Source organism: Coptis chinensis, chromosome 4 (assembly GCF_015680905.1).
Source record: "Coptis chinensis isolate HL-2020 chromosome 4, ASM1568090v1, whole genome shotgun sequence".
Taxonomy (NCBI): Eukaryota; Viridiplantae; Streptophyta; class Magnoliopsida; order Ranunculales; family Ranunculaceae; genus Coptis; species Coptis chinensis.
Genome location: NC_141459.1, coordinates 36,867,794 through 36,938,492, shown reverse-complemented (window position 1 = coordinate 36,938,492; position 70,699 = coordinate 36,867,794). Strand labels below are relative to the sequence as shown.

General features: G+C 40.4%; 7 protein-coding genes and 1 pseudogene across 9 annotated transcripts in view; 5 read left to right on the top strand and 3 right to left on the bottom strand.

Moving 5' to 3' along the window:
* The first annotated feature begins 8,936 nt into the window (after positions 1–8,936).
* Positions 8,937–9,551, top strand: LOC147503377 (uncharacterized). Its single transcript, XM_086604813.1, has one exon. It carries the CDS (start codon positions 8,937–8,939, stop codon positions 9,549–9,551), a length of 615 nt encoding a protein of 204 aa, XP_086460939.1.
* Positions 9,552–22,001: 12,450 nt separating this feature from the next.
* Positions 22,002–27,495, top strand: LOC147503376 (uncharacterized). Of its 2 annotated transcripts, none has more exons than XM_086608057.1 (8): positions 22,002–22,207; positions 23,099–23,217; positions 23,311–23,390; positions 24,452–24,521; positions 25,086–25,163; positions 26,661–26,941; positions 27,034–27,120; positions 27,218–27,495. In XM_086608057.1, exons 1-6 carry the CDS (start codon positions 22,123–22,125, stop codon positions 26,730–26,732), a joined length of 504 nt encoding a protein of 167 aa, XP_086464183.1. In that variant the 5' UTR covers positions 22,002–22,122; the 3' UTR covers positions 26,733–26,941; positions 27,034–27,120; positions 27,218–27,495. The 2 variants fall into 2 exon arrangements, with proteins under 2 accessions (XP_086464183.1, XP_086464184.1); XM_086608058.1 differs by having other exon boundaries at positions 25,086–25,868.
* On the top strand, positions 26,777–31,435 carry LOC147503375 (chloroplast stem-loop binding protein of 41 kDa a, chloroplastic-like). Its single transcript, XM_086604812.1, is given in 7 exon segments — positions 26,777–26,807; positions 27,265–27,298; positions 29,496–29,598; positions 30,165–30,303; positions 30,478–30,536; positions 30,538–30,744; positions 31,073–31,435. Coding segments are annotated over 7 exon segments (753 nt in total). The 3' UTR covers positions 31,253–31,435.
* A 90-nt stretch (positions 31,436–31,525) lies between these two features.
* LOC147503374 (uncharacterized) lies at positions 31,526–41,247 on the bottom strand (annotated as a pseudogene). Its single transcript, XR_015220937.1, has 6 exons — positions 41,149–41,247; positions 40,921–41,046; positions 40,711–40,836; positions 39,692–39,883; positions 39,439–39,604; positions 31,526–32,021 (listed from the first exon to the last, which is right to left on the bottom strand). The product of XR_015220937.1 is annotated as an uncharacterized LOC147503374 (transcript).
* Positions 41,248–46,262: 5,015 nt separating this feature from the next.
* Positions 46,263–47,781, top strand: LOC147503373 (uncharacterized). Its single transcript, XM_086604811.1, has 2 exons — positions 46,263–46,607; positions 47,659–47,781. Exons 1-2 carry the CDS (start codon positions 46,263–46,265, stop codon positions 47,779–47,781), a joined length of 468 nt encoding a protein of 155 aa, XP_086460937.1.
* A 4,909-nt stretch (positions 47,782–52,690) lies between these two features.
* LOC147503371 (pyrophosphate--fructose 6-phosphate 1-phosphotransferase subunit beta) lies at positions 52,691–65,246 on the bottom strand. The gene is made up of 16 exons (XM_086608056.1): positions 64,846–65,246; positions 64,612–64,773; positions 64,386–64,507; positions 63,847–63,900; positions 63,624–63,730; positions 63,355–63,460; positions 62,451–62,514; positions 61,128–61,216; positions 59,746–59,877; positions 59,433–59,603; positions 59,147–59,262; positions 58,712–58,823; positions 58,220–58,304; positions 55,738–55,782; positions 53,658–53,726; positions 52,691–53,072 (listed from the first exon to the last, which is right to left on the bottom strand). The coding sequence occupies exons 1-16, from the start codon at positions 65,015–65,017 to the stop codon at positions 52,996–52,998; spliced, it is 1,683 nt and encodes a 560-aa protein (XP_086464182.1). The 5' UTR covers positions 65,018–65,246; the 3' UTR covers positions 52,691–52,995.
* Positions 53,821–55,424, top strand: LOC147503372 (ABC transporter C family member 3-like). The gene is made up of 4 exons (XM_086603692.1): positions 53,821–53,859; positions 54,194–54,469; positions 54,837–54,900; positions 55,094–55,424. Exons 1-4 carry the CDS (start codon positions 53,821–53,823, stop codon positions 55,336–55,338), a joined length of 624 nt encoding a protein of 207 aa, XP_086459818.1. The 3' UTR covers positions 55,339–55,424.
* A 5,352-nt stretch (positions 65,247–70,598) lies between the features above and the next one.
* The window catches only part of LOC147503370 (uncharacterized), a 3,793-nt gene continuing 3,692 nt past the window's right edge, over positions 70,599–70,699 (bottom strand). Inside the window, 1 exon segment of the mRNA XM_086604810.1 lies at positions 70,599–70,699. This exon segment is cut by the window's right edge and continues 183 nt beyond it. Coding sequence (XP_086460936.1) covers positions 70,599–70,699 — 101 coding nt within the window.

Here is a 70,699-nt window from a genome sequence, read left to right as displayed (position 1 = left end):
AACGTTTGACGCGTGTTCAAAGACGCGATGGATCTGGCGATTCTGCAGAGAAAACATGCCGCCCCATTTTTTCGGAATGTGAAAAGACAGGACAGTTGGTTGGAAGTCGTGGGCAGTTAGGGATGGGGTGTAATCATGATGCCTTGGAAACTGGAGGGGCGGTTGCTCAAAAACTTCGCTGGCTCTTTTGAAACTTCATTTGGCTGCTTCGTCTGGTAGACACTACTTCATTACCGCATCATCCTTCAGGTTAGTTTTCTGCCATTGTTGAAACTCTGCTTCTTGTTTCGTGCTTAGCCTCTGTTCTAGAGTTGTTAGGACACCCTGTTGGTGATTTAGTAGCTAGACCTGTTAGGGTTAGAAGAAAAATGTCCGACTCCGATGACACCTTCGGCCTAATGAGGTCCGTAAAGTTTTTCTGGCTGGGATGACGAAGATGATGAGAAAGATGAGTCGTGTGTGTGGGGTGGTTGAGGGTGATGATGAAGATGAGGCGGTTTAGAGGGCTAGTATTGAGGAAGATGCGGCTCGACCGCTGCGTCAGAAGGCTTTGGCTAGCACTTCAAAGTTGCTGTGAGGGTCGTCTTCGAAGCGATCCGCCTAGAGTCGCGGGACGGACATGCTTTGAGGCGCCCCATATCCGAGAGAAAAATGGGATAACCGTAAAGCGGTCCGGAGATCCATGAGCGAATTTAACGCTCTTTGTTTATAGCGATAGGTACACCCCACCAAATCATGGGGTGATCATCTGTGAGGGGCAGCTGAGGGCGTCCATGACGATACCGTTCTCCAAGCTGGTTTGTGAGTTCCTGAACCGCTGTGGCAAAGCGCTTGTTCGGTTTGTGGGTAACACGTGGCGATTGTTCAAGGTTTTTGACCTATTGAACGCCAGCGGTGAGTACCGAATCGAGGTCGCTGATGTTATCGAGCACTACCTCGTAAAGCGATCTAGGTCGCTGAACTTTAGCTTGCAAACTCGAAGCTACTGGCCCGAGCCGTTACGGATGGTAAAAGTAAAGAGTCGTGGGACAAACGACCGCTGCTTCTTGTAGGAAGCTACTGTGCTAGCGGGTTCAGTGTGGACAATAAAATATGCGACTTCACTGGTGGGTACCAGTGCTTATCTAATGATATCAAACTTGCTTTGGTTGCACTTATACTGAAACTGTTGTCTTGTTGCTTATGCAGATATTCACTTGAAAAGGGGGTCGAGCCGGCAGGTGATCGAGAAGTTCGCTAGGCTGACGCGAGCTGAGAAACAGGCAAAGCTACCGGAAGTTGCTCATTTATTTGAAGAGTGTGGGGGACCCGCAATTAGGGAGAAAAGGCAAGTGCAAAAGGCCAGAGCTCGGAAGAAAGTGAGCGGGAAGACGTCGAAGAAACCTGTAATGGAGAGGGGTAGGAGTGACCTGGTTACGAGGGAAGACATGCATTGAGGTCGTGCCGGGGTGAAGCGACCCATTGGAAGTGCTGGGGCCTCTGCGTCTAGAGCGGGGAGGGGCCGAGAGGACGCTTCGTTCGATGTGGAGGACGTTCTCTTCGACATCCCGGAGTCTCGACCTGCAAAGTTTGCGAGGGTGGCTGAGAGCGCCCTGGGTGGTGAAGTGCGAACTGGGGGAAGGGCGGCTCGCAACTCGAGGGCGAGATCGATGCCCGACTTCAGCGTCCTAGGTGAGGACGCCTCGGAGGTCGCTCAACCCAGGGTTGTTGGAGATCCCTCTGGCAAGATGAAGGGAAAGGTTGGTGCGAGAGAGACTGGTAAGGGGCACTCCAGTACTGGAAAGGACGAGCTGGAGCGCAACCTGATATACATAGACGAGGTGACTGGGAAGAAGCACTATGTGAGGAGGTCGGACTGCAGCTACAAGTCCGCACCCATAGCTGCTTGCTTGCTGGAGGGGATGACCCTGGATGGTGATAGGAAGGACCTGGATGCTAAGGAGCTGGAGTCAAACTTGAGGGGGATGGATAAGGCGATGTATCTGGTAAGTAACCTTTGCGCTCTACTTGACTGTGTTATGGTGTTACATGCTGTTGTTTGATAATAATGTGATATGTTGTGCGAGTTGTCGCAGTTGATCCCTGGGTACCATAAGCTGAAGACGGCCGCGCAGATCACTGACCTGGAGAAGGTGGAGGTTGAGTCGCTGAGGGACGAGCTGTCGAATCTGCGAGCTGTGCAACAAGCTGAGAAGACAGAACTGGATGCGCTGAGGCCCCAACTCACTGCCCTGACCCTGGAGAAGACCGCTGCAGTGCATGAGTCGATCGAGCTGAAGCATGAGGTGGAAGCATTGAGGGGCCAGCTAGTCGCGGCGAACACCTATGCTGAACGGTGTAAGACTTCCACCCTGCAAGCGAAAGAGGCCTATCTCACCATCCGTGTTGAGGTGGAGGAACTGGAGAAAAAGCTGGACGACCTGCAGGAGGAGCGGGAACGCCGAACTTCGGGAGAACTCGGCGCTAACCGCCCGAAGGTGCCGGGTAATCGCTTTCTTTGCGTGCCTTCTCCCCTTTCGGTGTGGTGAGTGAAAGCGACCGTGGGTCCGGGCGAAGCTCAACGTGGTCGCCGCTGAGGCAGTTGTGGCGTCTTCTGGTGATCCGAACTCTGTCTCCATTTTGAATGTCGCTCTTGGAGGAGATCTTGATGATATTGTCTAGGAAGTCTTGTTGTTAGTGTTTGTAATGGGCCTCTGGCCGTAAACAATAGAGTTGGTTTCCTGGGTTGACCTGGGCCGCTCGTTTTTTGTTTTTTTTTCTACTATTCCATTGACTATGATAACTAGTGACTAACAGGCCGGATTTCCGAGTATTCTCGCCGAAAGATGGTTAGTCTGCGGAACTCAAGGCCCCTCGATGTCGTCAAGTCGCTTCTTTTATGAATGCGAATTTTGCTGCCCTTGCTTTCTACACTTAGTCTGGTGTATGATAAGAATGTTTGCGTTTGTAAGCATATGCATACTGTTGCGATCTAAACGGTGTAGGTCACTCATCTCTATGAGGACGCCAAGGCGCTTCAGATTCGAGCGGCTGAAGCTATAGAGCGCGGCGCGGGCACGGTCGGAATATGGGCGGTCAAGCGATATGAAATGATGGCTACCAGGTTGGCTGGCGTTTGGTGTCTCGATGCCATAATGGTGTGCCTTGGGAAGAGACGTTTCGTGGGTATAAATATGACTGGTCTTGGGAGAGCAGCGGTATTTGCTCTTTTTGTTCTTCCTGCTGCGGCTGCTTCTTTTCCCTCTTGCTTCTGTTTCGCTTTCCTTTCCCGTTTACTCAGGTACGTTTCTCTTTTCTTCTTTTAGATCATGAATGTAAAGGTTACTGGCCGCTCTAACCAACGTTCTTTTGTTTTCTGTGTTTAGCTTCGCTTATGGCTCGGTGCTTTCCGTACGTCAGGGGAGAAGGGAGTGTAAGAGAGAGTTCCCCTTTGCTCATGGAGGAGATGGAGTTCCGTCCCCATGTGCATGGGGACCGTGGCAAAAGGAAAGCTGTGGCGTCTGGGGGCAAGAAGAGCAAGCGATCCAAAAGATCAGGTCGCTCGACTGCCGGTATTGTGTTCAGGTCGCCGCAGCGAGCGGAAAGCTCCCATTGGGATGCTGATGGAAGCGACGACCTGGGGCTAGGTCGACACGTCGCTAGTGGGAGTTCGCTCCCTCGTGTCGTGGACGTGGGGAGCGAATTCTACTATGTGGGTAGAACGGGGAAGAAGCGTGCTGTAAAGCGTTCTGACTGCAGCTTCCACTCGGCACCTATAGCGACGAGTCTGCTGAAGGGGATCATGTTAGACGGGGATAAAGCTGAAGTCGAGGACGAAGATATGGAGACGCTGCTGGGGACCATGGACATGGCTAGTTGTTTGGTGAGTGTTTCTCTGTCAGCTTTGCCGCTTTGTTTCTTAAGTGATTCTGATTATAAATTTGTCCTTGTAGTTTTTGACTGGGTATGATAAGCTGAAGAACGCTGTGCAACGTGCTGATACTGACGTCAACTCCCGAGTCGAGCTGGGATGCTTGCGAGCTGCCTGGGGGGCTGACAAGAGGAAGCTGGAGGCGATGACGGCGGCACCGCTTCTGGGCGATGAGAACGCTTAAACCGGGTCGCCGCGAATGGCTGAGGTGCAAATGGAGGTAGCGGAAGTCACTGAGTACGCTAAGCGATGTCAGGGGGTTGCTCGTAAAGCTCAAAGTGCATATACCACGGCTTGTAGCGAGTATGCCAAGCTGGACGAGACGTACTGTTAGCTAAAAAAGGCAGACGTGGCTCAAGGGACGGGTATGCGCGTTGTTCTGCGGGCTGCGAGGCACGTTCCTTCAACCAACACTGCTCCTTAGGACAAACATGTGGTTGCAGCTCCGTGATGATGATTTCTCTTCTTTGTCTTGGTAAGAATTTTGGGTCATTCGATAGTGATTATGTCTGGTCTTTGCCCCTACGAGGGTTAAACATTAGAGCTGTGTTTTCAGGCTTGCCTGAGCAGTTCGCCTTTATTGATACAGAGAACTGGTGTCCACGAAAGTGGCAGTTCGTTAACTTTTTCCCTTTTTGTTCACCGATCCGATCTGGATTTTCTGGGTAAACCAAGCAGATCGGTGGGTTAGAACTGGTTATTTGAAACTGGTGGTGTAGCTTTGTGGTAAATGTATGCTTAGTGTTATCTTTTGCTTGACTGCTTGTAGCTATTACTCTGTTTATTGGGCTTGTTTCTGAGATGTACTCTCTCGTAAAGCGTTATGTTTGTGTAGTATCGCTCGGGAGAGCGATCTGGGAGATGTAAGTGTTCGTTTAGTTCAGACTTAGGGGGTTCATGACCCTACCAACTTCTGAGGGTGTGTTGCTCCTGAGAGCGTTCTCGATGAGTTGATCCTAGGAGTGTAGGTCCTCAACTAGCGAGACTCGGAGAGGCTATGAGCCCCGTAAGCTCCCGAGGCGTTCGCCGCTGGAGCGTGTGTAGCCCCCCGGTATGGTGCTCCCCTGAGCGTTTCGCCGAGTTGATTCTAGGAGTATAGGTCCTCAATTAGCGAGACTCGGAGAGGCTATGAGCCTGTTGTCCGTGCATATGTACTGATGGTGCTTGCGGTGTGAGTGGCGTGGCTTGGAGATGCGAGTAAATACCGTAGATTATAATAACAATCTTGAGTATCTTACACTTGAATTTGTAGCAAATGGAAACCTAAATTACAAAACATTATGAAACTAATGGTAAAACTTCTTTAACAAGTACATGTTCCACGGCCGTGGCAATAACTTCCCCTCATGGGTTTTAATCCAATACGCTCCATTGCCAACGACGCATTCCACTATGTAGGGACTTTCCCACGTTGGTGCTAGTTTAGAATCATCTTGAGTTTTTTTCAATACTAGATCTCCAGGTTGAAAAGATCGAGGATGTACTCGTTTGTTGTAGGACCGCTTTAGGATCTGTTGGTAAGATGCTACTTTGATAGCTGCTAGGTCGCGTCGCTCTTCCAGCAGATCGACCTCTCGAGCTAGTACTGAGTCATTATGACCTGATTCAACAAGTTCAGATCGAGTTGTCGTGATTGTCATTTCGGTGGGGATGGCGACTTTCGCGCCATAACATAAGGAGAATGGTGATTCACTGTCTTTGGAACGAGTTGTGCGCGCGGTGAGCCCATAGTATGTTCTCGAAATGGTTTGGCCATTGACTTTTGTTCTTTTCAATCTTTTTCTTCAAATTCTCTAAAATGGTTTTTATTGTCGGCTTCCTACCGTCCATTGCTTTGAGCGCATCTTGGGGAGTGGAGAATGCATGAACGATCTTCCACTTGGCTAGGAACTCTCATTCGCTTTTGCCCTTGAATTGGGAACCATTGTCCATCACCAGTGTGTGTGGTAAGCCAAATCTGGTGATGATATGAGTCCAAATGAAATTCCTGACATGTGATTCTTTAACGTGTGCCAACGGAATTGCTTCACCCAATTTAGTGAAATAATCGGTGGCAGCCAAGACAAAGCGGAAGCCGGTGCTCTTCTGAGGGATGAATGGTCCCATAATGTCCATGCCCCACATGTGGAACGGCCAAGGGCTCGCGATGTTGATCAGTTCGCGGGCTGGCTGAATGATATTGTGCCCAAATGTTTGACATTTGACACACTTGAAGACATACGTTTTGGCATCGATCTGCATACGGGGCCAGAAGTATCCTTGGGAGATCGCCTTATGGGCCAATGAGTGACCTCCAGCATGGTTTCCACACTCTCCTTCATGAATCTCAGCAAAAATTAACTAACCTTGCTCTGGACTGATACATCGCAGATGAGGTCCCCCAGCAGACTTGAGAAATAACTTGTCATTAACTAAACAATAGCTACGTGCCTGGTGCGGAATCTTCCTGGCCCTGACACGCTCATCTGGGAGTTTGCCGTGCTGGATGTATTGTATAATAGGCTGCATCCATGTTTGACTCATCTGATCTCCAGAGAGTGGGCACAGGTCACTGATTGCTAAGACATAGTCCGCTTGGTAAGCTGGTCGGTCGACCACTTCAATGGTCAGTTGTCTAGGGGCACAGTTCGGTGCCTGAGTGGCTAGGTACGCTAAGCTATCTGCGTGACAGTTCTCGTCATGCAAAAAATGGTGTATTGTAGCTCTGTTGAAAGAAGGAAGTAAATCATTAATATAACACCCCGTGTTTTATTTCTTTTATTTTCCTAATAATAATAATAATAGATAATAGATAAAATAAAATAGGATAAATGTTAGTGGAAATAGGAGACGTGGGTTTATGGGATAAACTTTCTTCCCTATTTCGGGGGTTTTGTTTTTAACAGAAAGGAAACAGAATAGAGTTTTTAGGGAAACACATAGCGAGAGTTTTAGACAAAAAAACGGGATTTTTCTGAAAGAAGAAAAGGAAGTTTTTTCTTGTAGCTGGCTGATAATCGGAGAGCGCTGCAGGTGAGTAGATATTTTATGGATTTTTAGTTTATAAAATCCTTGTTACTGTCGATTTCTTTTCGGTGGAAATATGTAGTGTTGTTAAAGCTTAAAACTATAAAATTTGATATAGAACTGTCGAACTGTAATACTGTGATACTGTGGGTTGGGCCAGGTTCTATTTTGTTCTTGGGTCAGACCACATTGGCTTGGGTCGAAACCAATTAGACTTTGGGCCTTTGACTTTGGGCTTTTGGGTTAGAGGAGTTTGGGGCTGGTTGACCCTTGGAAGGTCGACTTTGACTTTGACCAGAGTTGACTTTTGACTAAGGTTGACTTTGACCAGTTAACCCAATTTGATCTTTTAACTCGGATTATGATTTGGGTTATTAAGATAGGTCTAGGGCTATTAGCATGTTTGGTTTTAGGCTAAGACCTTTATATATACGTGTGTATGTGTATTACTTACTATGTGATATTTCAGTTTTTATGATATGCAACGTTATGACACTTAGACATTAATCTAATTAATAACGCGTAAACCAAATACATGAATCAAGATACTTTTTCGTTCTCTGAAATAATATATGTAATAAAGTGCTATAATGCGTAAACAAAATTTACTGCACTCTTTTAGAATTCTCCACGCCTCAAGTTTTGGAATTGAGTTTTATAACTGTTGATGTCATATGTTAGGTGGACATTTATTTAATGTGCCATAAATGGCCCGTTAGCGTTAAAATATGGGTATTCATTGAATGTGCCATGAATGACCAGATTGTTTGGACTGCCCTAGAGAGGAACTAAGGTATTCGCCTTGCGGGTTAGTGGTATTGATTTGATTATGCAAGTGTGTTTGGGCTTACTTTTGAATACCTAATATAATATCTACATATGTTATATAGAAGTTTTAACTTTCTTTTGCAGGAGGGTAGGACTTAATAACATTTTGTGTAGGGACGCGGTCCTACCTTTATACAGCAGTGGATATCGGTAAGTTTTAATTCAATGATTTAGATATTAAAACGAGTCATTAGAATGAGTTAATATAATGAAAGTTTTGCTTGGGAAGAAACTATGCCGGTTGAAATGACGAAACTACCTATCTTCCAAGCTGAGAATGATTAAGTTATGGGAAAATATAACGTGATTGTTTGAATAATTAAAGTATGATAATGTTTATATGTGGTTAGTCTACTCATACCAGCAAATTCCATTTTGCTGACCCATGTTTGCTTTGTTTTGGTAACGTGGGTGTGTTATTGGGAACATAGGTGGAAGGCAGTGGAATCGCGGCGTGTGATTGGGATTCATGCCTGGAGCAGCCCGTTAGTTCTTTATTAGGTCTGATTCTTATTGAAAGGATGTAATAACGTAGTTTACATTTTTAGCATGACATGAGAATAAGATATTTAAGAATGTTATTCAGAGAGTTTATTTGATGTTTTATTGGGACGGAAGATGGCCTTTTTATAAAGTAATAAAGAGAATTTTGGAGATTATTTTTGTTGTTAAGATTCTTTTATGATGTGGGTTTTAGGTTTTGACATGTCTTGTATCCACCCCGTCATAGCCTGAGTTTTTAGACAATTGAACCGAGTGATGTTTGAGATATTTATATTTTAAATATTCATTTTTTTTAATTGTTTAGAAATTCGGGCTGTGACATTTTGGTATCAGAGCTTAGGTTAGCCTAGATTTGGAAGGTCTAGGTGATCCTCGGAATGTGGTGGTTGGGTGTGTTTGAGTTTAAGATGTTTGGAGTACTAATAGAAGTCCGTTTTGTTTTAAGGTGATGGCTGGAGATGATAATGACGTTACTGATACTGGAAGTAATACCATATCTGCTGATTTGGGAGCAATATTAACTCAGTTGGTGCAAACTATTCAGAGGGGTCAACATGCTAATCTAGGAGATCCTTTTGCTAGGAGAAACAACGATTTTGCTACTTTAGGTGGCTAGAAGTTCAAGGGAGAAAAAGGGGCTATTGATGCTGAGAAATGGATTACTATGTGTGAGTCCGTGTTTGCTAAAATGCAACTCACTGAGGTGCAGAAGCAAGAGTTGGCTTCTCACCAGTTGGAGGGGTCAGCTTTATTTTGGTGGAGGTCTATCAAGGATAATGTGGATGTGAGAACTATGACTTGGGAGGATTTCCAGGTAAGATTTGAGGGAAGGTTTGTTCCTAATGCTGTTAAGGAGCAATTAACTGAGGAATTCTTTCATCTGACCCAAGGAGGGAAAACTGTTACGGAGTACGTGACTAAGTTCAATGAACTATCGAGGTATGCTCCTTATATAGTGGATACCCAAGTAAAGAAGAACCAGAAGTTCATCCGTGGACTAGAGCCATATCTATCGAGTTATTTGATACCCTTTGATTCAAAAACTTTCGATCGCGTGTTAGATTTGGCATTAAGATATGAACAATTGGATAATAAACCCAAAGATGAGAAGATTAAAGAGAATGCCCCAAAACAAGCCAGCTTACACCTTATTTCTAGTCAGCCACGTCAAGGCGAGAAAAAAAAAAGACATCACCCATATAATAGGCAAACAAGTAAGCATGTGGATAAAGACGCGAGTGCTTCGCTAAAGAGATTTGATGGTAATTGTTTGAACTGCGGGGAAGTTGGACATACTATTTGAAGATGTTCTAAACCAAATGAACTAGTAGGCAAGTGTTATAAATGTGGATAGCTGGGACACTATGCTAAGAACTGCACTGGTTAATGTTAGGTATGTTTGAATTTGTTGTTTACTAGTCCTTTATTGGTTCTTAGCATGTAAGAATTTATCGTATGATTATGAAAATAAAATGCTGGTTGTTTTAACGGTTAGCTCTTATGAAATTATAATTGAAATTGTTCAGCATGTTATAGTGTTGTTTTCATAACGGAGTTTTCGATTTTTAAGTAAGTATTGGTTAAAGAAGAAATTGTTATTTTAAAATTTCATTTTTGAGTAATTTGGAATTTACCCAAGGAATAAGGAAAACCCTTTTGATAAAGGTTGGATTTGAAAGTTTTTATATATTGTCCAAGTTATGTATATCGTTAGTGTGTGATCCAATATACATAACATCTCTCTGTATGCATCGTTGGAGTTTGATCCAGTGTATACATGTACACCGTTGGAGTGTGATCCAGTGTGCATACCACACATTGTTGGTGTTTGATCCTATGTGATGGTAGAGAGTTAGTATGCATCGTTGGTGTGTGAACCAGTGTATACTTGCATATCGTTGGTGTGGGAGCCAGTGTGCATGCATCACATTGTAGGTGTTTGATCCTATGTGATAGTGGACATAATATAAGTCACTGATGATATGAATCTGTTGAACTGTGAAAGAATGATTTTAATTAAGTGTTAGCAATTGAAGAAAACTAATTATGTTTATTCCTTTTAAGGTGTGTATACTTGCGTATACACGTATGTCTCATTTTTATTGGTTGACGTACTGTTTGTTTGGTTAATCTACACTCTACCTTGAATCTCGGGACGAGATCCTTTTAAGGTGTGTATATTATAACACCCCGTGTTTTATTTCTTTTATTATTTTCCTAATAATAATAGATAATAGAGAAAATAAAATAGGATAAATGTTAGTGGAAATAGGAGACGTGGGTTTATGGGATAAACTTTCTTCCCTATTTCGGGGGTTTTGTTTTTAATAGAAAGAAAACAGAATAGAGTTTTTGGGGAAACACATAGCGAGAGTTTTAGACAAAAAAACGGGATTTTTCTGAAAGAAGAAAAGAAAGTTTTTTCTTGTAGCTGGCTGATAATCGGAGAGCGCTGCAGGTGAGTAGATATTTTATGGATTTTTAGTTTATAAAATCCTTGTTACTGTCGATTTCTTTTTGGTGGAAATATGTAGTGTTGTTAAAGCTTAAAACTATAAAATTTGATATAGAACTCATTAAATTGTAATACCGCGGATATCGCGGCGTTAAACCGCGGAAGCTTGAAACAAGCTGTTAATGGCAGCGCAAGCCCCACAGCAAGATTTAGGCTTGTGTTTCGTTTAGACTCTTTTTGTTTGTGGTTTTGAAACTCTGAACTTAAACTGTCGAAGCTCTGTCAAAGCTTGGAGGCGTTAATGGCGTCAGCCCCACAGAAATCATGCTGCATTGTTTTTAACGTTTTGTTTTGTGGTGGTTTTTAAACTCCTATTGTTATGAAGCGTTGGGTATATTGTATGGATTGTGGATTTGTTGATTTGATGATTTGGTGGGCTGTTGGAGCTCGTAAGGGCGTTAATGGAGGCCAGAGAAATCGCCCAGTAGCTTAGATTTTTTAAAACTTATTGTTGGGGTTTTGGTTATGTACTGGAATGGATTGTTAGTGATGGGGTAATGTAGTGAGTGTGTGAGGGCTGTTAAGGGGTGGTGTTGAGGCTTGAATGTCCAGTAATGGCGTCAAGACGCGTTTTTGAAGAGTGATGGAATTTCAATTGGGTGATATCGGCATGTAGGGTTTTTCGGGAGGAGTCAAACCGATATGATGGAATTGGAGGAGGAGGAGAAATACGGTGGTGGCTGGCGGTGGAGAGGAGCTGCTGGAGAGAAGTTAGTGAGGAAGATGACACTGTTCCTTAGTAGGGCTTGGGCCGAGATCTATTTTTGTTTTGGGCCTTAGTTTGTTTAGCTGTTGGGCTGAGACATTAGTTTTATTTGGGCCGAAATCTATTAGTTTGGGTTGGGCCAGGTTCTATTTTGTTCTTGGGTCAGACCACATTGGCTTGGGTCGAAACCAATTAGACTTTGGGCTTTTGGGTTAGAGGAGTTTGGGGCTGGTTGACCCTTGGAAGGTCGACTTTGACTTTGACTAGAGTTGACTTTTGACTAGGGTTGACTTTGACCAGTTAACCCAATTTGATCTTTTAACTCGGATTATGATTTGGGTTATTAAGATAGGTCTAGGGCTATTAGCATGTTTGGTTTTAGGCTAAGACCTTTATATATACGTGTGTATGTGTATTACCTACTATGTGATGTTTCAGTTTTTATGATATGCAACGTTATGACACTTAGACATTAATCTAATTAATAACGCGTAAACCAAATACATGAATCAAGATACTTTTTCGTTCTCTGAAATAATATATGTAATAAAGTGCTATAATGCGTAAACAAAATTTACTGCACTCTTTTAGAACTCTCCACGCCTCAAGTTTTGGAATTGAGTTTTATGACTGTTGATGTCATATGTTAGGTGGGCATTTATTTAATGTGCCATAAATGGCCCGTTAGCGTTAAAATATGGGTATTTATTGAATGTGCCATGAATGACCAGATTGTTTGGACTGCCCTAGAGAGGAACTAAGGTATTCGCCTTGCGGGTTAGTGGTATTGATTTGATTATGCGAGTGTGTTTGGGCTTACTTTTGAATACCTAATATAATATCTACATATGTTATATAGAAGTTTTAACTTTCTTTTGCAGGAGGGTAGGACTTAATAACATTTTGTGTAGGGACGCGGTCCTACCCTTATACAGCAGTGGATATCGGTAAGTTTTAATTCAATGATTTAGATATTAAAACGAGTCATTAGAATGAGTTAATATAATGAAAGTTTTGCTTGGGAAGAAACTATGCCGGTTGAAATGACGGAACTACCATTCTTCCTAGCTGAGAATGATTAAGTTATGGGTAAATATAACGTGATTGTTTGGATAATTAAAGTATGATAATGTTTATATGTGGTTAGTCTACTCATACCAGCAAATTCCATTTTGTGACCCATATTTGCTTTGTTTTTGCATAACGGTGGGTGTTCTTGGGAACATAGGTGGAAAGGCGATGGAATGGCGTGTGATTGATTCATGCCGGAGCGTCCGTTAGTTCTTTATTAGGTCTGATTCTTATTGAAAGGATGTAATAACGTGGTTTACATTTTTAGCATGACATGAGAATAAGATATTTAAGAATGTTATTCAGAGAGTTTATTTGATGTTTTATTGGGACGGAAGATGGCCTTTTTATAAAGTAATAAAGAGAATTTTGGAGATTATTTTTGTTGTTAAGATTCTTTTATGATGTGGGTTTTAGGTTTTGACATGTGTTGTATCCACCCCGTCATAGCCTGGGTTTTTAGACAATTGAACCGAGTGATGTTTGAGATATTTATATTTCAAATATTCATTTTTTTTTAATTGTTTAGAAATTCGGGCTGTGACAATTAACAACTTGAAGGTATTTGGAAAGGTTACCTTCGTTGGTAGTGTACTCTTTTGCGATCTGGCGAACAACCAGTTGCGAGTCACTAAAGATTTGGAGCTCCTTTACACCGAGTTGGATTGCCGCACGCAGCCCCATTATTAATGCCTCGTATTCCGCTTCGTTATTGGAGGTTGCGAAGTCTATGCGAACTGCCTTTTCTATCATAGCTCCCTCAGGGGATACTAAAACGATTCCGATACCACTGCCTCCTGAGTTATTGGAACCATCAACGTAGAGGGACCAGACTGTTTTTATGTTTGCTTTTGTGGGTGCGACCTCTGCTTCTGGCTCCCAATTGGGGTCGTCGACTGGAAAATCTGCTAGGAAATACGCGACGACCTGGCCCTTCTGCGACGTGCGGGGGACGAAGTCCATGTGGTGCTCACCCAGCTCTTCGGCCTATATCGCCATCCTAGTAGTCTTATTCTCTTTGTGAAGGATCCGCTTCAATGGAAGGTCGCTAAGTACTCTGATTGGATGAGCTTGGAAGTAAGGTCTGAATTTTCTTGCCGAGTATAATAACGCGAGCACTACTCTTTCAATGTGGGAATAATTCTTCTCGGCTGGAGTGAGCGTCTTACTTGTGAAGTAGATCAGTTTTTTTGAATTGTTGTCCTCTTTGAAAAGAACCGAACTTATGGCAAAGTCCGATCTTGCCGGATAGAGCTGATGTTTCTCCGATCGTTGGTTTGGCTAAGGCGGAGGCGCCAGGAGGTATTCCTTGAGAGTGGAGAATGCTTGGTGACATTGATCGTTCCATGAGAGCGCCGCCTTTTTAGGATCTGTAGGAACGGTCGGCACTTGTCTGACGCTCTCGATATGAACCGGTTGAGTGCAGGGACTATGCCTGACAGTTTTTGTATCTGCTTCTTTGTTTGTGGGTCGGGCATGTCTAAGAATGCCCGAATTTGGTCTGGATTTGCCGATACCTCATTTGTGAGACTGATATCCTAAGAATTTCCCGGAGGACGCTCCAAAGAGGCATTTTTTGGGTGACTTCATTCGGTTCGCGTAATCCGGAGAACGCTTGCTCAAGGTGAGTGAGGTGGTCACCGCTTTTTGCTTTTGACGACCATGTCGCCTATGTGAACTCCATGGTGTCGCCTTTAACATGTCTGGAACATGTCCGTTACCGATCGTTGATAAGTCGCCCGGCGGCGTTCTTGAGTCGAACGGTAGAACGTTGTAGCAATAAACTCCTTGCTCAGTGATGAATGAGGTCTTCTCCTGATCTTCCTCAGCGAGTGGTATTTGGTTGTACCCACTGTATGCATCCATGAATGATAACAGCTCGTGCCCACAAGTCTGATCGACTAATCGGTCGATTCTAGGTAGTGGGAAGCTGTCTTTCGGAGTTTCTTGGTTGACGTTGGTGAAGTCGACGCACAGGCGGACTGTACCGTTCTTCTTCGGAACTGCCACGATGTTTGCTACCTACTCTGGGTAATCGACCTTCCGTATGAAACCGACTTGCTTGAGTTTATCGACCTCATCGTTCACTGCTTTTTGAAAACGTAATGACAATCTTCGAGGTCGTTGTCGAACTGGTTTGGCACCAGGGTTGACGTTTAACCTATGACATGCAACGCTAGGATCTATACCAGGTACATCGATATACGACCAAGCGAATACATCTTTATTCATGGACAAAAAGTTTACAAGATGAGCTTTAAGTGTGAGGTCGAGGTTAGCCCCGACATAGACGAGTTTAGGGTCGTCTTCTGTTCCCAGATTTACTTGCTGCCTTTCTTCAGTTGGTGCTGAGCCTTGTGCTGTTTGAGTGTTCTCTGGAGGATCGCACTTTGTAGATGTTGTGCTGGTCTGGTGAGTGGCTGTAGTAGCTGTAGGAGCTGGAACGTTCTCGTGGTTCTGACATGTTGGTCGAGAAGTGACTTCGTGGCGTGACAACAAAGCTGGAATGGTTTCTTTAGTAAGATCGGGCCGTATATGAGTCGGGCGGCGATCTTTGCTCTGTTTGCGCGGGAGGCTCTCTACTGGGGCGACCTCTAGGATCTGTAATGTGGGGACACCTGCTGCCCTAGTGTGGCTCGGGGTTTGGGTTGGTAAGAGGAGGTTCTTGTTGGAGCCCCCAATGTTCTGCTTTGGGACGTTGGTTCTGACCTCGGCCACTAGGTCTTTGGCCATTGTATAGCTGGTGGGCTCGTTTCTGACGCTGATAGGAGATTCGGTGGTCTTGTTCGCTACGATGATCTGGTTACATTGATAGGCCTCGAGCTGGTTGCTCCGAAGCTCCATCATTCCTCTGGGACCAGGAAAACGGATCACCTGATGCAATGTGGAAGGTATTGCCTGCATTTGATGGATCCATCGTCGTCCTAAAATAGCGTTGTAGGACGACTTGGTATCCAGGACGCTAAAACGCGGGTTGAAGCTGATCTTGTCTTCTCGGGAACCCACTGATACTGGGAGTATGATGTCTCCCATTGGGTCGGCCCTGGACCCATTGAATCCAAAGAGAGGCGCGATCGGGTCTATGAAGACCGATTTTGGCAGGTTCATCTCCTGGATGGTATGGTAGAACAAAATATCGCACGAGCTGCCAGGATCTATCAAAACTCGCTTGACGGTCCAGTCGCTGATTTTGACATAGACCACGAGTGCGTCGTTGTGTGGGAGGCAAACCTTGTTGAGGTCGGCCTCCGAGAAGGTGATATCTCCTGACCTGCGTCCTGAACCGCGTGGTGCGAGTGCGGCTTGTGAAGAAAAGTTGTAAACTTCATGAAGGGCGCCAACGCGCCTTCTTTTTTCCCTAGACGTGGAAACAGAATCATCTTGAAGTGTGATCATGTGAATGGTTCTGTCGTATTCCCGACCTATTGACGGTTGGCGATGATCTTGACGAGAGCGGTCTCGGGGACGTCCTCTGCTGTGAGAGCGACCTTGGGACCTCTGATTGTTACATCGAGGTGGGGATCTACTTCGTACTCTACGGGCCATGAGCTTGTGGCGCAGGTCACCATCGGGTATGTTGGTGTATTGCTTGATGTGTCCGGCTTCTATGAGATCCTACAAGTAATGCTTGAGCCCCCAGCATACATCGGTCTCATGGCACCTAGCTCGGTGGAAGGCACAGTAGGGCTGGTCGGGGCGATCTGCCGGTTGTCTGATCTCAGGTCGGTAGTAGGCAGCTCGTTTGATCTTCTCTAGTATGTAACTAGGAGATCTAGTGAGTACGGCAAATTCGCGGTCATTGCTCGCTTTGAGTTTGGAGGGCTGCCCTTGTTGTCGGGGTCGTTTTTTAGAGGAGGATGATACCTTGTAAACTTCTCCTTCTTCTACTTCCTCTTCATCTTGGTTCTGATTTTTCAAACCTTCCTGTAACTTGATGTACCTATCGACTCGCCGCGTACCGCCAACGTTCGGCCGTTCTTTCGGGGCGACCGCGAGCTTGATGTTGTGGGTGCGAAGAAGCGTTTAGTGAAACCACCATGGCGAATGACTCTTTGAGGCCACTCTCCATGTCTAACAGTTCGGTTTTGAACCGACTTAAGAAGGAGCGGAAGGTTTCTTCCTTACCGAGTGTAAGTTGAAAAAGTGAATTGAGATCGCCCTTCTTACGTCTGTTATGGACGTATTGGCTTGCGAACAGGTCGGTGAGCTGTTCGAAGTTCTTTATCGAGTCGGCCTCGAGGGAGAAGAACCAGTCGAGTGGGCCATCTTTTAGACTAGCGGGAAATAGTCTGCAATGAAGGTGGTCGAACTCTGGTGCACTGTAGAGTGCTAGACTTTGAACATACCGAGCTATATGCTGGCCTGGGCATGTACATCCATCGTACATTGGGAACCGTGGCTGGACGAAATCTGGAGGAGAGATCTTGCGGAGTAGCTCAACAACAAATGGAGATGCGCGGTAGGTTTTCAGCATCTTTAGCACTATCAAGGTGGAGTCTTTATTTACTGCATTTTTGTCGAGCCTTTGGCTTAGCTCGTTGATCTGTTGGCTGACGTTGATGACGTCGTCCTCAGCGGTGGCACCTAGTGGGTTCTGTGTATCCACTTGTGCTCGTAGTGTGACATTTTCCTGCCTGAGCTGAGCTATTTGCTCGTTTACGGTGCCTAATTGTCCTGCTAGCATGTGGAGTTGAGCTTCGAAGCTTGCCATGCTTCGTGGGCTTGATAGTTTTGGTTACTGATTTGTTTGTGGTTTGGTTTCTCAAGTAATCGAGACCACAGACGGCGCCAATGTAAATGTGTGGTTTAGCTTTCCCTTACAAACAGTCAATGGGGGACTGGAATAGGTTATTGGATGAACCGAGTTCGTCTTGAGAGCGAACTGCGCGCCTACGTATTTGGCTCTTGGGTTTTTTTTGGGGGGGAGCAGAATCAGGTCTGGCGTAGTTCATTGGAGAGGTATTTATAGATCTTGAGAGTGTATCCTTACCCACCACGTGTAAAGGGTATCCCAAACGAGGGGTGGAGATCAGGGTAACATGTGAGAACTGTCCTCATAGGTCTGCTGTAATGATGTGGAGTGTCAGTCTGTATAAGTAGCTTCATGGGTCGTGACCCGATGGTCGACGGCCAAGATATGTGCAAGTACACCTTTAGTCATGATTGCTTCTGGAAGGGGTATCTAAGTCACTTTCCTAGCGTAGTTCGCGTGATATTGCGACCTGTTAGTATCGTTTTATTAGCTCATGGATGCGACCTGGATCCACAGGTTGATGTGTCATTTCCACCATGTTATGCGCGTGCTGGATAGAGAATATCACTCCCCTACAGGTGCTATCCTTATTTGCAAGGCACTGGAAGGTCACAACCAGTTGAAGGAAGTTGATATGAGTGCTAATCGAGTGAGCTGGTTTAACGATTTTGGAAAGAAGGGGGCTATGTGAGACAAAACCAACTTGGTTTCGTGCATGCGTCTCATCTTCTCTCTTTTTTTTAAGCCCAAACACCTTTCTCCTTCGCCCACCCTCTCTCTCCCCGCATCACCCAACTCTCTCCTCCGCCATACAGCTCGCTCACTCCCCTCGCCACGCCGATATACTAGTAAAATTAGAAAGGGGCGGGGGTTATGGGACATCTTGTGCGGATACACAAGCCTAAGTTTAAATTGCTGGAAATTAATGGAAATTTTATTTTTGAAGAAGGAATTGATGAGTTGAATGAAATGTTTAAGAAAAATCCCAAGATGCTTGGGCGTTTGGATGAAAATGATCTTGAAGGAGAAGATGATGATGATGAGGAATCAAATGAGGAAGTTGACAATGAGGATGAATTAGGATCGAAGCTCCAGAATCTTGAGGTCAACCAAGAAGACTGAGAAACTGCATTTTTCAAGGTAATAGTTTTCTTCTTTTCTTTACCACATTTTCTCTAATCTACAAGTATGCAAACTGAGCTACACATCAGTTGTTCAATCTTCAAACCGGTCTTTCAAGATCGATAGGTAGCATGGTTTCAATGGATTATGATTGTGTGGAATAAAAACAGTGGGGGGCTAATTGAGAAGGGGGTTCTAAATTATTAATAAAAGGGGAACTGGTTATAATTTCAGTGAGGGAGGTACTTCTCAATTAGATAAATAGAGAGATTAAAATTTGCCTGTTCGATGGTGAGAGTTAGTTCTGGAAAACGCGGCTATCATGTAGTGTAGAGATATTAGATTAACATTATTAGTAAAATTTGTGCAATTATGCAACAGGTTTCTTCCTTTTTGTTGCAGTTGCAGCTTGTTTACTCCTACGTTCCCGGAGCAAGACCTGATAATGTAACTGTACATGTAGGATTAGTAATAGACTGTAGCATGGCCTATGGTTGAAAGAGTTCGAATCAGCACATTCTCATTGGTTAAATCCATTTTCGGTCAGTTACACAGTGTTTTTGGGCATTAACACAGTTTTTTTGGGCAGCCACTCCATCAATCAGAAACTGAGGTCCTGCGGACAGCAAACAGTTGCTTGTCCACAAATTTATTCCGTGGTTGAAATCATCATTGTTAGCCGATTTGAACTGTGCTTTTTCTAGTTTTTTTGTTATTGATCTGAATGCAGACATTTGAGATTTGGCTTTGTTGTTTTTTAAGTTCTTTCAAGTAATTAAGTGGTCACATTATGGCATCTCATTTCAAGCTGTAGGTTGATTAATTAGTTTACCTTGCTTATGAAAATTATTTTTTTGAGTACTACATTTCCAAGGAATGTGTTTTGTGTTGCTTTCATTTTGGTTGTGAATAGGATGTTTATGAACACATCCCTGACATATAGCCATCAACAAGTGTAAAAGAAGGGAATGGTAGAGAGATTCGGCATGGTGCTCACTGAACTTCTGTATTCTAGCAAGTCTGACTTGTGTCGGTAATATAGAATACCAACACAGAAAAAGGGCTGGAGGAACATTGCAATTTTTTGATTCCAGGTATTCGTTTATTTGCAAATCTTTTGTCGATAGACTAGTATGCATTTTTGAATTGAGTGACAGTGTTCTCTTGATGGATAAATTTTATTGAGCTTACCTAACAAAAATTGGGTGTTGGAAAGCTTGGCACGTAGACTGGATCAAGCCCTTTCCCTTTCCCAATTTCTCTGTTCTGATACAACATATGCGAACATGGGAAGAATTAAGTATAATGCATGATATGGGAGCTTATCCACTCATTGTTGTTAGCCTACACTCAAACTCATTTACATACAAAACACACACACACACACACTCTATCTCTATCTCTCATGGCCCGTAAGCCATATACTTGATTTTCTTTAGTTGATCTTTGTAGTCAATGCCTCTTGTAGCTAGAAATGTCACTGTTTTAGTGCCAATGCCAAGCCTAGTGTATGTTCATAAGGTCTCATAGACAATAAACTTCAAGAAAAAGCTGCTGATATCCTAAATGGAACAAATGTTTACAATAAACCAGCAACCGTGTTGTTTTCCATCACTTGGAATTATGTAACTGGATACAGAAGTGAAACACTGAAAGTAGCTTGTCTTACTTTAAAGTTTGATCATGGCGTTCGGTTGTTCAGATGTTTCATTTTATGTGAAATCAAATCAGTGTCAGAGAGTCCCATTGGTACTAGTATTGTTAATAGCTCTAGTCTTGGTACTAGTACTACTAAACTGTAGTTTACTACAACTGAACTTACTATTTTACTTGTTCTCTTTTATTTTGTTGAATTTCCTCATTGTTATTGTCTTCACACTCTCGATATTTATCCTTTATCCTTAAACTAAGGTGTTTTTCTGTTCAGTTCCTCTTTCAAAAATTATCACATGTAAAAACTGAAATTATACCTTTTGATGATTATATAGGTATTACATTGAAAGAGAAAACTTCAGACCTGACGGGAACACTAGTTGATGTTGGTTTAAGTAGGGTATGTAATGTAGATTTTTACTGGAGGAAGCTTCAGTTTAATTGAATCTACACTTTAATTGAAACACAATTAAAAAACGACTTAAAAATCACACTTTTATTGAATCTCTCAATCACAAATCATAAATCACACACATAAACACAACTACTGAAACCCTAACTACAAGTCCGTTATTTAAAGTAAACCTAGAAAGCATAAACCAATAACCCTAACTACAAGCCCGTTATTTAAAGTAAACCTAGAAAGCATAAACCAATAAAAACACGACATGTGTCCAACTAACTAATGGACTCGAACCATGAGCTTGGACTCCACTAAGGGGCTCACGCCCATAACATGACAGCAACGTACTAATGTTCTACATCACTCTCCCCATGTTGAAGAAGTTTGTCCACAAGCTTGTTGACATGAAAACCGACCAATATGCAAAAGCTCTTCATTCTTGTATACATCACCCTCCTGGGGTTCGGAGGAATTCGACCTCGAGTTTTGGCTTTGTATCTACTCACAAAGGGAATAATGCACCACGATGTTACAAATGTGCACTGTATTTCTCTGCTTTGCCGTAGAGAAAATGTCTCAATGTTGGGCAGAAAAGGATCCACATAACCACTGTTGAAGAGTACTGACCCATGCGATATAGAAGGCCCAAATCCAGAATGTCACATTGGTGTTCCAACAACTAATTGATGTTCACTAAAAGCCGTCCCAAAAGAATTTGTGTGTAGGCTTCCTTGGACCTGTTTGTCACAAGCCCATCGTGGTGAGCACTGTTGCTGATAGCATTTGTAATCACGCTCAAGACACAACACAACGGTTTCAGAAGTTCCTTCCTTCTTTTTGTTGTCATCGATAACAATCGGTGTTTTACGTTAGGCTATAGAAGCTCCACCAATGATGGGGGGTTTGGGCTGCAAAAGCTCCACCATAGTCTTCCTCAGTCGACTAGTTGCTTCTTCTAATCGATCAAACCTGTTTTGCATTAACGTTTCTTTCAACTCTTCTAATCGAGCAACCCGAATTCTAGGGGTTAATATGAATCCATGAGTTCTCCATGAATTCTTCATCTCTGACGTTGTAGACATATTTTAAACTACAAGAATAAAATTGGATTTGCGATGAAGCGATGCTTAGCGATGAATAGTATCCGATGAGCGGTATTTTAGTGAGCAATGGTTTTGATTGAGCGATGCAAGTGAATAGTAACTCCTGGAATTAATCTGCTCCGATACCAAATAAAATAAATTGAAGTTGCGGAAGCAACACTTAATCAAAATCTACATTTTATAAAACCTTAAAAGTCTCAAATTTATTGATAATCACTTAATAATTCATAACACACATAAACACAACTACTGAAACCCTAACTACAAGTCCGTTATTTAAAGTAAACCTAGAAAACATAAACCAATAGTAACATGACATGTGTCCAACTAAACTAACTAATGGACTCGAACCATGGGCTTGCACTCCACTAATGGGGCTCACGCCCATAACATGAAAACAACGTACTAATGTTCTACATCAGTATGAGTTGCAAGTCTTTCCAAAATATTATTCTTCTTTATCATTTATACTTAATTTCATGGATGTTGCAGTGCTAGAGTGTTAACATTCTAATAATTTTTTTAGCGTACTGATTAAGTGGGAATTTATGCAGAATGTTGTCGTTGATGAAACACTTGAGCCCAGAATACGGGTAACTGTAGCCATGGGAACCAACCGGCATTTTGGAACAGGTAATTCATTTAATTTTTGTTTTAAATGTTTTTATCCTAGTTTGAGTTGCTTCTCAAGCTTGGTAGTGTGTTCTATGAGTTTAAAATTGTGATGTGATGCTAATAAGTTGCTAGATTCTCTCTATAGAAGTAGTTGTGTGCTAGTTATATATGTTTGCCTGACTTGGTCTAAATTGGTGTATGTTGTCTATCTGTTTCTCCTTTTTGATGTTGTATTAAGATAGAAGTACTGGCTCATTAGATTCACAATATTCATGTCTTTGTTTTCTTGGGGATGGGGGCCTGGGGGTCTAGTCATTTCAGAGTATTCATGATTTCATATTTGACACAAGTTGCACATGTACTGGAGTAGTCCTATAAGTTAATGGAAGCATATTCCTAGATCATGAATGGTGGCATTTAGTTTTACCCATAATTTGTTAGTTCAGAAATCAAGACATGGTGTCGATGTCATAAAACCATATATGTGAATATTGTGTATGAATTAGAAATGAATCTTTCATTCTTTTTTTCTTTTACACAGGTTAATTTTATGTACACGTGGTGCATCATACTTTGAGGCAAATCACAAAGATATTGGCTTAGTTCATACTTCTCAACGTAATTGATGCAATGATATTGTTGTCTGTTGTTCCTACCAGTTAAGATTTGAAGTTATTTAAGTTCCTGCAGTCCTAATGCCAATGTAGCTATTACAAATAGCATGTCGTAGTTCTGTACTGCTGTCAGTCATCGTTCTTGCTTTTTGTTACTTACACCTCATTCAATGCTCTTTTGGTTTGGAGAAAAAGTTTTTCCATATATGTTATAATCTCATATTTAAAACTGCTTCTAGTTCATACTGAACATATCAGTACTAAAGTTTGATACTCCTTACATCCATTTGTCTAGAACATTTGCACAAAGTTATTCCGTCCTCCATGCCAAGAGAAGATGCAGGGTTGTACTGGGGGTACAAAGTTCGATATGCTTCCAACATCAGCTCTGTATTTAAGGACTGCCCTTACACGGTATTCATTCATTTAGCCCCTTGTATCTATTTTAAGGCTATAATTCTATTAACTATTGAAAGTTCTTTCTTCCTTTTCTGATGATTCATATAGGGTGGATACGATCACACTATTGGAACTTCCGAGCACGGTCTCATTATTAAGTCATCAGAGCTTACTATACCGACATTCAGGTATCCGTCAACTCATCAGAGCGTACCACCTTGTGTTACTTTCTTAGGAATTTCCTTTTTGTTTTCTTCTGATGAAAAAGTAAATGGCCTTTCTAATAAAACCCAAATTGTTGTGTACCTCTTGAAAAAAAAGTTAGTAAGTTATCAATGCCTTATAGTACCTAATTACCTATAAGGCTATAATAAGTGCTTCCATTCTCGTGCCGCTTTGACTCACTTGTGATTCACTTATGTTCTCAATTCTTTCCAATCTTAAATGAAATCGGACACATTTTTTGACACTCTATTGGTAAATGTTGAAAATCAAGGTACATGGCCATGTCCATGTGGATGCAAAGCTAACGAAGTTTCCTTGGTTAGATTATTTTATGGGTCATGCATATATTCTTCCCGAGGTGTTGCTCCTGGTCTCTGCTCAAGTTCAGGGCAAAACTGTAATAAGAATATGTAACATGATCGGTGATCCCTGAAGTATAATATTGCCACTAGGACTGTTGATTTTACATCTACATTTACATGAATCTAGTAACTCTAATTTGTGATTCGAATAGAGGTTTAGGGCTACATAGTGGTATCCCATACTCTTAAATCCTGACTGCTCATGTTGTGTTGGTGGGTCAACTACTGGATGCCCGGATGGTTATAAGTCAAACTCATTGAGGATCTCAATGTTTTTGAGAATAGAACTTCGGTGAGTAGTGTTGTTTCCAGTTGGTCCCCTACCAACATTGTCTCATGAACAAGTGGATTTCAGCTGGAACTGTCAGTTTTGATAAGTTAGTCGGAGGTATGAAGAATTCAGATATGCATGTATTGGTTGATGCTTTACCTTTACCAGTGACTGTGATGGTTTCCTCTTAGGACGGTGGATGTGTTTATCTAAACTACTCCTACAAAAAAATATATCTATATTTTAAAAAAAATGTTAAAAAAAAAACTGAAAAAGAAAGAAAAATTATAATTTGAATTATCTTTCATTATTTAATATTTATGCAGCTGAATGGATATTGTTATCTTTCATCCGTTTAGTGCTTAACTAATTGAATGTATCATGTGCGCAGTCACCTATTGATTGCATTTGGTGGACTTGCTGGCTTGGAAGAGAGCATTGAAGAAGACGGTAACTTAAAGGTACATGACATGTAGAGGTTTCCTTAGTGAAATTCCTACCGCCAGAATCTTAGCCTGTAGTATTTATTTGGTGTCTTCTTGTTACTAGGGAAATACCGAAATACAGATACAGATGCTTCCTCTGCACTTATTAATTTGTAATGCATCCTTTGCTCCTATTGAACTGAATATTGACTCAGCTTGGTACCTGAAATTTAGCAAACATTTCTGGTTACAAATGAATAAAGGGCTCTGGTTGTCTTGGAAGACCAAAATTGTCTCCAAATAGGCTGCAGACACGCTCAAAGCTTTCTGCAGTTTTGAAATGGATGTGAAGATTGAGTTTATTTGCATCTTTTATTTGGAGGAGATTTGGGTGGTGGGATCACCCACCATGACAGTTAAAACCTCTCAAACTGTGTTTGCTAATATGCAGTGATGCCAAACAGAGTCATTGAGACGTGAGGAAGATATTGTAAACGACTGTGCTGTATCTTGTTATTGTCATTTGTCAAGTAGATGCGTAGACAAACCAGGCATCTTCTTGATGAAGTACTGATAATATCTATCTTGTATCTCTGACAGGGGAAGGACGCAAACAAGGTCTTTGATTCCTACTTGAATACATGTCCACATCAAGGAAGTAGAACAATTCGAATAGAGGTACCTAATGTTGACAATATATGTTTAAATACTTGTTTGATTTTTCTATTATGAAAATGTAACACGCCAAACTAGTACGTATTTTAGATTTTTGAAAGTGCTGTGTTTTTGAAAAGCTCATATAGTTAAACAAGCGAGCTCGAGCCGAGCTAAATAAGCCGACCTCCGAGCCGAAGCCGAGTGGGGCTCAGCTCGAATTGCACCCTTACCCAAAAATCCTATACATGTCTTTGGCTACGTTTCCGGTCAGTACTTTCTATCAAGTTTGTTTGGAGTTTATCTCTATCCTCCACACTCTAGCTCTGTATGACAGTTTGAATGTCCAAAATGCCATTGATACTCAATTATGTCATTGGCACGTCACACGAAACAGTGGGGTAGGTAAAAGTTAGTTCACACGAGTAAATGGTGCTTTTAACATCAAACTTATACAAGTAAACTGTAAGAATGTTGGATAGAGAGCTCACTCAGCAAACTGCATGAAAAGTTGGGAGAGAGAACTGGGAAAAGGTCTTGTTATTTGGCGTAGAGTGAAAGTGAGTAAGTGAAGGCAAAGCTGGGAAGGGAAGGGAAGTAGCCCATTGTGTCTTCTGTTTGTGAAGTTTCTTCTTTGTCTACCGTTAGTAAACTGTTTCTCAAGGTGTAGAGAAAATGGGTAGACAAGGTAGTGCAAGTGCAACTCGTGCTGAAAACACTTTGGATCAGGTATGACTTATGATATTTTGTGATTCTTTTGTTTTCTGTTCAAATTCTGTGTGTTTGTGTGTGTATGGTGTGAGGTTAAAGTAGCTACTGCGTCTGTTGCAAGTCTTTGTATCTCACATGTTAGGGCATCGATAAATTTCTATACTTTGTTCTGCATTTTTAATTCCTCGGTATTCTGTTTTTAAGTTTTCACTTTTGGTTAAAAGATTATACTTTTAAGAGCAAATTTATTGCATGTTTAAAAATTTCCCAACAAGAAATGACATAGTTGAAAGAGACACTAGCGAGGAAAACAGGTTAAACATTTCATAAATTATCAACTGCCTGAGTAGAATTTCTACCTTTGGACATTTTTGCTACCTTAGCTTGTTTTCAGTGTATGTGTTAGTCATTATAAAGAAAGCATTATCAAGTGCCTTGCTTTAAAGCTTCTACTTTAGAGGATGGGCTGTTTCCTATGTTCTGCTTCAAAAGTACCTCTAGTGGAAAGCTGTAAGCTAAAATGTAAACATTGTGAAGGCATGTGATTTCAAAGGATGGATGGTTTCTGTTAGCCTAAACTAGCTTGTTTGGCTACCCAATATTACCACAGGATGCAAGGTTATCCCATGGACCTACACTCTACAAAGATATGATCCCCTAGAGTTTTAAGAATTGTTTTATTAGAAGCCAAACACTTTGTATGTTTAACACGGTAATCACAATCAGAGTCATGGTACTTAGTAATGGAAACTAAATTGTAGATTTTCCTTTGCTCTGGGATTAAGTAATCATATTCATATGTTTTATCAGCCTCAATACTCTAATCCTTCCACGAAAAAACCCAACTTGAACTCAAAAGTTAAGGCAAGAGCAAACCCTTGACGATCTCAACGTATCAGAAGTTCAGCGGGTAAGGTAGTCTCACAATGTCGAGATTTGGAGCCTGTAATTGTAGAGGCTAGTGAAAGTGAAGAAGCAGAACACGGACAAAACCTGAGGAAGCAACTGGTAACACCTTGGAAGAGAAAATTGAGATTATCATGCTAATTTTGAACGAGCAGCAAAAAACCCTAAAAGAGTTCTTATCCAAGGTATCAAAGATGTCAACTTATTCCTTTTGCTTGAATAAGTACTATTAAGCTATTTTTGTTGCTCTTTCAACTGTCTTAATTGAATCGTACAGGGAAGAAAGAGGTCCTTTACACAAAACTCATGCATGTTTAACTCTGAGTCAGACATGACAAACAAGTATATGGAATCCCAAAGGAAGGTCATCATCTACTCAACCTTTTAATAGGCACCTTTATTTCTTGTTTTTGTTCCTTTTTATCGTGATAGTAATATGTCTTAGTTGTTGTCATGATCAGATTGATCAACTGACTAAAGAAAATCTGGAGCTAACTCAGCTAAGAAGGAAGTTGGAACTTTCTCTTGGCAAGCTTGAAGGAGTATGCTCTTAATCCTGTGTTCTTTTTTGTTTTCTGCTTTAGAGTTAAGAATCACAGATCCCTATCAGAGTATTATTCATGATATTACAGGGTTTTATACTCTTATGTAAACAAGTCAGCATGCGAGTCAACAACCAGCTCAGCATCAGTTTCATAGTTTGATTTCTTTATTATATAACACTAAATGATTAGAACTATTTAGAAGTCATTGTAAACTAATGTATTCCAGCTCAGAATTCTGCAACAAACTAATCTCACCTCTATAAACTGAGGTCATTGCAGTCGAAACTAGAACCAAATAGAAGCATTTCATTTCATTTTTCTGTGTTTGTTCATGACTTCATAGTGTCAAAACTGATGCTCTACATTGCATTATATCTGCCATGAATGTCTCCCTTCAAGCTTCACCAGCAAGTGTTTCACATCTATTCCTAGTTCTTCTTTTGTGTTCGCTCGAGGGATTTACGATTAGGGTTTTTCTAAATAGCAAGTTGTTAAAAAATAACCAGAATGGCACCGTGGCAAGGCAATATGGAGAGGACAACTCAATTTCTTCATTTCTTTCGATTCACTTCAAATTACATAGATCAAATTTCAAGTGTTTCTTTTACAGAAAAAGTTCAGTAAAACTTGTGTGTTCAAACTAGAATTTGCAAATGTCAGTTCTTTATGCTGAGTATCTTTCTTCAATCTTGTGACGCAAATTTCTTCAATATCTTACACATACTCCTTCCTATGACACTTGCTATAGGTAGCTACTTAGTTTTGGAAGTCTTTGTTCCTACCGATTCTTCGTCGTAACAGTCTCTTTAGGATTCATTGATGTCCATCCTAAGCAGTTAATGTCGGATTAAATCGCCGATTAATCACGTATCGGTACTAGAGCGATAATATTTTGACCGGTTTCTCAGTTATAATCGCCCATTTCGACCGAGATAACCGATTTCTCGGGCGCATTAGAAAAAAAATCTCGCCGATTTTATCGAAACCAACAATGAAAAGAAAAAAAAACGTAATCAAAGTAATAGAGTATCAAACACTTCCGATTACAGACTTGTTTCTACCAAAAGAATTATTCCAGAGCTAGTGTTTTCTACATTTGTTTTCCCCTCTTCAACTATGAAGCGAATGACTTAAGAAAATAGGCTGGTTTGAGGACTGAGAAATAGGTAAGAGAGAGGATAGAAAAATAGGTTGCACGGTGTGAGGGTTGGGAGAAATAAGGTAAGAGGAGGAAGAAGGCGTGAATTCCAAAACCATGCTGAAAAGGGTGACATGTGTTGTTACTTAGTTGGCAATTTGGCATCCCTTCAACTCAAATTAGAATTCGACCCTTTACATGATTTTGACTTGACACGTTGCGACCTTGTAGGCTTTTGACCGTTTAGATCTAGACCATCTTATGTGGGTTCTCCACTTGATTGAAAAATGTGTGTACTAAACTTTTTCCCATTTGTCATTTTGTACTTGGTATTTGCAACATTTACTTGGAATGGGATATAGTCAATGTTTTACTAAATTGATTCTTAATTCTTATTTATTGGACTTAATGTTGTTGCTATTCTATATATTTAATTTTTTACTATATAATTGTATATAATAATATAAAACCGATATAACTGATTAAATTGCCGATTAATCGCATATTGCTCCTAGACCGATTATTTCCGAAAACCGATTTTAACTGCTTAGTGTCCATCAGTTCTAGTTCTTAATGAATGAACAAAGTGAAATTACAAAATCTGTTGATCCCGAGTATCTTTCATGCTAGAAAACTGATCAAACACTGCTACCATAGCTTAAGGCATTCATTTCTGAAAGCATTTTACCTTATTTGGTTGACTTGCATGCTAACTCAGACTACTATGTAGTACAATCTTATTGATGGTTCTCATCTTGAAAACTGTCAGCCCTAGAAAATTATAATTCTGTTCTCTTCCTACTAAAAAAGAAAAGAAAAAGGAAATGCAAATTTCTAATTGATCTATTGTTGTATTGATCACTCCATATATCAACTTGATCATTATCTCGGATCAAATTTGTGTGCATTCTCATGGCCTCAGCTACGTTATTATTATTGGAATGAAAAAACAAATAAAATCAGTACATTTTTCGTGTATAAGCTGCTGCGTTCTGGCTTCTCATACTTTAATGCAGTTTGGTTGTATTAACCTAACATGAAAACCTTAACAAGCAGGCCTGTGGTGGACTGGGCAAAGAGTGCCAGCGTCAAACAATTTTTGTACATTAGTAGTGCTGGGATCTACAAGCAAACAGATGAGCCACCTCATGTTGAAGGGGTATGCTGTATGCTTCTGCTCTGTTTTGTCGAATTCTCATGTGTTTCATAGTGAGTATTTTCAGTATGCAACAACTTCATGGTTTGCTAAGTTACTTATTAGGTCTTAAACAAATTGTCTAATTTTGTGCATGTACAAAATTGAATTAGTCCTTATTGTCTGACACACTCACGATTTTTTAGTTGAATCTGTATGTTTCTTCATCTTATAGTTTACTGCCACCAAAATCTATAAAATGTGTTCGAAACTAAGTTGTAAACTGAGTATACCATTAGCAGTTTAGCACCAGGCTGAGAAGAGTGAGGACATAGTTTCTCCGTAAAACAATCACATCTTATTCAGCCAACAAGCAAAATCAAGGCTTCATAGTGTATGTTTTGTGTATGGCCAAAGGTCGGCTCATGCGTAAAGCCAATGCTTTTACATTCCATCTCACAGGCACAGTATGCTGGTCTCCTTACCATAAATAATGCGTCACCACTAGGACTCCTACATTTCTCTGTTACTGAGCTAAATAATCTGGGTTCATCTAGCTTCATTTTGCATCCCAATGCTAAAATTTGCAGGACGCCGTTAAAGCTGACGCCAGTCATGTTGCTGTGGAGAAATACATTGCAGACGTTTTCAGTAGTTGGGCAGTATTCCGTCCCCAGTACATGATTGGATCGGGAAACAACAAGGATTGTGAGGAGTGGTTCTTTGATTGTAAGTAAAATTCTTATCTGTATCTTTGTTATGTTTAGTTCTAATTGTGGGTGTAATAATTGTTTATAAGAACTCAACATACCCGAAGCCAATCATTTGTGTCATTATATTCATACAAATATACCAGTTATATTTCCAACAGGTTCTTATCTAACTGAGATCTACCATGTACAGGTATTGTTCGTGACCGACCTGTTCCAATTCCGGACTCAGGGATGCAACTCACCAACATTCTCTCATGTTAGGGACTTATCTTCAATGCTCACTTCAGCAGTTGAAGATCCAACTGCTGCAAGCAGCAAGATTTTCAACTGTGTAAGTGATCGTGCTGTGACTTTGGATGGAATGGCCAATCTCTGTGCTCAAGCTGCGGGGCGCTCAGTCAAAATTGTTCATTACAATCGGGTTGATGCGAAGAAAGCATTTCCTTTCCGTAATATGGTATTTTATTTTAATCACTTAACTATAAACTGTAAAGGAAATCTGGTTACTACAACAATATATGAGCCATATGCAGGATAATATAAATCATGTAGGGTAATTATCATTTTGGTTAACTTATCCTGGCCATCAAATAACAGCATTTGGACTAAAAACAGTAAAAGGAAAGAAGTTTGTGAAAGAACTAACTAAGCAGTAACATATATTTTATTTGGATTGAATCTTGACCTCAAACCAAAGTAACTTAGAGTTTTTACAGGATTCCAAACATCTATTAGCTCTTAGCATTCCATTAAGGATACTGATGTGCAGCATCTGTGTTTTACAGCACTTTTATGCAGAGCCAAGAACTGCCAAGGAAATACTTGGGTGGAGCAGCAGCACAAATCTTCCAGAAGACTTAAAGGAGCGGTTTGAGTATGTCAAAATTGGTAGAGATAAGAAGCCAATAAAGTTTGAGACTGACGATAAGATACTAGAGGCTCTTCAAGTGGTGGTTCCTGTATGAAAAACACCAAGTGATGTTTCTCCATTGGTCCCTTGTAGGGCATTTTTGCGTTTCATATGTTATATGATGATCCACGATCCCTTAGAGTTCATTGTATCCCTATGAGATGGTTCTTTGCATTTTCTGCATCCAATAAGTAGAAAAAAATAATAATACAGCCAATAGCTTAGCATTTTATCATGCTTCAAGACGAGTAAAGCTATTTCCAAGGATCCATAGCAACTCTCTCTCTCGCTTTTTTTTTTTTTATGGTCATGGCAATTTCTCTAAAGAGACCAATAAGATATCGCTTTATATTTAATCTGACATAAATCACAACTACACACATAACAATAAAATTGACACTTTACAAAAAAAATATCAATGGAAATTCAACTCAATATCCAGAAAATGGTACAACAGTAGATAAATGGACGTTAATAATATTTGACTATCTTCTATCATTCTCTGTCCTTTTTCTCTTCACCTAACCATCCATCAAGTGAAGTAGAGATCCCATGAGTATCAGTCCGGGGTGTCTGAGGAGCTTCAAAGTCACCAGTCGCCTTCAGCATTAGCCTCTTCAGCGATACTTGGTGGTGGTGAAGAAAAATCTAAGCACATTCCGTTTATAACTTGCTCATAAGATGGTGAAAGATCTTGGGAGGTGACTTGGTGGTACTCCACAAGTTGATGAAGGCATTCGTTCTCTTTAGTCAGGTTTGCATTCTCATTTGCTAGTCTGGAGTCTGGACTTCTCAGCAAGTAATGCCTCCAGTTGAAGTCTCACCTAAGAAAGTGTCAATGCATTTAAATTATGAGTTTCAAGTTGTACGTAATACATTAACATGCTATTCGAGTTATAGAACATACCTCTTGTCCAGCAGAAGAAACCCGAAGTCAAAGAATGATGACCTTGAGAGTTGTTACTAGCTTTGTCTCTAGAGAAGGATTGTTACTAGAATCAATCCCTTTTGTATCCACACCTTAAGCCCCACTTCTCTGTGAATTGAGAAAAGAAGAGAGTTTGAATCTTTCTTTTTCTTCTACTTCTTATGTTTTTAATACCTACGTAAGGTATATAAAACTAACCAAGCAAACAGCTAACCTGACTCTTGCGTAACAATAGATTCTATTCTATCCAGTAGGACTACAATCCTACGATCCAGGGAGTAGCTTATACTGGGAATGGATCCTTGATCAATGTGGGCGGACCTAAGTGGTCCAACCCACTTACATCTCCCACTCGCCCACATAGGGCAAATCTCAATCTCTTTTATTCATCTTTGCATATAGGGAATAAGGTGTACGACCTCACGAAAAAAACAAAGAGCAACAGGAGCGATATTATTAAGTTTTCACCCAACTAATAAAAACGCATCACCCAGAAACATCTCGTATATGCCTTAGACATTGTTGATTACACCGGAATCAGCAGTCTTAAATCTTAATCCCTCATATAAAGCAGTGCTACATCCCCTCCTTGTTTTGTACTCATGACTTATTAAAAATATAGTCGTGGGCCTGCTATGAGTCACAAAACATGATGTAATATCAAAAAAGTCTTCCCTAAGCATTCATGCCAATACAATTATATTCAGTCGCGTTCCTAGAAATGCCCCGTAATACACTAAATATCGTCGTACTTAGGAAGCACACTAAAGTAGCGTCACCAAATATTCTCTTCATGACATAACCTTAAGTTAAGAAAGGCATACTATGGGAAAAAGTTTTAATTATCCTAGTAGCTCACACAATAATGAAGAAAGGATTCATTCATTGTTCTCACTATCGATCGGCAAAGCACATACAGTATGTTATGTATGCTATGGTGTTATCCCACTAATATGGGTATGTCACTTGCAAAACTGTAATACCATACGAATCTTTGTCTAGTCACTAAACAAACACCTAACTTGAGTTTTATTCCAGTCACTTTCTAGCGTCTGTTAAGAAAAAAACATTCATATTCGACTTAACTGCACGCTACATAAAATTGTGGATAAATTTTATGTTCGACTTTTGTTTTATAAGGTCTCATCTTAGTTCAACTAAGGCGACATTTAAGAATTTAAAAAAATATTCTTTCCGCTCTTCTAGCGCTAAGAATATAGATGTCTCATCTTGCTCGCTCTCCAAGCGCCAAGGTGAATCACCCATGTGAGTAGGTCGATTCAAGCCTGGTGACAAAAAGAAATCAAGAATGTGTAATTAAAAGAATATTCCAAAAAATCTGAATTAATGAAATATACCATAAACAATGTCAATTACATAAAAGTTGTCCAAACATATCAAATCCTACGAAGTCCCATACTCCTAACATGAGATTTAAACGCATCTCGTGCAATAGGTTTAGTCATGGGATCAGCCAACATGTTAAGTGTGAAGATATGTTTCAAGACCACTTCTCCTGTTGCAACCTTATCTCGAATGTAGTGAAAACGAGTCTCTATGTGTTTGGCCTTCCCATGATACTTAGGATCTTTTGCAAATGCTAGAGCTGCAGTGCTATCACTATAAAGTAATAATGCATCCTCTGCATGAGCTGTGATATCTAAGTGTATCAAGAATTTCCTTAGCCAAACAGCTTCTTGGACTACAGCTGAGCAAACAACATACTCTGACTCTGGCTACACCAAGTAATAACTCCACCTCCGAGCATAAAAGTATAACCCGAAGTGGACTTGCGCTCATCTTTATCACCAGCCCAGTCTGCATCGGTGTAACCTTTCAGTTTCAAGTCTCCACCATGGTAACTTAGGACAAAATCAATAGTCCCTTGTAGATATCTGAGTATCCTTTTCACAGCTTTCTCCAATGAGCTGGACCAGGATTACTCTGATAACAACTGACTAACCCGACTGCAAAGCTAATATCTGGTCGAGTACACATCATGGCATACATCAGACTACCAATTGCAGCCGCATATGGCACAATGGACATTTGATTCTTTTCTTTATTAGTTTTGGGACACTGATCAAGGCTTAAGACACATCCTTTTTCCAATGGGGTGTCTATTGGTTTGGAGTTTTGCATACGGAAATGCTCAAGAATCTTTCTAATGTAAATCTCTTGAGACAAACCAATAAATTTCTTTTTGCGATCCCTCGTGATCTTAACTCCTAACACATAGTCTGCTTCACCCATATCCTTCATCTCAAAATTGGAGGACAACCACTTCTTAGTGGCAACAATGGAATCCATATCATTCCCAGCTAAAAGAATGTCATCAACATACAACGAAAGGATAAGAAAACTCTTTCTGGATCGTTTAGTGTACACGCAGTGATCTTCTTCAATCATCTCAAAACCAATTGAGGTAATTGAATTGTGAAATCTGAGATACCATTGCCTAGACGACTGCTTAAGGCCATATATAGAACGTTTTAGGCAACAAACTTTGCGCTCTTGTCCCTGGACCTCAAAACCAGTCGGTTGAGCCATATAGATCTCTTCCTTTAATTCTCCATTGAGAAATGCAGTTTTAACATCCATTTGAAAAAGTTCTAAATCCTATTGTGCGACAATAGCTAGAATGAGGTGAATTGAAGCAAATCTCACCACAGAGGAGAATGTCTCTTCATAATCTATACCCTCTTGTTGGGTATAGCCTTTCGCCACAAGGTGTGCTTTATGCTTGTCAATTGAACCATCTGCCTTGCGTTTAACTTTAAAAATCCATTTATTTTCAACAGTTTTACGCCCAAGCGGAAGATCAACTAACTCCCAGACCTCGTTTTTCCCCATTGAGCTCATCTCATCTTGCATAGCAACTATCCACTTGTCTCTAGCAGGAGAAGAAATTGCTTCTTTGAAAGAAGTAGGTTCTTCCTCATCTAATGGAGTACACATAAAATTATCCCCTTCAATCTCGAAATGACGACGGGGAATATTTCCACGTTTACTCCTACGCACTTGAGGATCTAGTGGTACACTCCCACTAGGTTGAAAACCACTCCCACTATCTTCAGCGATTACAGGATGAGAAATTAATTCCCCACCCTCGCTTGAAGATGGTAGGATGTTTTCGTACTCCTCTATCTCATAGAGGCCAAGATCTTTCTTTGTATTATTTATGCTAGGAAAATCATTATCAATGAAATCTATATCAGGAGACTCTATTTCTGTCATTCCTCTATCAGGATGTTCCCCAAACATAACATAACCTTTTAAGCTATCAGAATACTTTACAAAGATACACTTTCTAGCTCTAGGGCCTAGTTTTCCATGCTTATGAGAAATGTTGTGAACAAAACCTGCTGAACCCCATGGGCGCAAATTTTCCAAACGGGGCTTTTTGCCTTTCCAAAGTTCATAAGGTGTTGAAGGAACTGACTTAGAAGGCACTTGGTTAAGTATGTAGGCAGCAGTCAAAAGTGTGTCCCCCCAAAATGATATAGGGAGATTACTTTGCGCCATCATTGATCTAACCATATCTAAAAGAGTTCTATTTCTTCTCTCCGCTACACCATTTTGTTGCGGAGTGTAAGGGATAGTTAATTGTCTGCGTATCCCCTTTTTTTTCACATAGTTCCTTGAACTGATCAGATAAGTATTCACGTCCTCGGTCAGTTCAAAGAGTTTTTAAACTCATCTCTTTCTGTGTCTCAACCTCCGCTATAAAGCGTTTAAAACAATTCAAAGCTTCATAGCGGTGAGCTATCAGATAGATATAACCATATCGTGAGTAATCATCTATTAGAGTGAGAAAATAAGAGGTGCCATGACGTGCCTTAACATTCATAGGCCCACAAATATCTGAGTGGATTAGCTCAAGCGGCTGAGTAGCTCTTACTGCCTTTCCAAAAGGCTTTCTACATGCTTTACCAGCTAAACATGATTCACATATAGGTAGGTTAACTTTAGCGAGTGGGCCCAATAGGCCTTCTATTGCTAATCTGGTCATCCTATCTTGTCCTATATGACCTAGTCTAGCATGCCAAGTAACAAAATCAATATTTCTACTTGCACTAGCCATGTAAGATAATGAAGAAAAAAATCATTCAATTCAACTTTAAAGAAATTATTCATAAGGAATCCATGTCCAAAAACAATACCATCCAACTTAATATCCAACCTATCAGCCTTAAAATCAAAAGAATATCCAAAAGAAAGAAGTGCTAAAACAGAAAGCAGATTATGCTGAATTCCAGGAACATAAAACACATCATGTAGAAGAAGTACGCGCCCAGTGTGTAATGAGAGTTGGTATGTACCAATTCCTAATGCATCTTCACTAGTGCCATTTCCCATATAAAGTTTCTGGGTGTTTTCTGGAATTCGACGAAAATCTACAAACCCTACTCGCTCTCGAGCTACATGCCTGGTTGCTCCTGTATCTACAATCCATTCAGGGAGAGAATGAGCAACTAAAACATGTGTACATACACTTATGGAATGAGAGTAAGGGGAAATAGATACCTGTTTCGACTCAGTGCAATCACGAGCGAAGTGTCCCATCTGCTTACAATTGTAGCATTTCACCTTGGTCATATCAATTTCTTTCTTTCCACCACGCTTTGCCTCTGCGAAGGGGCAGCTATGCTGCGCCTTTAGGAGCCACTTATTAGCCCTCCTTGTTTCTTGGGTTTGTTATTACCCCGGTGCTTAGACCCATTTGTCTTGCATTTCGCCCGGATCGCGATTAGAGGCGAAAGTATTACGGTTCGCGATCTCGGCGCCTTCAAGCTCACAATGTTGAGAAATATAAAAAAAAATCTTAATACTCTCATTGTGAATCATGATTTGCTTCATATGCATCCAAGAATCAGGGAGCACAGCTTGGACTTGCTGCTCATCAGGAAGGACATTTCCAGCAGCCTTTAGCTCGCGAATCATGCTTGATAACACCCTTAGACTTGCTGCTCATCAGTAAGGACATTTCCAGCGGCCTTTAGCTCGCGGATCATGCTTGATAACACCCTTATGTGTTCAGGCATGGTTGCCTTGGGATCTTTCCTAAACATCTCAAACTTTAAAACTAGACTTCAAAGTCAAGTAGTAGATGTTCCACCGAAAGCAAATTTCAGTTGATCCCAGATGTCCTTAGCTGTGGAGAATGTCTCATATTCTCCAATCAGATCATCATGCATTTTGCTCAACATAATGTAGCACACACGACGATCCGTTTTGGTCCATGCTTGATAAGTCTCAAGGTCACAACGATTTTGGGTTGTGCCCCAATTTCAGGTTGGGCCATCAAAATGGTTAAGTGTTCCTAGAGTTCTTGCTCATTCAAGAGGTATTGAATTTTCCTATGCCATATATCATAGTTTGTCTCATCAAGTTTAGTTCCATGGTTAAGGTTTGCAACTACAGTTTTGGTGGCCATCACTACATTCAGATTGTGCAAGGATTGACATATGTTAGCAATTAAGTTTTCTGTATCCATCTTCTACATATATGCAATGGTGGATATAACATTAGTCTATACACATTCTTTAAATTTATTCCAAAAATTCCAATCCAAAAAATATTATCTTATTCTACATATTGGGATCGAAAACTTGAAAAGCTCATAATCATCTCCCAACAATGTAAATAAAGAGTATATCTTCCAATTGATTTTTGAACAAATTTCATATTAGGAGGAACAAAACCTCTACTAATCATATTCCACATAATACGATAAAAAAATATGCCAAACAAAAACAAAGAATAATATCTATCATTTTATGGCATAAAGAACCATATGGTTCTACTGTAACTATATGTAAAGCTCAGAATCATGACCTGGGATCTATCCCAATGGATTCAGAAGGGTCAAAAACCCTTGTATACAAAAAATCAGATCATTTGGCCCTCTCCAAAGGCCTGAACCGGCTCATAAACATTATACCGGTCCATCTAAGATATACTGTCACAGCAACTTATACCTGGAATTTCGATCAACCGATGATTCCAACAGATTCAGAATGGTAAAAAACCCTTGGGTAAGAAATTTCAGGTTAATCAGTCCTCAAAAAAGGCCTGAACCAGACCAAAAACTATAACCGGTTCATACTTAACCGGATAGAATCGGGTTCAGTAACCGGGTTGGTTCAGATGCAAAAAACGAGTCAGAAAATAGTAACAGGGAACTGAGTCAACTCAACTTATTAAACAGATTCGAAACAGATCTGACCGAGTCAACTCGTGTGCTAACTCGGTTATCTTCTTCAGTAAACATGCATAAATTTATGGCAAAGTAGGCATGTTTAAAGACTTGTATCTATCTCATTATAGATCCAAACGAAACATACTTTATACTGTTACAAAGATCTCACAACATAGATTACTAACATGCCAATATTAAGCATTAATAAGATCTGTAAATCGATCAAAAAACAGTCCAAAGTTCTGAAAAAACCACAAAAAAATAGTTTTTATCAAAAACTTTGATTTGAGTTTCTCTCAATCTACTCAACGGTTTTCCATGAAATTTTGGGAGAACGTTCCTCTCACTAGAGCAACAAACCCTACTAATTAGTTTTTAAAAACTCATGACATGTAGAGATCGAAAATCAACAGATTGTTTATTAATGGTTTTTGAGAAAAACTAACAAAACTTGATTTTTATCAATGTATGTTACAATGGCGAATCAACAAACATAAACAGATCTGATACCAATGTAAGTAATACATTAACATGCTATTCGAGTTATAGAACATACCTCTTGTCTAGCGGAAGAAACCCGAAGTCAAAGAATGATAACCTTGAGAGTTATTACTAGCCTTGTCTTTAGAGAAAAATTGTTACTAGAATCAATCCCCTTTGTATCCACACCTTAACCCCCACTTATCTGTGAATTGAGAAAAGAAGAGAGCGTTTGAATCTTTCTTTTTCTTCTACTTCTTGTGTTTTTAATACCTACGTAAGGTATATAAAACCAACCAAGGCAAATAGCTAACCCGACTCTTGCGTAACAAGAGATTTTGGATAGATTCTATTCTATCCAGTAGGACTACGATCCTCGATCCAGGGAGTAGCTTGTACTGGGGATGGATCCTTGATCAATGTGGGCGGACCTAAGTGGTCCAACCCACTTACATAAGTAACGAAAGGGGGATCACACAAGATTGTTTTTTAAACACTAACCACTGGAGTTAGTCAAAGACATATTCATAGCCATTTTTAGGTCGTGGCATAAGGATGTATCTGGTTTCATTACTAAGTACTAACATAAATTTAGCACAAGAAGAGAAAGTCGGGTGAAGGAGGAAATTACTAGTTCATCTTCTTCAGGTCGCATCCCCTTACCAATATCCCTCCTTGAGCCTCCTGTTCTCTTCCTCAAGCATAGAGCATCTCTCTTGCATAAAGCTAAAATTTGATTTTATTGATCTCAGCTCTCTTGCTAATGTAGCTGCTTTAGTCGCCATGGGAATTGCAAGCTGCAGGACATTGAAAGATAATCAATATTCAGATACACCTCTAACTCTTAGCAGTGAAGTGTCAGAGTAAAGTGGAAACTAACATTTTTTTGCTTTCTTCCCACTCTCAAGGCTTTGTTCCTTTTCCTTCTCTTCATGATCCTCCTGATTGTTGGAAGATTCATGCGGATTTGGTTTCCTCTTCACCCCTCTTTTGTTTTCTACTTCATCACTTGCTGTCTTCTCTTGGTCACAATGCAATGCTTCAGTCAGTGAAGGCTTTGCTAGTTCTCTTGCTCCCTGCCATTCAGAGTCGCAAATAATAAAAATTTAAATTGTAAGTCTTTAAACATCACCTCTTCTAATATATATGTTAAGTTGTGCATAGTCAAATTCACACTTTATATCTATTTCTAAAACAAGGAGATTCATCCGAAGGGTTATGCAAATGAAATTTGAAACTTATAAGATGTCAAGTTTCACATTGACATATTTTCTTTCAGTTTCAAAACTGACAAATGGAAAGCCAAAACACTTTGATAAAAAGTTAAATCCCGTTTTGTAATAACAACGAACTCAATCCAATAAACCCAATTAAAGCATCAAAGACTAAGAGAGCCTCAACTCCTCGAGTCTGTCTGGCAGAAAGAATCACATTTCTCCATTCATTCCCAATGTCAATCATCTTTTATAACATTTCAACTAAGTTATTTCCAGGAGAGTGACCACTGATAAGTGAACAACAGCAATTCACACATGTTCCTATCAAATACTAGTAATGGACAATATGACAGAAGCTATAATCTCTATAGAAGATCAGCTTGTTCTTCCAGTCTTTTTTCCCCTACGCGTTTACGTTAGACTTATTATCGAATATCTAGGGGCGGCATGAGTCCTACATCTCAAAACTTAGCTTAATCAACTTTCATTCAAAAGACATTTCATTAAATAAACTTTCTCCCATAATTAAAAACTTCTTAAGCCTAAAACCAGGTCATTCATTATTTCAACATACGGCGAAATTGTTAATATTATTAGTACCTAAATTTCAGACTAATAACACAATAAAAAGCAGAACACCATTTCACAAAGAGATGAAAAAAAATATAGAAGAAGCTATAGCTTACATGCATTGCAGTGTCTAAATTGCTTGTGAGATGAGACAAAGAAGACGAAATCGAATCAAACCCTCTAAGCAAAAGCAAGCAATATTCTTTGCTCAACCTTTTCCTCTTCCCCAATCCTCCATTCTCCTACAAAACCCACAAAACAAAACATCCCCATTACTCAAACCACCAACAAAATTATAAAAAATGAACTTACAGAAATATTCTCACAGATGGAGCTTGCAGATCGAGCTTGCGGTTTTCAAGAAGGGTATCGACACGATTACGAAGAGCACTCCAATACTGTTTCTCTGAAGTGGGACTGAAAACTGGAGAAGTAGAGATTCTGTTGTTGTCCTGTAATCAATATTTAATATAATAAATAATAATTCAGCAAAACCAATATAAGGGTACTGTGGTGGTAGGATTTGCGGTATAGAGGATGAAGGGTGATGCGACCTGATGCAAGCTATGAGAGTGCGAGCCGAAGAGTAGGGGATCGACATTGGGATGGGCCCGAGACAAGATATGCAGAGAACTTAGGTGCACACTATCAGTCCGCGGTCACGCAGGTACACGGCAGTAACCCTACACGTGGAAGAAAGGGAAGCCAGGGATGAGAGGACAGGTGTATGACTGCGATGGGAGACTAGGGTGAGAGAGAAAAAGGAGACTTTGGGCAAAACTAGAGAGGCTAGACCTAGGAAAGGAGAGATAGTGAGTGTGCCTTTAGAGCTCCAACATTTGGTGTCGTCTGTGGGGACCGAGTTCTAGACAACTGGAGAAATGGCCACAAGAGTGAAGAGAGGAGTATGAAAGCCAAGGACGATGGCAGTTGCAGAGGAGGAGGGGGAGTCAGTGAGGAACGAGAGGGGAGAGCAAGGCGGAGAGGAGACCACCGCGTCCATGTCGGAAGGAACACGACGGTTACACGAGGAAATAGCGAGGTTGAGAGAAGAAAACGAAGGGCTCCGGAGGGAGAAAGAAGCCATAGAAGAGTCAGAGGGAGAGGCGTTTGAGTAGGAAAAAGAGGAGGGGAGGCCCAACTTGGCGGACAATGTGTTACCTGGACTCACAAGGGAGCAAGTGAAGGAAATGATAGCCAGCGACCTGAAAGCGAATTTGGGGCAAGCTAAGGGTATAAGTGGAGTGGCAAACCAGGTGGTGGCGAGGCTGAACCGCAACCCATTGGCTGACGCAATCTGGAAGTCTAAGGTCCCAAAGCGGTTCAGCCAGCCCAGATTTGAGAGGTATGACGGGAAAGGAGATCCAGCAGATCACATCCACCACTTCCGACAACAGATGCCTCTGTGGCAAGAACCTAGATATGATGGACTGCGGTGTATGATGTTCCCTGCAAGCTTAAAGGGGGGAGCTTTCGAGTGGTATTACCGGTTGCTGTCGAAGAGTATAAACAATTTTCAAGAGTTAGAGCAAGCTTTCGTGGACCACTTCATACACCAGAAAAAGTGGGTAGTTGATATCGCAGCTCTGTTCAATGTCAGATAGAGATCCGCGGAATCGGTGAGAGACTTCTTATGTAGATTCAAGGCGGAGACATTGAAGGTGGAAAATTTGGATGAAAGAACCGCGGTGATTGTGTTCGAAAGAGGGTTGCGCCCGAGGACTAGGGTACACAAGTCCGTGGCTAAGAACGAGATCGAGACGTTACAAGATTTGTACCCAAGGGTGGAGAAATATATAAGATATGAGGATACAATGCAGAAAGAGGTGAAGAGGCCGGGGAAGGCCATGTTGTCATTGGAAAAAGTGAGGATCGCGGAAGATATGAAACATCAGACAGGGGAAGCAGTGGATATCGAGGATACTTTTCGCGTCCCGAGAGGGGGAGAAGCGAAGTCAAGAAGGAGTATAGGGAGAGAAAACCTGATCAGGAAACATAACAGACACCGCTGAACCGACCGCTGAGTGAAATACTGCCGTTGATTTAGAGGGTGCAGGGCTATGAAGGGTCGCGGAACAAACTAAATGAAATACCAGGTAAGCCTTATTGTGCCTATCATCAGATACAAAACCATGAGATGAATGAATGCTATGTGCTTAAGTGGTTAGTGCAGAGGATGATAGGAAAGGGGTTACTGAAGGAGTTTATCATAGGGAAAGGGAAAGAGGAGCAGGTACCCGATCAGGGAAGGATACTGGGGACAATCAATGTCATTTTCAGCAGGGAGATATTGAGTCACAACGCCCATCGAGATAAGATAAGATGAACGACAAGCATACAACAAGTTAATGAAACATTAGGACACTCGCGGCTAGCCCCATGGTCTGCGGCAGAAAGGGGGAGCATAATGTTTACTGAGGCAGACTTAAAGGTGGTGGACTCCCCGCACGAGGACGCGTTGGTAATCACAGTGGCAATGGGTAACTATATGGTGAAAATGGTGCTAGTGGATTGTGGCAGCGCTGTGGATTTGTTATTCAGAGGGACAATGAAGGAGATGAAGATCGACAGAAAGTAGTTGAGACCATCCCAGACTAATTTGTACGGTTTCAATGGAAGCATGACTGAGCCTTTAGGAGAACTCTTGCTCCCTGTGACAACGGGACCAGTGACACGATTCAAGGTGGTGGACGCCAATTTGTAGTACAATGTCATTCTAGGGAGGCGGTGGATTCACGAGATGAAAGCAGTACCATCCACTTACTATCAGGTGATCCGATTTCCCATCCCGACGGGGATGTACGAGGTTCGCGGTGATCAAGTGATGGCGAGAAATAGTCATCAGGGGACAGTGAAGAGGTTGATCCGAGGGGATGAGGGAGAGACATCGAATCATAGGAAGAGGCAGACATAGCAATTACAGTGTGCCTCTGCGGAGAGGGAGGCGGAGACGACGGCGGCACCGAAAACTCTTGATGAGGTGGAGATAGTAAATGTAGGGGTGGGGGAGGAAGAGAAGTTTACTTCAGTAGGGTCTAGTTTACTTGAGGAGTGGAAGAGCAAACTGATACAGTTCCTCTCTAACAATAAGGAGGTCTTTGCTTGGACAATAGAGGATGTCACCGGGTTAGATCCAGATTTTGCATGTCATCGTTTACACATGAGGGAAGATGCGAAGCCAGTAAGACAAAAATTGCGTGGTGTGAGGCCGAAGTACGCAGAGGGAATTGGCGAGGAGGTTACAAGGTTAAAAGGAGCAGGAATAATACGGGAAGTGAAGTTCATGGATTGGTTATCCAACATAGTCGCGGTACTAAAAAAGAATGGCAAGGTACGTATGTGTGTCGATTTCACAGATGTCAACTCAGAGTGCCCTAAAGACTGATATCCCATGCCGCGGGTGGACGAGCTAGTGGATCAAATAGCAGGATTCAAAATATTTTTATTCATGGATGCGTCGATGGGGTATAACCAGGTCGCGATGTATGGGCCGGATCAGGAGAAGACGTCATTCATAGTGGAAGGAGGTACATACAAGGATGCTGTTCGGCTTGAAGAATGTCGGGGCCACTTTTCAGCTTATTTGGGCTGGGAGAGAAAATGTTCGAGAGCAAGATCCGGAAGGGAATTGAAATATATATAGATGACATGGTAGAAAAGAGTATGTCGGAGGAAGAGCACCTGGAAGGCCTGAGGGAGACATTTAGCATACTGCGAGCGCACAATTTAAAGCTCAATCCAGAGAAGTGCACATTCGGGGTAACCACAGGGAAGTTTCTGGGATACATAGTAAATCATCGAGGAATAGAAGCCAATCCTAAGCAAATACGAGCGCTGATAGAGATGCCATCGCCGCAGATGTCAAAGAAGTACAACGGCTAGCGGGTCGAGTCGCGGCATTGAACTAGTTCATTTCTAAGTTGTCAGATAAGTGTAGACTGCTTTATTGACTATTAAGGAGTATGCTGGACTTCGTCTGAACCGCAGAATGCGAGGAAACGTTTCAAGAGCTGAAGGGTTATTTGGGCAAGGCGCCTTTACTGTCGCGGCCAGAACAGGGAGAGAGGTTGTACCTATACTTGGGGGTTATAGAGTACGCAGTAAGTTCAGTCATGGTTCGAGTGGTGGATAAAGTTGAAAAACCGGTATATTTCCAGAGTAAAACCTTGTTGGATGCGGAGACCCGGTATAGTAGAGTGGAGAAGTACGCGTTGGCATTGGTATTCTCAGCATTGAAGTTGAAACCTTACTTTGAAGCACATTTGGTAGTAGTGGTGACAAATCTGCCCCTCAAACAGGCACTGAAAACAGAGAAGTCCGGAAGAATGATAAAATGGGCAGTGATGCTTGAGCTCTTATGAAGTTCAATATCAAATAAGGACTGCGGAGAAAGCACAGGCAGTGACTAAGTTTTTGGCAGAGTTCCCAGCGGAGGATCCTACGTGGGGAGAGGAGATGGTCATGGAGCCTGAGTGTGAGGGTGAGCCAGACTTGCTAGATCCCTGGGATAAGCGAAATGGATGGAGAGTATTCTCGGACAGTTCGGCCACAGACGCATGCAATGGAATAGGCGTAGTAGTGGTCACTCCTGATAACGACAGGATTGAGTTGTCAATGAAGTTGGGGTTTGCAGCAACCAACAATAAATCAGAATACGAGGCGGTGATAGCGGGCCAAGGTTAGGAATGACAGAGGATTTGGGGGTGCACAAGTTGACGATATACTCGGATTCAAATTTGGTGGTGTGCCAAGTAAACGGAGGTTTTGTTGCTAGATGTGCGCGAATGTCAAGATATTTGGAAATTGTACATAGCAGAGCGGCGAAGTTCGAAAAGATCAGGTTCATACATTTGGGTCGCAATACCAGCGTCAGAAGAGAGAACCATAAGGGTAAAGTGGATGGAGAAATTGAGTATCGAGAAGGGGGAAGATATATGCCAGACCACGGAAGGAGCGGGAGGATGGATGAACCCAATCAAACATTTTCTATCCGGAGGAGAAGTGGTTGATAAGAAAGAAAGGAGAAGATTGGAGCAGACTTCGCGGAGGTACACATTGATAGAAGGGGAGATGTACCGAAAGAATTTCGATGAACCGCTGTTGAGATGCTTGGGACGGACCGCCGTGAGGTAATCGGCAGAGTTGCATCGCGGGAGGCGTAGGAGTCACTCGCAGAAGGACTACCGCATCATCGCCCATCGACGAAGGGGTATTTCTGGCCTCATATGAAAATGGACGCAGTAGAGTTTGCTAAGAAGTGTGGAAAGTGTTAGAGGTTTTCTCAGTTAATATTTGCACTAGTGGAGCCGCTGCACAATGTGTTGAGTCTGTGGCCGTTCGCTATGTGGGCCATGGACATTGTGGGACCATTGCCTATGGCCAGCAGAAAGAGAAGATTCATGCTATCCGATACCAACTATTTTACCAAATGGATAGAGGCAGTGGCCTTGCAGCAGGTCAAGGAGGAGCAAGTGATTAAGTTTCTATGGGAAAACATCATATGCAGGTTTAATTTGGATTACCGCACTCCATCATAGCGGACAATGGAACACAGTTCACGGGGTCAAAGGTACAAGGGTTCTTGCAGGCTTATAATGTGAAATAGGGATTCTCGGCTCCCTATAATCCTGAGGGGAATGGATAGGCCGAATCATCTAACAAGACCATAATGAATAATCTCAAACGAAAGTTAGAAGATAGAAAAGGGGACTGGGCCGATGAACTGAGTCATGTGCTCTGGGCTTATCGGACCACACCGCAAACCTCGACTAGAGAGACTCCACTCTCGTTAGCATACGACATGGAAGTAGTGATCCCATCGGAGATGGTGGCATCCATGACCCGCACTAAGGCTGTGGAAGGGGGATTAAACTGGGGCATACTGTCTAGATATTTGAACTTGGCTGAGGAGAGGAGGGACACAGCGCGTGTCAGATTAGAGGAGTATCACCAGCGCTTACAAAGGCAGTACAGCAAAAGGTTGAAGCCGCGGAAATTTCAAGTGGGAGACCTGGTACTCCGCAGAGTGGCTCCAAGCACCAAAAAAGTAAACAACGGAAAGCTGGGACCAAATTGGGAGGGACCCTACACGGTGGTGGATGTCGGAGGGGCGGGCACCTACAAGATGCGAACCATGGAAGGGAAGTTGATAGAGAGGCCTTGGAATATAAGAATGTTGAAAAAGTTTTATGTTTAAATGGGGCACTAGTCCAGGGCCAAGGACTGGGGCTGTTTGCACATATATAATACAATGGTACTTTTGAAAAATTAACAAGGCGAATCAAACTTATGGGCAAGGCTCATCGGCCGAGAGACAAATGGGGGGGGGGGAGCCCTTCGCGGATAGAGGGTCCGAATCAAACTTAGGGGCAAAGAGAGTTGCCCCACATCAAGCTCATTAGCCTCAAAGAGATAGCAGGGGGGAGGAGCCCTTCACAGATAGAGGGGCAAAGAGAGTTGCCCCATAGCAGGCTCACTAGCCTCAAAGAGATAGCGGGGCGGGGAGGAGCCCTTCGTGGACAGAGAGTCCGAATCAAACATAGGGGCGAATAGAGTGTCCCCCAGCAGGCTCGTTGGCCTCCGAGGAATGGCGAGATGTTTCTCCCAGCCGGGTCACTAGTCTCAGAGGGACCGCGGTGGGAGTTGCCACCAAACTGAGTCGTAAGCCAAAAGAATTGCCCTAGGAGGCTGCCTTAGGAGGAAGAGACAATGGGGAAACAAAAACAAAATATAAAGGAGATTATCTCAAACTAGTGTGCAGGGAGAGAAAGAGCATACAGATTGTAAGAGAGATTAATATTTGATTACATGAGAACAGGAGCAGCAAAAGATGCAACGGAGGCATGGGAAAGGAAAGAAAATATCCATAGTGTCAAATACATGGCATACAAAACATAGAGAATGTCATAAACTTAACAACGTGAGCCCGTTGAGGGTTAACGGGAGACAAAGTTTCTTTCAAATCCAAAAACCATAATCACTGTTTTAGAGTGTGTCGGAGGGGGGCTCCGTAAAGGTCGGGTCTGCAGTGGTAATTGTTGTTTTAGGGATGATGGCTTCTGCAGCGGCTTCAGGGTTCTCCTCAGCTCCAGTTGATACCTCAGTACTCGCAACATATTCAGGATGCTCTTCCCCAGCCACCTCAGCAGGGGTGGACAGCTTCTCGGGCAGGAGGCGGCCCTCTTTGATAAGCCGATCTTGTTATTCCTGAAGTTTCTTGGCCACCCGCTTGTCGGCCAGAGCTTTGAAGCGGCTTTGAAGAGTGACCATATCCGTTGTGTGTTGCTCTAAAAGGGCCTGATATTGGCGATCTTTGCAGCAGAGCAAGAGCATCGAGGCGGATCGGTGTCTTTGGAGTAGTGTGGTAATGTACCGATGACTTAAAAGCGTTCATTGACCGTATCCATGTATAACTGGTGGTTGACTTCAACAGTCTTCAGTTCGTCCTGGGCCTGGGTTTTGGCTAGATCCGCAGCTTCTAACTCCTGCTGAAGTCGGGCACAAGTGGCTCTCAAGCCATTAGGGCTGCTGGATTCTTTCTCCAGAGAATCCACCTTGGTCCGAGCACTAAAGAGACCGTGGATCATGTAGGAGATGTCGAGGCTCACCTAAAAGCAAGAAGGACAACAGATCAGAAATGAAAGAGGAAGGAACAAGGGCGGGGGTACCTTCTCCCAGTTAGTGTACAACGAAGTACAATGGAGATCAAAGGTGCTGCCTTCCGCATAGGCCATATCTTTCGGCAAATGAGAACCGTAGAAGAGAGAGGAGGCCACAACAGGGTTGTCGAGAGCCGAGTCTGCGATATTTAATTACTTTACCGTTGCACACCTTAAAATTTGGGGCAAACATAGCAGGGGCAATATCTTGGTCAGTGGGGAGGGTTGTTTCCATGCCTGGCCGACGGGCAAGCTCAGTGGGGACCTCAGGTGCAGCAGCCCGGACGATGGGAGCGGGTTCCTCAGACACATTGGTCCTCGATCGCTTACTGGGTGGCCCATCGACCGGATTGCCCACCGCGGTGGGAGAGATCTTCATTACTTTATCATTATCATCATCGCTGTCAAACAGCTTCATATTTGTGACATCCATATCTGCAGAGGGAGAGATTGGAGGGGTATACTGGTCTTCCCAGGTGGAAATGGACTTGTAGGAGGGAGGGTTTTCTGGAGCACAGGGGGAAAGGGCTTCACTGGATGCGAGGGTAGTGTAGGAATGAGAGGAGTCATGGCATGAATGGCGATGGGAGGTATGGTGTCTGGAACGTTTCCGGGAAGGAGGTGAAGCTCGGGGTTTTCTTTCCTTGGGGGGAGGAGGACGGTAAAAGGGAGCGGAAAAGCCCGCGAAGTTGTGGAGTGACGGGGCCTCTAACAAAGGTGTGCATATGGTGGGATGGAGGTTCAGATAGTTAGCTTGAGCTGAACTGAGAGCGCAAAGTCTGTCGAAAACGGGACAGATGGTCCCTGAGTATAGTTGAGATTTTGAATTAGGCCGCCAACCTGCAAGGAAAGACAACCAAGAAAATGTTATTATTGCGCATTAAATGCAAGAGGAAAAGAGGTTGTAGTGAGACTCACCACTGGATTGAAAGGCAAGATGGTTAAGTGTCAACCCGGATGGGAGGTCCATGGGCAAGAAATTCCCAGATACATATAACGGGTAGTGATGCCATTGTTTATCGGAGGTGGTGATGCAGAGTACAAAGGATTTATTTTTCGGGCGGACACAAAAGGATTGATACCCCACACTGACGTCCTTGGTGCTCGTCTTTATGAAGTAGTGGAAGACAATATCGCGGTATGTCAATTTGGGACTACTGGATTTATTATAGTAGTTCGCAGCATACATCAGTCTCCAGAAATTTCCAATACGTTGGCATGGAGGGATATTGAAGTGGTTACACACTTCAACGTCTAAGACGGTGAGTGGAAGCCGCAGTCCGGCAACAATCTGACCTACAAAAACTACCAGATACCCCGGGCGCAGGGGAACTAAATGCGGGTAGTGGGTGACAGATGGCACGTGCTCTATAATAATATTAGAGGGGATACCATATGCAGCCCTAATCGCATCCAAATCAGGTCTACGATAGTGGGATAGGGGCGGCAAGGGAGGAATGAATCGTCTAGATATGGACGGGGCCACAACAGTAGCCACAGGAGGTGGAGAGGCCACCTCAGTAGATTGGGAAGAGGAGGAGTTCTCGGAAGCCGTTGTCGACATCGAAAGGGGAAGATGAACATATATTTGAAGAAAGAAGAAGACACCAGCAGTTATTATGCAAAGAAAAAGAAAGAGGCAAAGAAAATCACTAAGACAAAGGGAAGAAAGACCAAGAAAACACACCTGAATCGGAATCCCAGTGTATAAAATCTGGATCGTAGCAAATACCGACGGAACAAGTAATTCGGAGTGAGTGGGAAGTGGAGGAGTTGTTGGAGAGAGAGGTGTGGGTGTTTGAAGAAAAACGAAGTGAAGTGAGGGAAGGAAAAGGAACGAGCGGGATTTTAAAAGGGGGAAGGATAGGAAGGTAAAATCTTTGGGGTGAGGAAACTGAAGAGTCGGCAGACGATCCAGCGGATGGGTGGCACGTGGAGGCGCAGAGTACGAAGGGTCAGTGAAAAGACGCGCGTGATGATTACTCATTGTAACGCACGCGTATCGATGAAGGATCAGAAAAAGGGCGGCTGGGTGCCACGGCAAGGAAGGAACTGCTATTCTCGACCCCGGGCCCATATAGGTCCATAGAATTGAGAAAGGGCTTCTATGGTGGTAGGATTTATGGCATAGAGGATGAAGGGTGATGCGACCTGATGCAAGCTATGATAGTGCAAGCTGAGGAGTAGGGGATCGACATTGGGATGGGCCGAGGTAAGATATGCGGAGAACTTAGGTGCACAATATCAGTCCGCGGTCACGCATGTACACGGTAGTAACCCTACACGTGGAGGAAAGGGAAGCGAGGGATGAGAGGACAGGTGTACGACTGCGATAGGAGACTAGTGTGTGTAAAAAGAACAGTGGGAGAGAGAGAAAGGGGACTTTGGGCAAAACTAGAGAGGCTAGACCTAGGAAAGAAGGAGAGATAATGAGTGTGCCTTTAGAGCTCCAACAGGTACTACTAAAGCTAGTAGTTAAAGTAGTTTGAGAAGTGCAGTAGTACCTTTGTAAGTGAAGATGGTGATGAAACTGTTGCCATTAGAGAGTGGGAGAGAGAGTAACGACTAGTTGTGTTTTGTGTTTTCAGGAGCTTGTAAACGAGAGTTTTTGAAGTGTTTATAACTACCAACGTTCCAATCTCATGACTTGGTCCCACACATGGTTCAAAATCTCGAGTTCATTGAAATGTCCAAGGGTTAAAATCCAAGAGTGCAATTTCACACCAGATATTATCATCATTTTCTTTCTTTATCATGCAAGTTCAATGTAGGAGAGTATATAAAACTAGATAATTGCAAGCAGTGGGGGCGTGAGCGGAGGGTGGAGAAGAGAGAGGGAGAGATGGGTTTGTGGGTGGGGAGAGATAGAGAGTTGGGAAGTGAAGGAGGGAGAGGGAGAGCGGAGAGGGAGAGTGGCGGAGAGTGAAGAAGGGAGAGGGAGAGAGAGAGGGAAGGCGAAAGATTCAGGACAGACAGACAGAAACCTACCAAACTACATTTTGGGCCACGTACCCCCACCCTTCCCAAAAACGTTCGTTCCGCTCAATTAATAAGTATCATACAATCATACATACCCTATTTCAGACTCAATGGGTTTGATAATTTTTACAGAATGAGATATTAGAGGAAATTGAATATGTAATACTGATCTGATGGGTGATTTGGTTCGAGGAAGGAGGGCGAGGAAGTGAGTAACAATAACCAAAATTTTGTATTGTGGTTGAAACCAAACAAAAATTATGATAGGGTATTTTGCCTCCAATGACTAATGTGTTTTTTGTGAAAATGCAACTTGTCCTACTTTTATGTTAGATTGATAAAAGTTCCAATCATAAGCTGTAATGAAATAAGAAAATGATGTAACTCAACAACATATTTTTTATCAAAATATAAGTGTTATATGAAGCCTTTAAGAAAACTTGTGGTCATTTAAGACAACTCAGAAAAACAGTGAGAAGGTAGTTGGCTAGTTTGGCAACGTTATAAATTATGAATTATGGACCGAGAGCCCCTTGGATCCTAGGATTTCAATTACACGGTTTTGTTTAATGGGCTTTTCTTCTTTTAAATCCCACCCGGCCTACCTAATCTATATTTTAATATTAAAATTTCTATAAAAAGTATTTTTCAAGCTCTATTAAAATTCAAGATCATCTCCTATTAAAACATAAATTTATCTCCTATTTGAAAACGAAAATTATTCTCCTATTAAAACAAATTCTAGCACTTTTAATTAAAGTGAGAATTTTTCTCCTATTAAAACAGAATGTCTCTTCCAATTAAAACTTAATTAAAACTTCATTAAAAATAATTTGTTAGAAAATTAAAACAGGTTAACGACTAAAACGGTAGTCCCAATTTTCTAAAAAAAATATACATGTTTTCAAAAGAGCCAGTGCGTATGCACGGACTTATAAGCTAGTATATATATATATTTCCGCTTGGCCATGTTATCTGCTCCCTAAGGCTTCGGATATTGGATGCAATGCCATCGTGAATCTTTGTGTTACGAAAAATCAGTGACACGCCTATAGTGCATTCTAAGTGACGTGGTTGTGCTAGAATCTTTGATTTAGTTGCGGCACCAAATTCTCAGGAGATAGACAAAGCATAGTGACGCTTCGTTTCAGTCTGAACTCAGATATAACGACTAAACTCAGATTCAGAATCCTTAATGATTTTACTAAATTTACAAGTGCTGAATTCAAAATCCAAATATCATCAGTGTGTCATTAAGAGCAACCTCAAAAAAACGGACCACGCACTCACGATTTGTAGGAAAACATGTACTGCTCCATCTTTCCACAAGTACCTTTCAATTGTATCTTCTATAATAAACCGGGAAGTTACACCAGACAATCAGAATGGACCACTGCATGCAACTATGAATATCTTTGACAAAATAATTAGGTAAAAACAAAACAAAACAAAAAAAATATAACAAAAACAAAGGGAAAACCCAACTCATTCACTGGAAAATGCAAAAAAAAACATAATTATCACCTCTTAGCTCAGATCACAAATGAACCTACCAAGTACCTACTTCACAGATCATTCTTAATGGGCAACAACACTGAACAATGAGTCGTCTATGCTCAAGCACTTTCTTTTTGTTCTTATAATACTAAAAAGACTTCCTGACCCATTCATCCTTGGTCAATTTGCAGACAATCAATAAGCTCAGAATTATTCAAAATTTCTCTGCACAATTTTCTTCAGCAAATTTGTTTCTGCTACATGGTTTTAAGCTTCTACTCCAAGCTCCAGCAAAAGAGTGTGGTTGATGTCATTGGATGCTGGTCCATTAAACTGAATGGGACCTGTTACAGGAACAACCATCTGTTCAGCAATCTCAATGCGAAACTCCAAAACAAATTAAAAAACATTAAATTTTAAGACTCCGTGTTAGGTCAATTAAATTAAAGGAATATTAGGGTCAATATACCACACACTTTATACAACACCCCCCAAGGGCTGATGTTTTGTGGATGTGATCTACTACACTTAAAGACCATCTCCACAAACATTCAGCTCATTTGAAAACTCCTAACCTTGTCATTTGTCAAAACTTGACCGGAATTTTGAAATTTTCTAAACAGTCCAGAAGTTTGTTTGCAACCATCTTCTGGAAACGTTAAATATATACATGAGGCTGTGGGGATGATCTCCATCGTTGAAAGATCCTATCAACAAAACGTAGGTTTTAATTCATCTTCTAGGTGAGTCGTGTTGTACAAATTGTGTATAAAAATAACTACATCTTATAACCGGCTGTGTTGACAATATGAAAATTTTGATTGTGAACCAATTAAATTTTAGCAACAGGCAACTTCAGCAGCAAGTACTTGAATACTGGTGAAGATGCAATAAGATTATTCTACGGAAACATGCACATGCACACTAACCTGGGCAGATATATCGGTTCTTGATGGCCCACTCTCCCCGCATGGATGCAAATTTTTTAAATGGAGCACCTGGAATTGTATTAATATACATAAATTTGGTTAATTTTCTGGTATGGAAGAGAAAACAGCATAGAAGCATCTAACATTCAGTACTGAGTCACTTATGTCAAATTCCTGTCTTTTGAAACACAAAAAAGGAAGGGTTATATTGATATACCCCCCCACCAGTAGTTGCAATTAGGATTACCCCCCCATAATAATTGAAATTAGGATTTCCCCCCCAACTTGACAGTCAATAGGAGTCAACCAACAGTTTCCGTCAGTTGACTGGTCAAAGATCATGAATTGTCCTAAATACCCTTTTCTGTGGAAATTACGAAATTAGCCATTGGCACTGTTCAAAGCCCACAACTCAAAGCCCAAAATCGATATTAGACACTGTTCAAATCTGGTTTATCTGATTAGCACCTAAACAAACCAATTACTTACGAATAGAATCACCTAGATGAACTTTGATCAAAACCACATCACAATAGCGAGGTCTTACATGCACTATTCCTGGAGGAATGAAGACGGGTGTTGTTGGGAGAACAGGTAGTGGTAAATCAACTCTGATTCAGACACTATTCCGCATAGTTGAACCTGTGGCTACCGGACAGATACTGATAGATGGTCTTAATATCTCCACAATTGGACTGCATGATTTGCGGTCTAGATTAAGCATAATACCTCAAGATCCAACTATGTTCGAGGGGACTGTTCGTAGTAACCTTGATCCGCTTGAAGAGCACACAGATGAACAAATTTGGGAGGTGTGTTTCCCCTTTCTTTTAATTTAATATGACTCTTGGGAAGACGATGGGAAGTTTTCCTGTTTTTGTGTATTATTCTCTAATTGTCTCCTTGACCAGATTATAGTTACCAAATGAAGTTAACCAAACGATTCTGTGGTAGCCTGTCTAAATGTTAAAAAATAGTCGAGTAGGTTTTCCACAAACTTTAGTTTCATGGGGTACTTCAGTATTTTATGTGGGTGAAGATCCTGGAAGGCATGGGTCATGGGTGATGCCTGGCCTGTTCAACCATTTTTCTTGTACTTTACCACTCTGTCAAGTCTCTAGACGTTGCTCTCATCATGAATGACGACATAATTAATACATTTTTGTATGAATCTTTTAGGCTCTGGATAAGTGCCAACTTGGGAATGAAGTAAGAAAAAAAGAAGGAAAACTTGATTCCACAGGTTTGCTCTTTACTCTCCTTAAATGCATTCATGTAATCATTCTATTACTGTGAACACTTGAGCGAGCAACTAACATCTTTTTAATTCATAAATCTGTGTGAAACCTGTGGGAACAGTTTAGTGTACCAAGTTACTTCATAATATCCAGTATTTACAGTGTGTGAACCACATGATGGCTGTTTGAATGTTGCAGTTACTGAAAATGGAGAGAATTGGAGTATGGGTCAAAGACAATTGGTCTGTCTTGGAAGAGTACTGCTAAAGAGAAGCAAAGTTTTGGTGTTGGATGAAGCTACTGCATCAGTTGATACTGCAACCGACAACTTGATTCAGCAAACACTCAGGCAGCACTTTTTGGACTCCACAGTTATCACAATTGCACATGGGATAACTTCAGTTATCGATAGCGATATGGTCCTTCTTCTTGATAATGGTTAGTACATGCAAGTAGGTAAAGGTCCTCTGCTTGAATGAAGGAGATGCATGTGCAAGGGAGACAATTGGTGATTGTCGAGGTGATTCTATTCGTAAGTAATTGGTTTGTGTAGGCGCTAATCAGAGAAACCAGATTTGAACAGTGTATAATATCGATTTTGGGCTTTGAGTTGTGGGCTTTAAACAGTGTCAATGGCTAATTTCGTAATTTCCACATAAAAAGGTATTTAGGACAATTCATGATCCTTGACCAGTCAACTGACGAAAACTGTTGGTTGACTCCTATTGACTGTCAAGTTGAGGGGGAAATCCAAATTTCAATTATTATGGGGGGGTAATCCTAATTGCAACTACTGGTGGGGGGGTATGTCAATATAACTGATAATGTTAAACAGCTCTTACCTTGGAGCTCCACCATTGCCTTCTTGATCACAGGCTTGAACTTACCTGAAAAGAATAAGAAGCTTAAGATCAAAAATACTTTAATGGCACATGTTCTTTCAATTATAGAAGGACTAGGCTTCAAGAAGAGAAATAAAACTATCATGTACAAACAGTGTATTTTATATTTCTACAGTAACTCTAATGAAAGATGGTACCATAAATTCATTAGTTATGTCCCCCCAAGTCGATGATTTGCAATACCTGTCCTACTGGTTTATTGCAACCTTGTGGTGCATTTTTCGACAAGGTGTATTAATCTTAATTCTGTCATGCAGGCACCTCAAGACGTATCGGAGGGACTTCTAACTTGCACACTGAATACTAGTTAAGAACGTGGGACCTATTGTAAAGAGATTTAGAGTAATCTAGTCCAGCTACTGTAAGCTCGACATAGGTGCAACCAGCTCCAAGTGGGTCCTATCCCAACTCCAACTGGTTCCAAATAGGCGGTGGCAGTTCAACGTAACTGATAACTCAACTCCTCTAGGTATTACCCCAGCTCCTGCGATATCATATCCCCTGGACAGTTCCATGTGTTCAAATACGATGGCCCAGGGATCCTAAAGCCACAGTAAAACTCTTACTCTCTGTTCTGAAAATAGATAAGGGCACTAGAATTGGCCTGATAAGCTTGAGAACAGGTCCTGGACTAGATTACCGTGTCGTCAGTCATGGATCCAATACTAGGTCTTTGGAACAGATCTAGTGATGGCCTCCTAATTACAACCGAGCTGAGCATTAAAAGTTGGAGATAGCTTCTAATTATGTTTGAATCTGTTAACCAGATTAGAAAGATGATCTTGGACAAATCGGTTGTTCTTTATTATCATACTGCCCTTCGACCTTCATAGAACCTTCAGTGGCATATAGATGTGTGTGCATATTTTCACTGTCTTGAAGAGTATAAAGGTAGACAGTGACCGGTGACGAGGACTTTCTTTTATGGAAGTAAAGTAAACAAATTCTTTGTGAAGTCATTCCACAATAATCTCGCTACAGATAACAGCCAAACCCAAACCGAGTATAGTCCCTCTCTTTATCTTTCATCTCTCTCCTTGGGACCCCTATGCAAAAGATGGTGACTTTGCTGCTAAGGACTTCTGAGGATCGCAGGTCCCCTCTAAAACTAATTCGTTATACTGTCTGGCTTGGGGAAGAATGCAAAGTCGTAGTCAGTTTAAGGTTTACAGCATAGAGGTACCGGCAAAATGTGCTTTATGTGGATCACATTCAGAGACTTTACATCACCTTTTGAAGGCTAGTATCCTATGCTAAACAAGTGTGGGATCAACTGACCTAGCCTAAAGGCAGTGAAATGCAGCCTTCTTGGCAAACAATATGCCTGATGTTATTTAATAATGGCCCTTGATTTCGCTTCTTCTCATACTTGTGCACCATGGTTGGGAGCTTAGCGGCTCTTTCTAAAAGACAGGAATATATATATGATATAGGAAAAATATAGAAACTACGGGCCTCATTCTTTATTCATCGGCTCACTTCTTTCATCCAGGGTCAGATCTAGAGATATAATCTTCCTACCCAACCGCTCTAAACTTAGGGATACTGGGCTAGAAGCACAGGTGTTGAACTGGATACCAGTGGCAGTGGCAACATGTTCAAGAGTATGAAAAACTATGGAGTCACCTTCGAAAGTGAGGTAGAGACTGTAGAATTGACAGTGTAATCTATTAAGGCAAAATTGTGGTACTAGTTATCCAGTAACACACATAAGAAAGGCCATCAATTTGATGAGCTTATTTAATTGGATGCAACTTGTTTTAGGAGCAGGCCAATGTGTTTTTCTGGTTGACTCTCTTCTTTGAAATTTTAAGTTTTCTTATTGCTTCCTATTACGTGAATCCCACTCACAACTACTGATTTTCTTGAGCTAATCCATTTTGCAATAATAAACTATTTTTTAAAGAGAAGAAGAAAAAGAAAAAGGGAAAAAGAAAAATAACAGAGACCCCACACGACCAGTGACCAAAATTAGTATATTTCATTTGTAAAATACTAGTTCTTGTTCAGTGCCTTGAACATGATTTTCAAGTTGGACGTACTTCAAAAGTGAAAACATCATATAACTATTTCTAAATCTAAACAAAACATTTAGATGGTTTACGTAGTTTGATCCCCATATGTTAGATTTCCCAACAAGATCCCTTATGCTGCTCTTCAATAGTCAATCTTCTATTACATAGAAAACAATAATATAGCTACCTATTAACATGTCGGTGACGGCATATATACAACTATGTATCAGCAAGACATACATTCCCAGCATGTTAATCGATAAACTCACATGTATAAAATATATGCTAACTTGACAATCACATGCAATGCAGATGTATTACTAGTAAGAACAAACTGAATCAAGTTCACAAAGAAAATCGGCCCTCCTGGAATTGAATGATGTGAATGACTAAAAAAATAAGTATACCATGTCTCCTCTCAACGTCCATAAGTGAAGTCAGTGCAGTACCACCAACAGTCCACTCTTCGACTGGAGCACCCAAATTACCAACCTAGAAACAGACACATAAAATTAAATCAGCAGCCAATTGGATTCTTTATACTTGTTGAAGGCATATTACAAAAGTGGAGCAGGGAGATAAATAGATAATTGATCTTTGTAACGAAATATATTTGTAGAAGAAAATCAAGGGCGGGTTGCTTTTGAGGTAGAAGAAAACCAAGGGCAGGTTGCTTTTGAGGTAGAAGAAACTTTATTAGGGCTGTGGGGAATCCAATTTTGGAAATATTCCAGTTTCAATAATCTGTATATGGATGGAAGTATATAGTATTTACGAATCAACCAAACAAACGGCACTATGCCGGGCCACATCTTGCTAAGAAACAACCTTTGTACATGATTAATGATTCTACTTTTTAACTATCAGAAAGACAAATAAATAAATGAAGAAACACAAACCGAGGATATAAGGCCAGTTTTCCCAGAATGGAGGAGGGCTCCTGCAGCATAACCCAATGCGTAGCAGTAGATAGAATCAAAATTTGTTGGCAACCCACATCTTCCTTCATAACTGCAAGTAAAAGCAAGTGTATGTAAAAAACCTAAAACCAAAAATGAAATTAGCTACACACTGGATATCAATACATTACCATAACGAAACTTACTTTTAAAGGGATGTCAACCAAACTCAAAAACAAATGTGAAAGGATTATATCACGAACACCAGCAGGAAAAATAAAATGAACATTCCCAAGTAACATTCATCTCATGTACTGACAATCAACTAGCAAGTTCATGGTTTTAGGCTAACCATGTTACTAGCCTACTAGGACAAAGAAACTGGGAAAAAAGAAAGGAGCGTGAAAATATATATATTATAGAAGCAGTGGTTACCCAAAAAAGTGGGACTGCCCTTTGAACTGCTTATCGTATCTACCCTCTTGCTTCCTTTTCTCCAACTCGGTCTCAACCATCTGAATTAGCATTTTCTCTGTCTCAATCTTGGCAACCTAAGAAAATCAAGAAGAAATTGCATGAATTAATAAACATCTCCTGGAGATTCAAGGAGAATGAACCATGCATATAATATACAATGATCACCTGAACATCTCCTCACTGTCACTGTCAAGTATAATCATATTCAAAATAAATGACCATGCATACATTATGCAGTAATCACCTGAACATTTCCATGTGGATCTCTTTCAAGCATCAGTTGCTCCTGAATTGCTTCAGGTAAGAAATCAAAAAGAAGCTGAGATTGGGGCTGAAGTTTTTGCTTCCAAACACCACCTTCATCGACAACTTCATGAGCTAGGATCTCATTTAGCTCAGCAATAAGTTGTTGAACCTGCAACAATAACATGAGCGAACCCAAACGTCAAGGGCAACTCAAGATACCAGAGGTAACCTAGCACGCCTATATAAGAAATACATCAGAAAGTAGTTCCCCGAAAATACTGAAAATGTACAATTATGAGTCTCATTTTCACCTCGGGAATAAAATCAATAAGGCCTTCAGGTATAAGTATGACACCGTGGTTATAGCCAAGATCTGCGCGCTTGCAAATCACGTCTGTAATGTAGTCAGTAACGTTTTTCAAAGTCTGTTTCTTCGCAGCAACCTGAGAAAAATAAAGATTCATGAGAGTCACACCATCAATATATCTCGTTGTACTATTCAAATTTCTCAAGGTTCATCATAACAGCAAATCACAGTTAACCTGGCAAGAAAGCAGCAGAAGCTTTGGTTTCTTTTTTTTTTCCTTTGGGTTTTGGCTCACTGCATGGTTATATTTACCTTTCTTTATTTAAAAAAGCTTAAATCACTCAATTAAAAACTTCATATCCAAGTAACACTCGTAGATTTGATCTCCTAATCACAGATTATTTCCACAACAAAATCAGAAAATTCTTCAAAACTCTAAGCAAATCACTTGAGACTCGCAGATTGCAGTATCAATAATAAACTTTTCGACCTATACAATCCTTATCTCATCTTTGCATCTAACTGGATGCCTTACCGTTACTACAATATTCTTGCAAACAATTTTTATGAAAAAAAACCCTTCTATATCTGGAGACAAGCTTTGTCATCCATACAGTTACAAGCTAATGCATTTAACTAATGATGCAGCAGATAACACCAAAGGCCAAGATTAGGTCTACTGAGGGAATTTAAGTTTCAAGAATTGCTAATGCAAATCCTAATAACTATATAATGGATGATGCAAACTAATCCTATATGGAGTAGTAGAATTACTGTCGTCATCATAATGCAAAGTCTTAGTTTGGTGAACTACGGAAAATTCTGATTGATTGATCATAATTTTCCTAGATGAATTTGGTGATTTTCAGAGATATAACTGTAAAGAGTTTTAAAAGCTAAAGATCAATACACTCGAAGAGCAACTAAGAGAGACACTATCTAAAGGGTTATAAAAAAAAATTGTCACTCAGAATTCAGAAACAAAGGTCACTCGATAACAGTTAACCATGATATCTTTGCTCCCTACAGCAACAAAAGGGTCATATAATACCGTTAACAACTTTGCTTTGAGCAGTTTACGTGGTTTCCATGAACAATTCCACTAACTTCCACTACATTGTCCATGTCAGATATAGATGGGCTATCTTTTCTGAAATTATGGAAATGACATTTAGTTGCAACCCAAGAGAAGGGAAGGGAAACGTATCATGGCTTGTATCACATAATATTCCATTGAAACCAAAACAAGCAAATCAAACTATAGGACCATGTGTGAACATTTTAAATCCACATTTCAAGGGTGAAAGGGAAAATGTGCTTCACCATTTTAGGATCATACAAGCGAATGTTTCATCACATAACGTAGCAGAAAAAGTCACAGGGTACCTCTTCTCCAATAATAGTAGCATTTGGATGAGTCTGCAAAGCACACTCCAATGTGATGTGAGAAGCAGCACGACCCATTAGCCTTACAACTGCAGACAAAAGGACATTTTCAAAAATGCCAAGACATGTACAGTCAAACAAAGAGCATATGGAAACATAACTGGTAAACTTAAAGTGCAGGCGACCGAACTGTAGACCTAAACAGCAATTTATTATCTCCAACAATTTGTACAATAACACTTAGATTCTGGAACATAATCATGTAGCAGTGAGACAGAGTAAACTTTCATACTATGAAGAGGATGGTGTCAAGGGTTTGTTTAGCCAACTAACGTACTACATGGAGGCATCTTCCTGATAATACTAAGTAAGATGGTTGTGTGAAACCTATTTTCTATAAGCGAGGTGACAATCTAAAAAAACAAATCCAAGTGACTTCTCACCCTGATAAACTTGAGACCTGGGTGATATGAGGTTAAACCCACTTGATGCTTTGCAATGAATTTAACGAAAAGGCCTAGATTCAATTCCAACTACAAATTTTAAAACGTAAAACATTTGAGGTACATAGAATACATAATTATTGGATTATTGTTACAAAGGCATATAAATACATATGTAATAATATAGTATGTGTAAGCCAGAATACAATCTAATGGTAATTCAAATAAAGGATGTGCAGTAACTGTAAAAATTGCAAGATCTACAATTCATAATGAGGAAAAATAGAGACGAACCCCATTGACAGAAACGGTAAACTGAAAAAGGAATCAGAAATCTATTGATAAAAATTAACATAAGCAGCACCTAGATATGGCCCCACTGGGAAGTATATAGATGCTCATGACACAACACTTTATATAGTTTCAAAGTGACTAGACTGGTTTAGGGACTACGTGAGCTATCCCAATTAAATTATTCACAGAAAGACCGTTTGATTCGAATACTTGATATTCCTGGAAAATGAAGGGTAATTTTGTGATGACAGACCACACAAGTGAAATTATGGGTAAATTGCGAACAATTTCATTAGGTATATTGCAAAAGACAAACCCAATTTGACAACCACATTCCTTCAACAGTATGGAATTCCAGAAAAACAACACTCATTTTAAATGAAGGTTGTTACTGGTCGTTCTCATTTTCCAAGAATCTATAATTCATGTGAACCAAACACAGCCAAAATTCCCAATCTGAAGCTGCATCTAAATACTGTGTAATCCCGAGATTACTGTTTTCTACTATCAGCACTTATAGTCAAAATACTGCAGAGTGGACAGATAACCAGTCCCTCGTAAAGATCCTTTTATATGAGAAACTTACAGTGATAGTATTTTCCAGTTGACCTAGCATCAATCATCACATTTCCAATCATTTCTGCATAGATCTGGGGGGGGAAAATGGTATAAGCACATTAGGAACTGGTTTGCAAGTAGTTGTGCAAATACATAAATCCTACACAAGAAATTGCTAATTTATTCAAAATGAACAGGTTTTGAGCATCAAATTGGAATTTTTAGGCAAAAAAAAATGGTGAGGTATCAACAGATAACCAATTTGTTAGTCCTTTCCCCGCACATACTTGGCATGAGTGCATGATAGAATGTGATAGAAGTGCTGAAGAATGTTAAGAATAAAACACTACTGCAACTACTTCTAATGGCTCAAATGACTTCAACGATAATGAATGAGGTGGAGTATAATTAAAGAGAATAATATTTTGATGAGAGCACCAGACCTTTCTTTCTTTTGAGAGTGTTTTTCACATTTACAAGATCAACCTAAGAAAAAAATGACTAATTACTTAGTTGACACTTGACATTCCACATGCCTATGGTAGAAGCATAGACAAAACGAATATATGAGCAATTAAACAAAGACATTTTGGTGACAGAGTGCCATCAATAGAGGAAGAAATTATCTAGATTGAAGGGTTCATCTTCCTGTGGTTGACGATTGAGGAGGAATAGAGACGTGATTCATTTTCTGATGAAATCCTTTCTGCGGAATAGGTAATGGTTTTCAAGGATTGTAGTGTAAATGTTTCTTGTCTTTAGCTGTCTGCCAATCTTGCTTCAGTTTTTGTTTGATATGGTACTTAATCCGTATGATGTCTCATCCTACCACTCTTTTCTTATGATTCTATCTAATATATAACCACTTTATCGATGTCAATGGTTGTTACAAAAAGAAATGATTACATAAAGTAAACAATGACAGTGATCACCTTGCATGCTGTATCAAATCCAAAACTTGTGGGAACCTCCTTGGATTTCAAATCACCATCAATGGTCTTTGGACATCCAATTACTCGAGTTTTCAGATTTTTACCCCTGAGTTTCCATGCATCAAGAGGACATCAGTGGTAATTAAAACTTATACCAAACACTGCTCTCTATTGTTAAATCACTTAGGTACAGTAGACTTTATTATTCGCCAAACATACAGAGGCCTGCAACACTAGAATATTTTGGAATAAAGAGCCTTATAATTTACCTAAAGTTTTCAGCAAGAAGGCAAGCATTTGTGTTTGAATCATCCCCACCAATAACTACAAGCCCATCCAAATCGAGCTTCACCGAAGTGTCTTCAGCTTGCTTAAACTAAAAGACATAGTATGAATTCAGTTAGTCCACCAATAGCAAACCAAATCAGAAATTAGAGAAGGGTGAAAAGAGAAAAGAAAAGGTGGGAAAGTGAATAATCTCTGAAAAAGTACCTGTTCTGGGGTTTCAATCTTGTCCCGTCCACTACAGATCATATCAAATCCACCCTGTAATAAAACACGAATTAAAACATGCATATGCTAATATGCTAGTACAAAGTTGAATAGGTAACTGCTAATTTACAAACTCTACCACATGTACTACCATTCCGTGTTGCAATAGCCAGAGGCACATACATACATTTACAGAAAATGAACACACGAACAGTAACCATAATGGGCTACGCAATGCAGAGTGTATACATGGACATCTTGCATCTGCATTGTCCACTGATTTCAATCACCGTGACCACTAAATACATCACACACACACATACACATCTGACACCATAGATGTGCAAAACCCAACTAGAATACCACGAGAAACATTACTCCATACAGCATTATAAATATGAAGCATAAAACACTATATTAAGCTAATCAGTCACCACATTATTCTATATGACAAGTCTACAAATCTCATTTTGCATTATGATCTATGAATGTTCAAATAACACACTACAAACCCAATAAAAACATCTTAAGCAATTTACCTGATTCCTATACGGGTAAATAAACTCCGATGTCAGCTCGACATATTTTCCCTTCATGATCCCAGCTGGACCACCCTTGAATCCATAAAGTGTACTTCCCTTAGCGCGCTCTTGCAAGTAATCTACACAAAACAAAACAACCCAACTTCAGTTTCCTCAAAAGATCCAATCTTGAAACAACCCCAATATTCATTTTAATACAAATGTATTAAAAAAAGGGACTAACCAAAAATGCCAGAAATAACATTATGTCCACCAGGTGCTTGTCCACCAGACAAAACAACACCAATCTTCAATTTCTGATCTTGATTCAACCCATCTGTCTCACTCGGAACCAACTTAGCAGATGGTTGACCAAACAGATTTGGAAACAACTTTGCTATCTCATCTACATATAAAAAAAAAAAATTAAAAAATAGAAAAATAAAAAAGCCCATTACTTAGATCAAGAATAAAAAACCTGGGTTTCCAGCGGCAGAGCTATTGGGCCCGTTAACAACATTAAACGGCTTTTTAAGGACAGAAGGAAGAGGAAGAGAGTGGGTAAGACGGCTTGTTTGGACTTCACTGTAGACAGTAGCACTACGTCCGGGTTGGACGGTGTTGCCATTAGAGACCACTGAAGGAGACATTGTTTGGTTTTTGGTAAGAAAATTTGAGGATCTTCCTTTTTTTTTTTGTTTTTTATGTATTTTTGAGGGAAAGAGTTGGTCGGGGTTAGAAAGGGTAATTATGTCCTTTGGAATATCCGCCCGAATCACTTTAATGGGCCGGGCTATGGTTTTTTAAGTCCGATGCGAGTTTTGCAAGTGTGTAAATATTGTATATTTTGATTATTAAATGATAACTAGGAAGTAAGATGAAGAGAAGCGGAACCAGAGAAACAAAAATAGGGTGGGTACATATAGACACAAACCAAGTGACAATTTGTGCTCCTTTTGTAAAGTCAAGTCAAAAATCCGCATAGGCTCATGTGTATTGTTGTTTTTTCTAGAGACAAAAAATTTGCAAAATTATAGAGATTGGGGAGGTGTTGCACTTGAAACTTATTATGACAATTTATCCTTGTAAAAAGTATCGGAGTAGACTCGTATAACCTCCTAAACTTAATGATATAACTCGACAGCTTGATCTTTCTTTGTATTTCGTGTTTACTAGATATAAAATTTATTTGGTTTTTCTAATTAATACTTTAATGATTTCCAAATATAGGTATATATATAGTGTTTACAAGACATAAAATTTGACTTTGGTTTTTCTTAATAAAAATTTGATGAGTTCCAAGTATAAAACTTCGAAAATGATTTAATGATTTCCAAATATAGGTATATATATAGTGTTTACAAGACATAAAATTTGACTTTGTTTGGTTTTTCTTAATAAAAATTTGATGAGTTCCAAGTATAAAACTTCGAAAATGATTGAGCTGCTTTTGTTATAATATTTGTCCAAATCACTACCAAACAAGTGCCCAATAAAACGGGGAATTAGTATGTATATCAGATGTGGTAATGCCCAATAAGGCAATAAGTAAGTTTTGAAAGAGGATATAGTATTGTCCAAGATAGTCTAGATCCTTATCTTAATAATTGAGGGATTCTAAGTCTCATCTTTTCAAAAAATGTATATAATGAACATTAAGCAACTTAATAACCAATTTAACATCAACCACAATCCATGAAATTAGTGGTCTTGTTTGGGGTAATCCTTCAAATCTGTATCCTAATGACGGAGGAATTGTGAGCAATTTTTTTTCACCAATCGTCATGCATACCAATAACACCAACATTCAGCATAACGAAACATGAATGGTGTAGCACGTAAGTTACAATCGAACTTTTATTTTGCATTCTTTAACATGTTTTTATACTCAACAAAGACCTTGCTTCATCGCAATAATATTTATTCGTCATCATCATTGATAAGCACCCGAAATTGTAGTTTAAACCCCTTAAGAACATTTTATTTTGGTCAATTGTGTATTATAATAATGTGAATAAATCACCATTTACTCCATTTTGTATGTTTCAGGGTTTGGAATTGAGTATGTGTGAAAATAAGTCAAATTTGCATGGAAATAGAGCTAAGTTGATTGCTAGGAGAATCCCATGGTCTTAAGCCAAGATTCAAGAGGTAAAAACCTTCAAAAAGCCCAAGTCAAAGAAGTCAAACAAAAGTCAACCCGGATAGCAAAAATGCTTAAATGTCAACAACAATTCAAATGGATATAAATTTTGACTCCAACCTCGGATTAAGGCCCATTATATATCAAAACGACCGGCTCGAGAAGATAATTGTAGTGATATGAAGCCCATTTGCCCAAGACCAATACAAATGGATAATAATAGTGTTACAGTAAAAGACGTGCTCTTTTAGCACATTTTGGGCTTGTATGTAATGTAATTGACTCTAGTGATATTTTTGGCCCATTAACAAACCCACACATGTAAACCCTACTTGAAACATATAAAAGTATAGTAGCCACCAAACCCAATCATATTTTATTTTTAGTATCTATTTGTCACACCCCAAATTTCCAGACATAAAAAAAAAAACAATGATATTCAATCATCTGGAAACCCAGGATGAAATGAAAACCTAATACCCTGTTATCAAACACGTTGTAAAAAAAACTGAAATCAAATTAAAACAAAAGGAACAACTCATCATTCACAAATAAAAATTTTACAATCATTTCAACTTGGAAGACATGTTAGTTCCGTTTTCTCAAAATGGTATGTAGTTTCTTCCCAAATAAGATTTCAATCCCAATATACATTTCCAAGAAACTCATATAATAGTACGTATCATTCCCATTTTCCAAATTAACTCATAATATAAATATCATTTACATTCCACTTATTAAATACACATATGATAACTTAATTAAATATGAGTTTGATACACCTTACCTTTAAGCCAGCACGTCATTTTAGGGTAGGATATGTACGTCCCCTGCATACAAGATTAACAAATTCTACCCTCCTGCAAAACAGAGTTATACATCATAATAACAGGATTTATCTCAGCTAGTCAAACTTCCATTCATAATCACACCTATTTTAAGACATTGAATTCTAATTGATAAAACATGGTTTGTCCCTCATATTCGGGGAATACCACTTATCATAACACTAATAGGTCATTCATGGCACATTCAATAAATACCTTAGGTCATTCCCGCCACATTCAAGGAATACCCATTACAACACCAATAGGTCATTCATGGCACATTCAATGAATACCTTGGGTCATTCCCACCATATTCAAGAAATACCCATCATAACACCAACAAGTCATTCATGGCAATTACACCATTTGGGTGATTTTCTAACGCACACAATTTTTGCATTCTAACGGTTTTCCACTGTTAGTTGCATGTTAACGGTGGATAAGCGTAAGGAATGATAGTTTTCCATTTGTGAATATCTAACAATTAATTCAATTATTTTCTCATGGTATAATATCATATGCCAGCCGTTGGAAACATAAAAAAACTAAAAGAAAATAAAATAAAAAGGAAACATAATTCCAAAGCTAAAGTGATGTATCTTGTTGGCGAAAGCTTCAACAATGGATGAACATTAATAAGATTTAATAAATTAAACACCTAAATCTATGGTTTAAACCTTCAAACATGACGAACAATTCACAAAGAATTAATAATCAATAATAACCCTCTAACAATGAAAGCCTAGATGCCTTTATATAAGAAAACAACTACTAAACTTAATTGGAAACCAAATAGGAAACCATCCTAAATCCTAATCCTAATTGAATTAGAAAACCAAATAAAATATAAACTATTAATTATTAATTAATACATGCTCATGCATCATACTCCCCCGCTTGAAAGAAACTCGTCTTCGAGTCTGTTGTCTTGAAAATATTCAAACCCGCAAAAGTTCTTCATAATCGAATACGGCACCCTCCCCGGGTTGCAGAAAATTCGTCCTCGAATTTTGGCTTTGTATCGACTCACAAAAGTAATCATACACCATAATTTCACGTTCATGTAATCCAAAATATTCCATTGGAAAGAAATTTGAGACTGCCATCCGTGAAATATGCACTGATTTCCTTTATACTTCCATGGAGAAAAAGGCACCACTAGATTAGAAATGAAGGGATCCACGTAAGAATCTTGGAATAACTTCATATCACCAAAAAACAGGCTTTTGACATACGGAAATAAAGCATCTATTGAAAACACTGGGCTGTGACTTTCAGGCAGACAAGTTTCCAAAGAACGAAAGTTTTGACATCTCATACTGTTCCATACAACCTGCTTCAATTCCATTGCTTTGGCTACTCTAATATGTTTATTTTGTATCATCCAGTCCAATGGAAAAATAAATTCAACACCATTACTTGTAGAGAATCTAGACTCTATCCTTGGCACTAGATGATGAGGAGCTATCGAAACATCAATTTGAACTTTCTTTATAGTATAAGTCCTAACAAATTCATCATCTACAACCTCAATTTTCGTCAGACTTTCTTCTTTTCTAACCAAAGCCTTTGGTACACATTGAACTACTTCATCTGATTCACACTCTCACAAAGATAGACGCTTTGATGCCGGGACTCCTACCTTGTCTTTATCTATGTCGTTCCCACTTTCTTTTTGTTTCTCAATAGATGTATAGATATCAACTGGAATTGAGAAATAAGAAGTGGGTAGAGTAGGACGAAGTGGATGAACAGTAGCACACAGATCATTCGAACTGAAGTGTCGTACCTATGGCTGATGGTTTTGATGCTTGGTTTTCTCTTTATTCTCAAAATCTTGTTTCTCACGAACTAGAGCAGACGGTGGTGGGTGCTGATTTACAAACTCCCCAGCTTGAAACAAAAGATGTTGACATTGTCGCTCTCTTTCATAGGCAGGTGGTGGAGGAACTTCCCAAGCAGGATTAGAACGACTATTTTTTCTTTCTTTAGATGATTTACCGAGTTGATCAAGAGGAGAAGGTTGGGGAGCTTGCCTAACCAACAAAGGTAATTTTTTTTTCTGGTGGTGGTAGTGACAATTTTTAAGAGGGGAAACACCATCCCTCTTTGTGTGGTCGGAATCGGAATCATACATCGATTCGTGGGAGGAAAATTCACATCTCTTATCTGACTTGAATTTTCGCCTCAAACTAACAACCAATGATGGAGGAGGGGAAGGAGGTTCATACCTTCTTGAAGGAGTAAAACTCTCATGGCGGCTGTAATCCACATCGTAAGTTCTCTTATAATTGTGATCTGCATGGTACTTCGACCCATGGAAATGTCGATGATCGAACAGCGGCGGTGTCTCTCTTCTACTTCTCCTACGATACTCCATGACAATTAACTAAGAAAATTGAAGAAAGTTTTTTTTTTTTCCTGCAGTGAATAGTGTTTGAAGAAAGAAGAGAGTGTTTCGGTGAACAATGTTTCGGTGAACAGTATCTGATAAACAGTACTCGTGAACAGTGTTTCATAAAAAAAAATTCCCAAAAATCGATTGACTCTTGATACCAATTTGATGTATCTTTGTCGCGGAAGCAAGAACAATAGATACACAATGTATAAAAATACCCAAAACTAGGGTTTAATGAATAAAAACAAATTTCATAAATTCAATCTAATAATAAATCAAGTCTGAAAATCTTAAGGTTTACATCTGCTTATATAGAGAACTAGTTAACAAATCCTAATCATAATAGAACTTGGGAAACTAAAATAGAAGCTAGTCTAATTCTAATTAACTAAGGATTTAAAATAGAAGTAGAATAAAAGATAAACTCTAGCTGTAACATTATGCATGTGCTGTGCACATGATAATCTATTGCGTCCTCGCATCAATCCCCCAGCTTGAGAAGAGCTCGTCCTCGAGATTAAGTCCTTGTACTTCTGGTAGAAAGTAGGATCCATGAGTTGAAATGCAGCATCATAAATCCATGAATTTTCTGAGAATGGACGGTCATACCACTTCACCAAATAACGATCATAAGTACCCTGGCGAGTCGTAGTAGTAGAAACATCAATGATAGTTTCAATCCGATCTGTAGCAGTAGCAGAAACAACACTATGATCTACAGGTAGGGGAATAGGTGGAATACTATCGCCAACAAAAGGAGTAAGATCTGCTACATTATGAATGCGAGATATATGCATCTCAGGAGGGAGGTCTAATTTATAAGCATTTTCTCCATAACGGGCGACAATGGGAAATGGGCCAAATCATCGCATCATTAACTTGTGAGATGAAGTCCGACGTTCTTTTCTCAAATAAACTATCACCAAATCACCAACCTTGAAAGTCACCAAGCGCTTGTGTTTTT

What these genes read in the sequence shown, in the direction of transcription:
- LOC147503377 (XM_086604813.1), top strand. Translation starts at nt 8,937, where the DNA reads ATGCAACTCACTGAGGTGCAGAAGCAAGAGTTGGCTTCTCACCAGTTG.
- LOC147503376 (XM_086608057.1), top strand. Translation starts at nt 22,123, where the DNA reads ATGCAGAATGTTGTCGTTGATGAAACACTTGAGCCCAGAATACGGGTA. An exon ending in CAACCGGCATTTTGGAACAG is followed by an intron (nt 22,208 to 23,098) that starts GTAATTCATTTA and finishes CCATTTGTCTAG; the next exon opens with AACATTTGCACAAAGTTATT. An exon ending in AAGAAGACGGTAACTTAAAG is followed by an intron (nt 24,522 to 25,085) that starts GTACATGACATG and finishes TATCTCTGACAG; the next exon opens with GGGAAGGACGCAAACAAGGT.
- LOC147503373 (XM_086604811.1), top strand. Translation starts at nt 46,263, where the DNA reads ATGAATAATCTCAAACGAAAGTTAGAAGATAGAAAAGGGGACTGGGCC. An exon ending in AATTTCAAGTGGGAGACCTG is followed by an intron (nt 46,608 to 47,658) that starts GTACTCCGCAGA and finishes TGGCTTCTGCAG; the next exon opens with CGGCTTCAGGGTTCTCCTCA.
- LOC147503372 (XM_086603692.1), top strand. Translation starts at nt 53,821, where the DNA reads ATGTCAAATTCCTGTCTTTTGAAACACAAAAAAGGAAGG. An exon ending in TGAAACACAAAAAAGGAAGG is followed by an intron (nt 53,860 to 54,193) that starts GTTATATTGATA and finishes ACATCACAATAG; the next exon opens with CGAGGTCTTACATGCACTAT. An exon ending in AGGAAAACTTGATTCCACAG is followed by an intron (nt 54,901 to 55,093) that starts GTTTGCTCTTTA and finishes TGAATGTTGCAG; the next exon opens with TTACTGAAAATGGAGAGAAT.
- LOC147503371 (XM_086608056.1), bottom strand. Translation starts at nt 65,017, where the DNA reads ATGTCTCCTTCAGTGGTCTCTAATGGCAACACCGTCCAACCCGGACGT. An exon ending in AACTGGAAAATACTATCACT is followed by an intron (nt 61,217 to 62,450) that starts GTAAGTTTCTCA and finishes TTTTGTCTGCAG; the next exon opens with TTGTAAGGCTAATGGGTCGT. An exon ending in GGACGTTGAGAGGAGACATG is followed by an intron (nt 55,783 to 58,219) that starts GTATACTTATTT and finishes TATTCTTTTCAG; the next exon opens with GTAAGTTCAAGCCTGTGATC.